Source organism: Camellia sinensis, chromosome 6, assembly GCF_055761805.1.
Source record: "Camellia sinensis isolate YWXY chromosome 6, ASM5576180v1, whole genome shotgun sequence".
Taxonomy (NCBI): Eukaryota; Viridiplantae; Streptophyta; class Magnoliopsida; order Ericales; family Theaceae; genus Camellia; species Camellia sinensis.
In genome coordinates this window covers 129,410,817-129,480,073 of record NC_138966.1, presented here as the reverse complement: position 1 = coordinate 129,480,073, position 69,257 = coordinate 129,410,817, and the positions used below count along the sequence as shown (strand labels likewise).

General features: G+C 35.0%; 1 protein-coding gene, 2 long non-coding RNA genes and 1 pseudogene across 4 annotated transcripts in view; 1 reads left to right on the top strand and 3 right to left on the bottom strand.

The window, feature by feature from the left end:
* Positions 1 to 9,204: 9,204 nt before the first annotated feature.
* Positions 9,205 to 40,792, bottom strand: LOC114281429 (sucrose transport protein-like; annotated as a pseudogene).
* Positions 40,793 to 49,437: 8,645 nt separating this feature from the next.
* LOC114281413 (uncharacterized) lies at positions 49,438 to 52,189 on the top strand. The gene is made up of 3 exons (XR_003635895.2): positions 49,438 to 49,505; positions 51,932 to 52,007; positions 52,096 to 52,189. It is a non-coding gene; the product is annotated as an uncharacterized LOC114281413 (long non-coding RNA).
* A 6,431-nt stretch (positions 52,190 to 58,620) lies between these two features.
* LOC145792385 (uncharacterized) lies at positions 58,621 to 63,076 on the bottom strand. Of its 2 annotated transcripts, none has more exons than XR_014331781.1 (5): positions 62,779 to 63,076; positions 61,246 to 61,338; positions 60,543 to 60,618; positions 59,875 to 59,995; positions 58,621 to 58,915 (listed from the first exon to the last, which is right to left on the bottom strand). It is a non-coding gene; the product is annotated as an uncharacterized LOC145792385 (long non-coding RNA). The 2 variants fall into 2 exon arrangements; XR_014331782.1 differs by lacking the exon at positions 62,779 to 63,076 and adding an exon at positions 62,600 to 62,615.
* A 1,326-nt stretch (positions 63,077 to 64,402) lies between these two features.
* LOC114281428 (sucrose transport protein) overlaps positions 64,403 to 69,257 on the bottom strand; it is a 7,929-nt gene continuing 3,074 nt past the window's right edge. The window contains exons 2-4 of the mRNA XM_028223877.2: positions 67,886 to 67,949; positions 67,760 to 67,803; positions 64,403 to 64,771 (exon numbers count right to left, since the gene is read on the bottom strand). Coding sequence (XP_028079678.2) covers positions 64,574 to 64,771; positions 67,760 to 67,803; positions 67,886 to 67,949 — 306 coding nt within the window. The 3' untranslated portion in view covers positions 64,403 to 64,573. The remainder of the gene's footprint in view (positions 64,772 to 67,759; positions 67,804 to 67,885; positions 67,950 to 69,257) is intronic.

Sequence of the window (69,257 nt, the reverse complement as noted above, 5' to 3'; positions counted from 1 at the left end):
TAAATATTAAAAATATTAAAATTTTACATTTATTTTTTATAATTTTATATATTTATACATATAGTAATATTAATTGACACACAACACAATTGGTAAATTGGTATTGATTAGCATTTTTTTATTTTTGGTTTGAATAAAATTAGAGACACTTTATTTTAAAAAATATTTGAAACTTCCACAACAAAAAAAAAAAAAAAAAATACAGTTTGACCTACAATAATGAGGTAGGACACTTGTTAAGTTTTAATTTGTCACATACTAAAGGGCACTTTGGAAAGTTTGGTAAGAAGCCAATTTTTTTGACCTTTTAGCTTTTTTTAGTCAAAAAAAATTAATTTTTTTACCCAAAACAACCTAATTTTTTGTCAAAAAAATCACCAAAAAAATTAAAAAATCAAAAAATCAATTTTTTATCAATATCCCAAAACACCACATTATAAGGCTCGCTCTCTCACCAAATTATTATGAGTGAATTTTGAAATGTAGAGTATAGATGTCCAAATTTCTCATTTATTATTTACTTACTACTACAACTTTTCAAGAGTGGGACCAACATATTCCATCTCACTTGACGGTTTGTTTGTTTAGATATAAAATATTTTTTTGACAAATATTTTATACATTTTCTAACGTTTGATGAAAAACGAAACTCAACAAAAAAATAAATTTATTTGATAAGAGAATATTTTTTTACTTTTAAAATACAAAAATTATTTTGTAAAATAAAATCTGATTAACGTCATCTTACGTACCACAACCACTTTTACCTCCATCACACTAAACAGATATATAATAGTATATATATTTTTAAAAAATATTTTTTAAAAATGTACGCCAAAAATAAAGAATAAAAAATTGGCATATTAGCTTTTTGACTAAAAATTAATTTTTTAATTTTTTTAATTTTTATTAAAAGAATATGTAAAAAAATAAAAATAATAATATAATCTAAAATAAATTAAAAGTCAAATTAAATTTTACGCAAGTTGCTAAATTAGACCTAAATTACGGCTGTGTAACCTGTCATTTATTGGAAACGTGATCGAAAGTGCATCCCTAGATTTCGGCGGTGTAATTTGGCCTTTATTGGATACGTGATCGAAAATGCATCCCTAGATTTCGGCGGTGTAATTTGGCATTTATTGGAAACGTGATCGAAAGTGGTGTAATTTGGCATTTATTGGAAACGTGATCGAAAGTGCATCCCTAGATTTCGACGGTGTAATTTGGCATTTATTGGAAACGTGATCCAAAGTGCATCCCTAGATTTCGACGGTGTAATTTGGCATTTATTGGAAACGTGATCCAAAGTGCATCCCTGCTTTTATCTCTTTGGCACGTTTATCTTTAAAGGAAGAATAGAGGGGATTGAGTGTAATTTTTTATAGAGTCTCAAGTCTTATTTAGATAGAAATGTATTCCACAAGATCCTACATAAACGTAACGTAACGTGTCACGTTACGTTTCGCAAACTTAATGAGTGTTTATTTTTTAAAATTGAATGTAAAAATGTTGCTGGTTTATGTTGGTGTCACGTTACGTTTCATATAAATATAATTTATGGTAACATTCAATTTCCTATATGTTGCCATAGATCATAAGTGTCACGTTACGTTTATGGAATACATTTCTATTTAATTTTTTATAGAGTCTCAAGTCTTATTTAGATAGAAATGTATTCCACAAGATCTTACATAAACGTAACGTAACGTGTCACGTTACGTTTCGCAAACTTAATGAGTGTTTATTTTTTAAAATTGAATGTAAAAATGTTGCTGGTTTATGTTGGTGTCACGTTACGTTTCATATAAATATGATTTATGGTAACATTCAATTTCCTATATGTTGCCATAGATCATAAGTGTCACGTTACGTTTATGTAGGTGTCACGTTACGTTACGTTTATGTAGATATGATCTATGGTAACATTCAATTTCCTATGCCATAGATCATAGGTGTCGCGTTACGTTTATGTAAGTGTCACGTTACGTTACGTTTATGTTGATATGATCTATGGTAACATACAATTTCCTATATAAGAAATTGCATGTTACCATAGATTATAGGTATCACGTTACGTTTATGTAGATGTCACGTTAGGTTACGTTTATATAGATATGATTTATGATAACATTCAATTTCTTATATATGATGTTACTATTATTTATGATATTAACAACTAATATTGAGGGTAAATGTATCAACAAACTTCTCATTGGACTTATGGGAACATAAGTTTTTTAGTAGGGCTATATGTAGCATAAGCCTCCCTAATAAGACTTATAAATAATTTTTCCAAAAAAAAAAAAATGTGTGAAAAATATGAAAAATAATCTTAAAATGAGTTAAAAGTTTTAATTTTTTTTAATTTTTTTTTTCCGACTCTTCCTAAAAGAGTCATTTGCCATTGGTGTGAATCCAAGTCATATCGACTGACCTTAACATTTTGGTTGATTGTGACCTCTCCTCAGAACATCTCCAACACATCCTTCATTTTTTCAGTTTTTAAAGATTTCCACCTTCAACTCATTTCCTAAAACCAACTTTATATGGAAGAAAGAGGAGTTGATCTTCCATATTTAAAGAGAGGATGAAAAGTAAAGAACTACCTCTAAAATATTATTCATTTTATATTATTAATTATATTACAAATAATTTTAACATGTAAATTTAATTTTTATAAAATTAGTATCATTAAAAAGAGTAAAATCATACCTTTTAAAATGAGTATAATATTAAATATATTTTACAAAAATTTCAAAATTAAATATTTGTTAATGAACAAAATTATTCACTTTTTAATGAAAATATTTTCGAGAGAAATATTTAAAGAAGAAAATGATGATTTATGGTTAGAGTTTGAGTGAATAGTGAGATACTCTATATTCACTTTTTGAATAAAAAAAAATATTTTCATCCTTTAATTAAGAGTGTTGAGTTGGAGATACTCTTATGGACAAGTTATTGGTTGGTCTTAGAGGTTAGGGGTGAGCATGGTCCGGATTGGACCGGATTGAGGTAAAACCAGGACCAATCCGTTATCTACGGTTCCTGAAAAATTGGAACCAATCCAATCCGTTTAAATCGTGGAACCAATCCGAACCAATCCATTTAAACATGGATTGGATCGGTTTAGGACCACAGATTTACATAATTAAATAACAAAAAAAAAATATTTAACACTTTAATTTCATAAAAATATAAATACAACACCATATTAGTTTCACAATAACATGTCTTTTCATAATAGTGACATACTGTTCTAGAATTTAAACAACCATAAGAAAACTGGTTCCACCATAAGTATTTAGATCATTACAAATTAATATTAAAAACTAGCAAACAAAAGTAATAAAAGGAGATACTATGCGAGTTTAGGTTTAGATTTAAATTTTATATAAAATAAGAGAAGATACTATACAGGAGGGTGTATATTAAAATATAGATTATTTGTATACGGTCCGGATCGGTTCCAATCCGGAACTGTGGAGTTCAATCCGCAACCAATCCGTGAATTACGAATTTTTAATTTTTTAATCCGGAACCGAACCACGGATTCAAAAAATCAATCCAAACCTACTGGATTGGACTGGACTGGATCGGATTACGGATTTCACGGATTCCTTACTCAGCCCTATTAGAGGTTGTTTTAATGATGTTATAATTAGTAAAAAGACTAAAATTTATAAATTTGCATTGAATGATTATGAAATATAAAAAGGTATAAAAATTTGTGATGGTTGAGAGGTACTATCACGTAGCGTCATAGGCATCAGATAAATTTTCCGCCTTACAACACAATACAAACAACCAGTGAACAAAAATTTTTGTTAAATACTTCTCTTTTTGGTTAATTAAGTTTTTATTTTTTATTTTTTAAAAATATTAAACTTTTGAAATAAAAAAATATTATAGAAGAAAGAAATATTTATACATAATATTCTCACAAAAAAATTTAATTAAAATGATATAGCAAAACTGTTAATCCTATGATTAGATTTTGATGATGTTTAAATTATTTTGGACAAATTATAAATTTATTTAATATTTACTCTTTATATTTTTTACACAAAATTAAATATAATTATTTACAAAGGTATGTTTTTATTGCATTATATTAACGTGATGCATATAAGAATAATATTTATTAAATCAAATAAATTGAGCACTATTCATTCTTTGGATATATTGTAAATTACTGTACATAATTTGAGATATGAACAATAAGTTTATTGTGTATCATATAATTTTTTAATAAAAAAATTACTGTGCAAATAATATTTCACTTTTCATCAAAAGTAACATTTGGTTTATTATTTCAAATTTTACTATTTATCGAAAGTGACCTTTAGCCTATAATTTCAAACTTTTGCCTATAATTTGAAAAAGAAAAAGCGAAGCAGGAACGTTCCGGCGTCTTCTCGCGATCCAAGCAGCGCGCAAAAGCTAGAAGAGGAGCATCTCCGTTCTCCTATGGATATAATTTTTTTTTGGCTATAAAAGAAGTATTTTGTTTGGAGAAAAATAAGAAGCAAGGAAGAGAAAAATCTGTGATATTGAAGTATTCTTGAATAATGTGTTGTGTGCTTTTAGTGGTTATTATTTCTTTTGAGAGAAAATTTGTTGAGAGTTTGAGTAAAATTGTAAAAAGATTTTCTATCCGCTTATTATTCTTGTAAAAAAAAGAGTTTCTGTGAGTTTTTTTTGGAATAAAATCACTTGGTGAGGTGTGATTAGATACTGAATTCTAAACTAGTTGGTTGGAGTGATTGAGGTTGGTCACTTGTTGTAAAAGTAGTGATGTAGTTATTATAGAATTCTCAAGGAGGAACTTGAAGAGTGGACGTAGGCTCAGTTGTGTCGAACCATTATAAATTGTTGAGTTTGCTTTCTCTTCCATTTGTTCATTTTATTTTATTACTCTATTTTATATTGTTGGGTATTTTTTATTTATTTATTATTTGGGTCAAATTTTAATTTAACAATTTATTTAGAAACCCAATTTATCCCCCGCTTGAGTTGCCTACCTGAGTTAACAAATACCATTATTATAAATATATCATTTTTAATGGTATTTCGTTTTAAAGTAAAAGATCTACAATAAAACATATCATTATGTATGAATTTTTTATTTGTATAACATTATTCAAAAATATATTTAGGAATTGTTTGAAATTTGAATTTTTTAAATAATTTTTTTAACTTTTTTATAAAAAAAAATACTTGAACAAAAAATAATAAAATCATTTGATAAATTATAGTATATTTTTTTTACTTTTTAATTATTTTAACTTCTCCCAAATAAAGCCTTTTTCACAACCATAAAAAATAGAAGTATTTTTTTTTTTTCCCTTCAAATTTTGTATCATGCCTATCCTTCAAATGGACCACCTCTTTGCTAACATACAGACACACAGACACACAAACCATTAAATAAAAATGCTATTAAAAAAATGTGTATGTTAAATTATTATGTACTTCCAGAATATGATATTACCTGAGAAACTGTAACATGTGATTTTTGTTTTCTAATTACTCAACAAAAATAAGTTAATATATTTGTTCTATTTATTTAGACAGACTGAATAAAGGAGGATTATAATCAAATGAAACTGTTAGTCTTGGCATTATTTGTTCTTGAACTATTTAGCTGGATATAATATATATCCCATATTTATTTTGTCATGAGATTAAATGTCTAAAAATAAATATTCCAGTAAATTAAATGTTTGTTTAAAAAATTATAAAAAATATTAATTGTTCAAAAGACTATTGTATCTTTTTAAATTATTTACTAAATAATAACAATGGTAAATATGACTTTTAAAATTTATTTTATTTTTTTGGTGGGACTTCGAAGATGTTTCAGAATCTACTAAATATTTTTATTAATAATAAAATGAGGAAATTGTCCTTTTAGGCCGAAATAGTTGGTGCTAAATTCGTCCTTTCCAAAACAGGCCTAAATAGTTAAGGGCTAAATTTGTCGTTTTACAGACTAATTAGTCGTAGAAATTGTCTACCTCTTTTGTATTCCACCACCCCTTATAGTGTGTTTGGTTGGAGGATTTTGGGAGGGATTTAGAAAGGGAAAGGGAAAAGGTGTGTAAAATTATGTGAAATATATACATATTTTATTCACATTTCACCTATTTTTTTCATTTTCCTCTCCAAATTCCTTCCTAAATCTCCCCACCAAACACAACATTAGGGTAATATATACTTCCACTTATGATGGATTAAAAGTTCCCAAAATAGGATTTTTCAATAAAAAAATTTTAAAAAAGAAATACTTATTTATATATGTTTTTATCTTATTTTTTTTCTTTTTATATATTAATAAAAAATTGATATTACAATTGATATATTTTATTTAAAACTTTTGTTAATTTGCATATTTTCGATCCGTGAAAATTTTGGATCCGTGTCCGTTTAACGTAGATGCATTTGAAACACAAATCTCTGGGTTACCAATCATTGTAGTACACAACACCAAGTCCACACGCCAATCAACTCTTTCGGCCCCAAGGATCCCCCTTACAAGTCAATGGCGGTGTTGTTTGTGGTGCCCCAGTGGACAAGTAATTGATTGGTCTCGCTCACCGTTAAGTGGTGCTATTATTATAATTAAATAGTAAAAATATTGCACACTCCAAAAATTCTATTAAAAGTTTTATCAAATGTCTGTGGGATTCACATGGACCTGTGGGTCTCACACCAACATTTGGTAAAACTTTTGATAGAATATTTGGAGTCTCTAGCATTACTTAATTAATAGAGACAATGATTAATAGAGAGAATGAGATTGATGAATTTATATTGGATAACTAAAAAATATGAGAAAATATAGTGGATTATGATTGGTAAAAGATATAATCACGTTATATTCTTGAATCAATTAATAATTTTTTGTCCCAGTCGGACCTTTCTCAAATTCTTTTTGATAATTTCAACGTTTTAAATTATAATTTATTAAGTAGGTCATTAATGTAAAATATTAAATTGATTGAATATTTATAATTTTGTACCAAGAACATATTTATTTTTTTAAAAAATAAAAGGTTAATATAATCTTGATAATTTATTTAAAGTAATTAGAATATGATCATGGGTTACGAATTTTCAATTAACTTAATTATTTGTATAAATAATATATTCAATAAACTCTGCAATCTAAATTGTTTGAATTAACGAAAAGGACTTTAAAAAAACAAAAAGCTCGCACCGTGGCATAGCAGGCTATTGTGGCCTTATCCAAAATCCTACATGCTCTATCTTACTTTACATCTTAAAACACTTATAATTAAAGTCTTGTCCTTTTATTTTTAAAAATAATCTATTCATTTTTTTAACAAACACGGTAAATTGATAGGGTGTTTGCAATGTCATAAAAAAGTTAAATCTTTTTTTCAATTTTTTTATTTTTGAGGATTTTTTTTTTAAATTATGTTAAAATTTTTTTACTTTTCCGATTTGTGTTGTATAGACGAAAATCTGAAAAGCAAAATTTTTTGAAAATTTCCAAAAAAATAAAATATCCAAAATAAGCCTAAAGGTCTATTATATTTTACTTTTTTTTTTGTCTTTTTTGAATTTCATTATAATTTTTTTAATTTTTCAATTTGTCTTATCAAGTTGAATTTGTTTTTTAGAGAATTTTTTAAAAAAAAAATCGTTAAAAAAATAAGTCCGACAACCCATCAGTCTTGTTTTGGATACATAAAAAAATAAGTAATTTATTGACTTATTAACTTATTTAAATTACACCACCTTTTTATTTTTTATATGTCTTCTTATTTTTCACATATCTTCTTATAATAAGTAAAAAAATTAATAAAAAGTAAGTCATACTCAAAATAATAACTTCCAGTGACAAAGAGACTTGAAAGAGGAGCAAGCCGCCCTTGACTTGTTGAGACAACTCACAAATCAAAATTTGACTGATGGTAACCGATTTTGTTGAAAATTTATTTCGTGATTAGGATGATTATATTTTTAATCAACCACAAATCACTATATTCTTTATTATTTTTTAATCACTTAATGCAAATTTTAAATTATACTCTGTTTATCAATCACAACACACTTCAAACACCACGTCACCATTGCCATCTCTAAGCACAGCTTTTTTTTCATCCTCTGAAGTAAATTGCAGGCTCCCAAGAGGTTTTATAGCAATGTAGTGGACACCATCACACTTTATTGCTTTTTCAATCATAGGACTGTTCTTGAGTCGATGGAAAAATAGGTAGAGCAAGAAAGCAGAAAGTAGAAACAACCTTTCCTTGTGTGATTACTTAATTCATTTTAGGTCTCGTTTAGCAAGTTAACATTTTAGTTAAAAATTTTAAAAATTATTAAAAAAGTCAAAAAGTCTATAACATATATCAAAAAATTAAAAATTTCATTTTCTCTCTACTTTTTACACATCTTTTCGTAAAAAGTCAAAAAATCACTTCAAACATACTAGTTTTTTTACCTCATATTTTAACCAAAAAACTAAAAAGTTACTAAAATAATCTATTCCCAAACGAGAGCTTAGTTTATTTTTTAATTTTTTATAAAAAAATCGTTTAAAAAATAAATAGATTAATGTGGTAATTTGATTTGATTTTTGATTATTTTAATTAAAAAGTCACTCTCCAAACAACTTTGTCATCTATTTTTTTAAGACAAATATGATCAAATGAAAAAGTTACGATTATTGGATTAACTTAATTTTTTTTATTGATAATATACAATACAATGAAAATCATAAGTTTTCTCAAATTTAAATTAAAATATATGAGAAATGAAACACTATTCTGAACTCTCATGGCACACCAACAATCACTAGCCACCAAAGTTGAAAAAATATTCATAAAGCTACTACAAATGCAAATAATTGCACAATTAACAGAGAGCATATTTTAGGCTCCATTTCAGTGGGAAGCTGCAGCAGTAGTGATCACTAATCTGATGGATAATATATGTAATCAATTTGATTAAATTAATTAAATTATTGATATAATTTCATATAAAATGTATGTTTTTTTATCAATAAATATTTTTTTTCTAATAAATTTTTTTTGTGATTAAATTAACATAATATAAAAAAAATAAAACACAAAATTGATATAATTAAATCTACAATAACTTAATTAACATAAGGAGCAAGTTACACAAGCACGGGTTTAAATTGTAAACAGAATTTAAGTACTAAAATTTTATGCAGATTAATATGACCCTATACTCTATATATATTGAAATTTTATTTGTAAGTCATTTTTCGACTCAAAATTAATCGAAAAATATTTCAATGGGAATGTGTAGAAATAGTTATCTTTAAAACAGAGGATGATGATGGATCATGATCAGTTCGCGGTGGCGATGGGAAGAAGGCAAGCAGGAACACACCGTTCGCCGCCGCTACGATAGCTCCGACCACAAATGCCGGCAAGTTACTGCCGCCGAAGAGCTGATCCCATGGTCCGCTTGTAAGTGAAACCACCAACTGTTTCAGCATTAGGTAGCTAAGATTAGCTTTTGTTGACAGGGAGCCGGGCCAGCCCTGCGCATAGGCCTATTAGGCCATGGCCTAGGGTCCTCAAAATAGATCTAAAAAAGGGATTCATTTCTATTATAATTTAGTGTAATATATTAAGTATGTTTTAAATTCAAAAAAAAATTGAAAAAAACCCAAACTAACTTAAAATAAATCGACCCATTCAAAAAAATTAGCATTGTTATTTATTAACTATAGACCCAAAAAAGGGGCCCCCTCCTATTATAGTTTAGTATAATATATTAGGTATGTTTTAAGTCCAAAAAAAATTAAGGAAGACCAAACTAATTTAAAATAAATTGACTCATTAAAAAAATTAAAAGGCCCATTTAAAATAATTAGCATTGTTATCCATTGAAAATGATTTTGTAAAAAAATTAGATTATGCAAGTATAATTGATTTATTTGCTTCTAAAAATGTAAGAAGAACGAGAATCAAATGATACTTATTAGTTGTTGTAATGTAATGCTAAGTATTTTTTGTGATTTTGACACAAATCTTTTGTCCTTTACCTTCAATTTTTTTTTTTTATTCAATGAAAAAAAAAATGTTAAGAGCCCCAAAAATTTATCAATTAATTATCGGTTTTGAGCCCCAGAAATCTCAGAACCAGGCCTGTTGAGAGCCCTAAGGTTGGGTCTATTTATGATCCGATCCTACAAGTCAACTCGGGAAGGATATCAAGGAATTCACCCCCTCGCCCCCCAATTTCAGTCAAGGGCTATAAGGAGGTTGGTATAGGTTTCGAACTTGAGACCTTAGACCTTTGATCATGCAGACTGTTACCTTACCAACTCATCCACAACCATTGAATTACTAAGATTAGTTTAGTGCCCATTGAACAAGTTACCTCAGCTACAAGTCATATATATCATATCCATGCAATAATGTTAATAAGTGGTCGAAAATTTTTAAAAACCAATATGACATTTATTTTATGAGGACTTGACCAGAAATTCCACTGAAAGCAAAATAACCAAGCATTGACATCATCAAAAATAAAATAAAATAAATATTAAAAAAAGAGTGAGGATAACGCTTCCTGTTTTGGTTGGAAAGAAAAATAGAAAAAATAAAAAATAGAAAAGAAGGAAAGCATGAATATAATGTGGTATTTGGATCAATGATTTGAGAAGGTATTTTGAGGGAGGGAAAGGAAAAAGAAAGAAAAATGAATAAAATAAAAGTTAATTTTTTTAATTTTTCCTTTTTCTCCAAAAATTTTCTTTTAAAGTTTTATCCAAACACAGCATAAATGCATTCATAAAATATATGACTTTTTTTTTTTCAATTTAGTTTTAGTCCTAAAGATTAGCCTCTACCTAGGATTTCCATTACAAATCTCAAAATGCTTAAATATACCATTTTTCTTCATTTTTTAAATAAAAAATATATATAACATAAAATTGATTTTTTTCCCGAAATGATTACAGAAAGAGTGGAGTTAAAGCAACTCCGATAATCATTTTCACAGGGATACTGTCAAGGGGATTTTTAGGGAAATGTTTGGGCCTCGAATGGTTGAGATCGAATGCTTTGAATTCTTTTTATTATTAGTATTATTATTATTTGTTGGATTGTATTGGTTTGGTTGTTATTGTTGTTGTGTTTTTTTTTTTTTTGAAAGATGATTATGTGTAAGGGTACGTCAAAAAATTAGACATCTTGCACCCACTCAACCTGTGTAGTTTGATAAGATAAGTGAGTTGGGTTAGACTAGTTGAATGATAAAATTGATTAATTAGTTAGGAATAAAAATATAGCAGAGACTCGTACAAAATTATATGAAATTAGCAAATTTTAACCAACAGCTTAACTGATCAATTTATTTTATCACCCAACCAATCCAACCTAGGCTGAGTTGGTGCAAGATGTCCAACCTTCCAAAAAAAAAAAAAAGCAACCAGACCAACACAGCTCAACAAAGAAATAAATAAATAAAAAAGTACAACCCAACAAATAAATAAATAAATAAGAGGAAGAGAGAGAAATTGCTGTGGCATTCGAGCTTTGAAAATTCGAGGCCTTAGCATTATCGGGAATTTTAATATACAAACTTTTAAAATATTGTATTATGTATACTTTTAGTTATGACATTATTTTAATTATGACTTTTGAGATCTTTAGTTATGTCTCATGTTGTGTTTAGTTATGAATTTTTTTTTTAATTATGACTCAGCAAATATGAAATTATGTTATTTTTTTCTTTAATTATAAGATATATATGACATGTAATCTTCAAAAAAGCACATACCATAGTTTTTTCTTAATATCAAAGTTAAAATTTGACGCGCTACGAGATTCACTCCTATATATTTTGACAATATTATTTATTGGTGCAAATATCATTTTGCTTCCAATGCTAGGTTGTGAAAAAGAAAATTTTATAACAAATTTGGAAAGTTTTGCTCCTACATTATAAAAATAATCTCATTCTCTGATGACTGAGATGTCAGTAGTGAGATAGACACTTAAACTCAAAATTATAAATTATTAATGTTATGCTATAAATATTATGATATTATTATGACTGATGTCATAAATATTATGAATTATTTTGATGGGAAGTGTTGTGAATTTTTTGTAAGAAGAAAATGTAATGAATCATTACAAAAATGTTTTGATTATGTCATGTATATTGTGAGAGGGTACGTATTATATCTCATTTTCAATGGATTGCGCATCACAATTATCAGTTAAATTTTAGAGAAGTGATTGGTAGCTCGAATTTGAGCCCCTCGAATCCCCCTCGAATTCAAAAACGACGTCGTTTTCGTCGTTTTTTATTTTTTATTTTTTTTTTCAGAAGAAGAGAAGGAAGGAAGAGGAAAAATGAGGAAGAAGAAGAAGAAGAGGAGGAAGAAGAAGGAGAGAAGGACTGGACTGGAGGGGCCATCAAAATCGGGCTGGAGGCGGAGGTGGGGCGGAGGCGACGGCGGGGCTGCGACGAGCTGCGAGAAGGCGACGGCGGGGCGACGATTGGGCGGAGGCGACGGCGGGCGGAGGGGCTGCCATCTCTTCCCCTCTCTTCCTCCTCTTCCTCTCTCTTCTCTTTTTCTCTTCTCTTCTATCTGATTCGGAGGGATTCGGGGGCTCAAATTCGGAGAAAAAAACATTTTCCTAAATTTTATATTAAAGTTGATACAAATTTCATAATATTATTTTTTTAAAAGTCGCAAAAAATATTTATTATTGAATACTATTATTGGACACTAACATTATAGCAGTCTGCCAAAGTTGCGCTTACATCAGAAGATGATTGGTTACATGTATCTTCCTCCCTTGGAAGATGTTTATGGATAAGAAATTGTTCAAATTACAAATAAAAAATATAATTTATCATAAATTTTTATCTTTAAAATTACTCTAAAAATGAAGTATAAAGTATATATTTAAAATTAAAAAGTGTGAGCTATATTTAAAATGATAACCATATTTTTTTAGATAGGAAAATTCTAAAAATAAATTACAAATAAGTGATAATTTTTATCAATATTGTGGGTGTTTGGGAAGTGAGTTTTTTTGGAAGTTTTTTTGGTTGTAGGATATTATTGGAGAATTTTTTTTTTTTTGTGTTTGGAAAGATAGTTGGATTTTTTTATGGTTAGATGTGATGTTTGTGAGAGGAAAAGTGAAATGATTATGGGGTTTGATGTGATATTTTGTTTGGATTTTTTTTTTTTGATTTTGTAAAACATTTGTCTTGTAATAATAAAAAAAAAAAAAAAAAAAACCAAATTGCCAAACACCGCCATTAATAATGAAAATTTTATACTTTTTAATGTCTTTGTAATATTTGCTTGAAGGTAATTCTCCTTTTTTTTAGAAATATATTTTTTGAAATAACTACCATTGGTCAAACTTGAGATGAGCCTTGTAGACAAAACTGTGTGGTCTTTTCCAATAACTACAACATACTCTCAACTCAAGTGGTTTACAACTGTTTTAAAACGAATAAAGTTAAAAAAATATCAATATCATGACAATGATAATGAAATATTTTTTAACTTTCAATTAGTTATACAATAAAACATCACACACTAATCAAAAGATAAAAAAAATTTATGATATATTTCATGAAATTTTTTTTATAATCCCTAATATTATTCTTTAAAATTGTGAAACAGAAAAAAAAAAATAAAAAATAAAAAATTACATAAACATGAAAGGTTGCAAGTCACCTTTGCACCTGCTCCCCAAGACATTTTTTTTGTACCCCCATAACAAAATTAATTACATCTTATATATTTTTTAAATTTTTTTTCTCAGTCCTACTATGATGTAAGTGGTCTTTTCTATATGCACTCTCTAACATGTGCCCCTAGCAGTTTTGAAAACCCATGTAAAAATGTGGACAGAGGATGCTGCAGCCGCGCTGTGAGGCAATGTAAAATGTTATAGATCTTAATTTTTTTATTAAATAAATTATTAAATATCTTATATGGATGTGAAATTTATAAAATTGTAAACCCCATACTCATGTGAGACATTTGATCATTTACGTAGTAGAAAATTTGATATCCCTAGTATTACTCTTGGTAATTTACAAGTTTTTTTTTTATTAGCTATTTTAATAATACGATTCATTTATATTATAAAATTTATTAAATATATCATTAATAAAAAAACAGTAAAAAATTAAATAATTATAATTTCATAAATAATATGCTCAACAATAATTTGAATTATAAAAAAAAAAAAAAAAAAAAACTCAGAACAAAAGCGCACAGAGGGCATAGCAGGAGGAAGGAACCTAACTCCCATGTGGTTACATGAAGTTAAATCATAATCAAATGTCCTTTTATGAGGTAATATAACGTTGTTTGATTTATTTTTAAATCTTATGCAAATTAATAAAAAAAATTGAAAAAATTATTAGAAAGTTTCATGTGGCAATCAGTTACTTCAATCAGTCTTATGGATTTTCTAATACACTGATAGATCTTGTTTGTTTTGACAACTTTACCGTGAAATCTTAATTTCAGATGATTTGGTGAACGTTTCTACTCTTCCTCGGGGGACGCCATCTTAGGAAAGTTTGATCTAAGTTTTGGATCACGTTTCTATCACTCCAATATAACACCTAAACATAACACTCCAAAAATGTAACATTTTATTATAACACACAAAAAAATTTCTTAATATACTTTTTTTAAACATAACACTAAAAAATATATAAAAAAAATTTCTTAGTATATTTTTCCAAACGTAACACTCCAATATAACACACAAAAAAACTCCTTAGTATACTTTTCCCAAACGTAACAATCTAATGTAACACACTAAAAAATTTCTTAGTGTACTTTTTCCAAACGTAACACTCCAACAAATAGTAACAATTAAGGAGATTATAATGACAAACAAGTTATTACACATCCAAAAAAACAATGGATTATAAAAAATAAAAAATACAAAAATTATGAAACTAACTGAAACATAATTCCAACATATAGGATTTATCGATCACTCTCCCAAAAACATTTGGGTGGCTATGCTATGCTCAAGTAAAAATATGTGTTTCTTAATGAATAATAACTTTACTTGTAATGTATTTTTTATTATTTTTTAGTAAACTGAACGTGACAATGAATATATTAATGAAATGAACATTTCATTCCACTTTCATTTTAGACTTTAGTGAATCAAGCATTATCTTAAGTTTAATTTTATGTCACGAGTTTAAGAAGCAAATGTATATATAAAGAGTAAATCTAAATACACAGATGATTTTTACATAATAAGTAAGATGTAAGACAAATAGTGATGCCACACGCACCCATTATCTTACATATGTATGTTATTTTGAAAAAACATTACATATTACCAAGGTACAATTGGGGGTTTGAAACAAGGAGGAGAATATAATTGGGGGTTTGTAAAAATGTATGGTTTATTTTTAAAAATATAAGTTTTTTTTGGTTAAAGATGCAATAAATTGAATAAGTTATAGTTATCAGATCGACTTAATTTTTTGTATGAATAAAATACACAAAGTATTTAACAAAATGAACGATTCAAATTATTAAAACAGGATTCATGATGAGCCTTATGGACCCAAACAGAGACCACTAATTGGACTTGAGGGATCCTCCTCCTTTAAACAATATGATACTAATAAAAATCTTACCTGTGGTAGGACCCCCAGCAATATTCAAAACTCCCAGAGAAAGACCTATAGGGATTGAAACATTACAAATGTCTTAGAAGAAATCTATGACATTCCAAAAAAAACAAAAAAAATATGGACTGAAAAATGAAGAAGAAGAAGGTCGAAAAGGGTTCAAAAACTTCACCTTGTCCTCCACCAAAGCTGCTACAAAAAATGGATGCCAATGAAATGGGAATGATGTGAGTTATCTGCACAACCACAAAGTAATTATTTTATTTAGATAAAAAATATTTTTATTTTATAAATTAGAGTCTGATCAATCACACCCCGCCATTCTCATTATACCTTTTAAAAAGTACGGTCATAAAACTCGTGTTATGCATGATTTTAAATGATTATTTAAAATTTTATTTTGAAATTAAATGAAAATAACTTTAAAAAATTATGAAATGACAAGATCAAGTAAATTTTAGTTATTTTCATCCCAACTCCACTAACATGATGTTTTCATGTTGTTGTTGATATTTTTGTCATAAGTATTATATAACAAATACAAGTTGTAATTCAGTTAATAATATTAAAGCAAATAAAATTACATATGGTTTCATATATAGATGTGCTATTTAGGGTTGTGATATTATTTTGGACGATCTTTGAGTGATTTGCTTTTGAAAGAAGAGGATTTGTTTCTTTTTTTTTTTTTGAACGGAAAGAGTTACACAAAAAACCTTACAGGTACCCATGAAGGGCATCATTCCTTACAATAACAGAGAGAGCCAAAGGAGGATTGGAGACCCAACTTACGGGGAGGTCATTATGAACACATGCTTGAGCTACCCAATGGGCAGCCCCATTGTTGGTTTTGTGAGTCCATCAAAGCTGAAGGTTGCCCTGACTTACAAGCATGGTTTTAAAAACCGGATCGGACCGGCCGGTTGAACCGTCGACCGATCGGGGTTTTGGTTCGGATATACCCAATAAACCGGTCGAAGCTAAAAGCTGGTGTATTTAAAGAGAACAGGAAAAACCGGCGGTCGAACCGCCGAACCGGTCAACCCGGCGCCGGTTCACTAGGTCATTTAGATGGAAAATTTTGAACTGTTTTAGATATTTTCTATTTTTTTTAATTTTTCTTTCTTTTTTTTTCTTTCTTTCTTATTTTATATATATATATATATATTATATTATATATATAAAAGAAAACTTTAATTGAAAATTCTTTTTCAAGGGTCTCCTCTTGTGAGGAATCCCATTAAGAGGTTGAAATTATTGTGAGAGTCTCTACCTATTTATAAGGAAAAAAATCTTCCAAAAAAACTCAAAAAATCCATGTGGGATTCAATCAAATTTATTGGAAGGAGAATTGAAATTTTGATATCCTTCCAAAATTTTAATTCTTTTTTCAATTAAATTATTTGAATTAAAATCATATGGAGGGAATATTGAATATTTGATTTTCTCTTCCATAATTAAAATTATTAATATTTTAAAATATATTATTATATTTTTTAGTAAAAAAAATATTAGGAGAAATATTTAAGATAATTTAATATGTTATTTTTTTTAATTTTTAATTTTATTACTTATATTTTTATTTAAATATAAATTTAATATATTTATTACGTCACGGTTCAATTCAGTGACCCGTTCACCAGATCACTTTTCCGGTTCGATCACCGGTCCGGTTTTTAAAACATTTTACAAGATGACAGATGTCAAGAAGAATGGTTAGAACTTCCCAGGGAGGAACCTTCTCTAAGACTCCCAGTTTGATCACCTCTTGGTTGTCACTCTCTATGGTAGCATATTCTAGTTGACGAGCAATAGCCAGTTGAGCTGCCAGCCCCATAACCTGAGCTTCTGCTGCAAAGGCTGATGAAGATCGGAACAAAGTAGCAATGCCATCCACTAGTTGCCCCTCGGAGTTTCGGATGAGTACAGCAGCAGAAGCTTTTTCCCCTGTTGATCTGAAGCTAGCATCACAATTTAATTTGAGTTCCCAAATCCAAGGCAGTTGCCAACTCTGGTCCGTATGGCTCTCTGGTGTACGGGAAACATTGCTGGAAGTGGAAACACTGCACTGATCATGCCTCTCGAACCAGGCCCATGTTATTTTGGAGAGCATCTCAGATGGGTTGACTGGGATATGATTAAAAATGAAGTCATTTCGTGCTTTCCAAATGTACCATCAAATGAAAAAAACATGGCTCAACTGCTTGCTTGCTGCTCTATCTTCTTGCTCAGCCGCAATCTAATCCATTGTCCATTGCACAACATTAGTCACCATCCCTTTATCTATGCGAAGATTCAGCATACTGCCAAACCACACTGCTTGAGTCCACGGACAGTTGAACAATACATGTTCTGTCAATTCATCATCCTTCAAGCAGATGGGACAAACACTAGACGGGGAGCAACGGCGTTTCTGTAAATTCAGTTTAGTAGCCAAGGTATTCTTGCACGCTCGCCACCAAAAGTATTTGATTTTCGGAGGGACTTCAACTTTCCAAATGGGCTTCCAGAAATCTTTTGGGATTTGGTACGAGCTAGAGGGATAAGGTTGGGATCCCTCATAGATAGAAGTTTTAACAGCCTAATAACCCGACTTCACTGTGTACTCTCCAGATTTGGAAGGATGCCAAACCAACACATCCTCTCTATCCTCAAAAGAGATAGGAATAGACTGAATGGCTAGGTAATCGGCCCACGGCACTAAATTGTGAAGAATATCCGACCGCCACCGTTTGTGAATTGGGTCAATGACATCTGAGACATATGACACAGAACAGTTTGGAGGAGGCACCGATGAGATCTGACAACTTCTGGTATTGGGTATCCATCTGTCTTTCCAACTTGCCACCAAATACCCTTCTTAAGAAGCTCTCGCCCATGAACTAAACTGTGCCAAGCCCACGAACCTTTGGCTCTACAAGAGGCCTGCATGAAATTTGAGTGTGGAAAGTACAGCCCCTTTAATAAAAGTGCCCAATAGGAGTGAGGGTTTGTGATGCACCGCTAGCCTTCCTTGGCAAGCATGGCCTGATTGAAAGTTGAAAAATCTCTGAAGCCCATGCCCCCATGGAGCTTTGAAGAGCACATGGTTTCCCATGTCGACCAAGGAATGCCCTTATTCATCGGGTTTTCTTTCCATCAAAAGTTACCGATGGCTATGTTAAGTTTATTGCAGAAAGCTTTTGCGAAGGTGAAGCAAGCCATTGCATATGATGGAATGGCCTGTACCATAGCCTTGATCAGAACCTCTCTTCCCGCGTAAGACAGGAGCTTGCTTTTCCACCCTTGCATCTTAGCCACCATTCTGTCCACCAAAAAACCATAGACCTCGGACTTTGATCGACCCCACGAAGATGAAAGTCCCAAATATTTCACATTATGTTTGGTTGGTGGAATTGCCAAGTCCCCACAAATCTGCCCTTTAAACTCATCAGAAGCATTTGCCGAGAAAAAGACCTCAGATTTGTCCAAGTTTATCACTTGCCCCAAAGCATGGCTATATACCTGGAGAATTCGCATCATTTTCAAGCACTCCGAATTACTGGCCTTTAGGAAAAGTAAGACATCATCTGCGAAAAACAAGTGGGACAAAATGGGGCATGTGCGTTTCATCCGTATGCCTAAGAGCTCTTGGGTCCCAATGTTGTTATCAATCAATCTAGACAAAACCTCTGCCACCAAAAGAAATAAATATGGTGGCAGAGGGTCCCCCTGTTTGAGCCCACATGAAGGATTGAAGGAAGCTCTATTCTCACCATTAACACAAATGGTAAAAGAAACTGATGAAACACACTGCATAACCCAGCGCACCCATGTATCGTGAAATCCCAATTTCTCCATAACTGCCTGAAGAAAATCCCACTGAATGTGATCATATGCCTTATTGAAATCTAATTTCAGCGCAAGGTCAACTTGGGTTCCCCTCTTCTTTTTTTTTTTGTTTCAAGTAGTGAAATTTCTCATGTGCCACTAAGATACAATCTTGTATTAGCTGACCTGGGATGAATGCTGCCTGATTTGGAGAGACTATGTAGCGAAGGAAAGACTTGAGCCTTGTTGCCAAAATTTTGGTGATTATCTTCAGCTTAAAATTACAGAGGTGGATGGGGCGGTATTGTGTGAGTTTCTCTAGAGCCACTTTTTTTTGGGATCAACACCAAATTCGTATGATTCCAATATTCTGGCAAAGGATTCCCACTGAAAAACTTTGAATTGCCGAACACACCTTCGGGCCTACAATCTCCCAATGAGTTTGGTAAAAAATACCTTGGAAACCATCTGGCCTTGGTGCCTTAAGAGGGCCCAGTTGAAAGACAACTGTTTTAATCTCGGCCTCTGTTATAGGTCGAATAAGTGTTGTGTTCATCTCCTCAGAAATTTCCCTCGAGACCGGAGAAAGAGGTTTAGAGAAGTTACGAGCGTCAGCTGCCTAAAAAAGGCTCTGGAAATAGGTCAAGAAATGCTCATTGATCTCACCCTCGGCTTGTAATAAAATCCCCCCATCAGTTTTGAGTCTGACTAATTGGTTTCTTTGTCTTCTTTGGGTCACTATAGCATGGAAAAAAGCAGAGTTCTTATCGCCATACTTGAGCCAATTAACCCTTGATCGCTAGTGTTGGTAAATCTCTTCACGGTTTAAAGCCTCTTCCAGCCCTTATTGTAGCTCTTTAATTTTTGCATTTCTGGCATCCAAATAGGGGCAAGCTTGAATAGCCTAGATTTCTACCTTCAATTCCTTGATCTTAAGTCGATTATCCCCAAACCTGGTTTTGCTCCAGGATGACAACTTAAGGCTACATTTATGAAGCTTCTGGGACAGCCGAAGCATAGAAGGCCCTTCAACACCGGCAGCCCAAGATGACCGAATAACCTCAGCACACACTGTGGGTCGTCCATATAGACTCAAATTTAAAAAGGCGCGGCATTTTTTTAGGGGGGAGTTGACAATGTAGTAACAAAGTGCAATGGTCCGAACCTATAAGAACTTCATGGTAGACCTGGGCAAATGGAAACAGTTGCCTCCATTCCACAGTAGCCATAGCTTTGTCTAATCATTCACAAACATTGGCATCCCCACCTTGATTATTGGTCCACGTATATGGGGGCCCTTTAAATTCGAGGTCCATCAACTCACATGCTGCCATGAAAGTTTGAAAATAATGCATCCTGGCGCTATTGCCTCCTCTAGAGCCTTGTTTCTCCCAGGACCACCCTATCTCATTGAAGTCCCCCATGCAGAGTCAAGGATAAACATTAACAGCAGCCTTTGTCTGGAGGGAATTCCAAAACAATTTTCTTTCAGCCCATCGAGGAGGAGCGTACACAAATGTGACTAACCAGTCTATGGTACCATTTGTCGCAACAACACATCTGAACATATTTTGTGACTTTTCTTGAACTTGAAGATCAACTTCATCAGTCCACCACAACGCTAAACCACCTGACAAACCATCGGATTCACATAGGTAGAGTGAGTAAAATGGAGGCGTCTCCGAAGCCTTTCAAGGCAGGATTGCTTATTCTTGGTTTCCATAAGAAAAACTATTGCAGGACGATGGGTTTGACATAACCCTCGGAGGATTTGGATTGTCAGGGGTCGCCCCAACCCCTGACAATTCCAGCTGACAATCAACATTGATCTTGTGGCGCTTTAGGGCTCGTCACCACAGCCCGTTTAGTGAGTTCAGTTTCCATCTTAGGGAGAGTACTGGGGACTTGGGATAGACAATCATCATCAAAATGATTAGGTAGAAAATGAGTACCTGGGCACCCAATGTGGGTGGTAGTCTCACAGGTAACAGCTTGGACAACAATATCCACCAGATTTTGGCTTGTCGAAATAGCATGCTGCTTGCCTTTAGGTCGGCCTCTCTTGGTTATCTTCTTGCGGGCACCAATGTAGAGATCACAAGTGGATGTGCTTGTTACCTTTGAATTGCCAATAGGGGCCTCCAGTAAAGGGAGAGAAGTTCCTACTTTCTGTAGTTTGGTTCGATGGAGATCAAGGTCAGAATCCCCTAATACTTTCCTCTTGAGAGACAGATGCTGCAGTGCCTGAGAAAGACCCCCCTCCAAAACATGGGCTGGGTTCAGAGACCAAATTTCCATCTCTTGATCTATTAATGCTGTGCTTGGTTGGGGAATTTGGGGAGAGATTTGGAAAGAGAAAGGGAAAAGATGCGTGAAACTATGTGAAATATAGGCATGATTTATTCACATTTCACATACCTTTTCTATTTCCCTTTCCAAATCTCTTCCCAAATCCCCCAACCAAACACAGCATAAAAGTTGGGTGTCCATCCCTTTTGAGGCCCCAGAATGGCCTGGACTGTCTGGAGGCTCAGTAACGTAGTAATTGGGCTCCATGGGTAAGCCCACATTCTCCCAATTATTTAAGACTGTGGTAAGGCTGAGGCCCAAATCACAGTTTGGCCCACTTTCGTGAGGATGATCTGAAGAGTCAGAGTAGGTGTTTTGGCCCAAAGTCTCCTTAGAGTTATGCACTAGGCCATCTGTACATGGAGTGTTGGAGTGTAGTTGTCCGTTGTCTAGCGCAGAGGGAATGGGCATGAGTCCACCACGTCGATAATATTCTACAGGTAAACCAGTGCTTCCTGCAATGCCTGTTCTGAGGTCTGGGCCATAACCGGAGGAGACTCCTTGTTCCTTGGAGACGAATTTGTAGGTGTGGCTCTCATGACCCAATCTGCCACAGTCATAACAGAAGTTCGTAAGCTTTTCATATTTGAAAGAGAGCTAGGAATCTATGAGCCCCTGTCCCCGTTGCAACCAAATGCCCCTGGGTAGTGGTTGTTGAGTATCAATCTCCACTCTAATACTTAAGAAACTTCTGTACAGTAACAAACCATCCGTGTGAGCTTCAACTCGGACCAACCTCCCTATTCGATTCCCTAGAATTTCGCCATTCTGTTTAGTGAGCTTCTGAATGGGGAGGCCATGGACTTGCACCCAAATTTGACACCATTTGAAGTCAAGTTCTTCTGCTGAATGCCCCGGTGAAAGAGGTTGTAGGACGAGAAGCCATCCCATCACCGACCAAGGACTGTCGCGCAGAATTCGATGTTTGTCCTTCACCTCACTAAATTGAAACAAGAAAATATTATCATTCCAAGGAGATATAGTGAGGTCCCTACGGATTCGCCAAGCTGCTCAAAGAATAGTGACCACTGCTCATTTGTTTAGGGTTTTGGGGGCCAAAATCTTCCCTATAAGGCACAGATTTGAGAGGTCTTCACTCTCCCCACTTCCTTCCTCCAAAACTAGACCAATCGATTCAGAAGGAAAGAAGTAGGGAGAGGGCAGCTGGGTATGAGAGGCCATGGAAACGACTAGAGAAAAATTAAACAGGTTATGGAAAAAGGAAAACAAAAGAGAGACAGAGGGAGTAAATGAGAGATTCAAGATAGAGACGACAAAAGGAAAGAAAATCTGGAGGAACTAGAAGGGAGGCCATCAGGCCAGAGCTCTCATTTTAGAGAGAGAATATACTGAGGTTAAGTTCATTTTGAAAGAAGAGACTGTTACTCATATAGTCCATAAAATCCATCCATTCTACATTTAGCAAATGGAATGAATTATTGTGCAGTTCCGTATGACTCCAAAAGACCATGTTTTTTTTTTATTCAAAAAAAAAAAAAAAAAAAATTTAGGAGGAGGGGAGGCTATCCCATTCCAGGGCCAGGGAAAGCGTTACGCAATATCGCCCATCAGCAAAGGACTGTCGGCAGCGGGACTCCAAAAGACCATGTTTGAGATAGTCATTTGTACACCCTTGGATGCTAAGCCATCCAAAAGACGAGCTCAACTTTTAGTGGAAAATATGAAATTTCACCCTTATTTGGAAATGATAGGAGCTACCACACTATGTGCTAAAAATGCTCTTTTCCTTGCCCAAAAGCATAAAAATTTTAATTATTTTTCGGTTGCAAAATTGTTTATTATAGAGGTTAAATTAATTTTACTCCCTCATGATTTGAAACTGTAGGATTTTACTCCCTATGATTTAAATATAGTCAAAAAATTCTTATGTTGTTTTAGACTAAAGTGTTATTGTTACTTCTTCCATTTAAACTACATCACACAAACCACTTTTGAGAGTGGGTTTAATTTTCTGAAAAAATTAAGTGAAATTAACACAACAAAAAGACAAGTTTACCCTCATTTCTTCCAAATCTAAAATTATATTAATATGTTAATTAAAATAATTAAGGATTGATCTAAAATATAAAAGATAATTAAGAGTTGATTGAAAATATAATTAAATAAAAATTGAAACAAAGAATTACAATAAATAATTAAGAATTTATAATTAATTATGATTTAATTGAATTAATATAAACATTATAAATTATGGGTATGAGATATGGAAATAGAAAGAAAATAACAAAACATGTATACGGTTTTTGAGAGTATTATGGTCATTTCACATATATAATTAACGGTATTAAAAGATGCATTTTAGTTCAAAATCACATAGGACTTTCTATCTATATTTAAATCATAGGAAAATAAAGTATTGTAACTTCAAATCACTAGAAAATTAAATAAATTTTGCACATATATATAGTGCCCAGTACAAATGTGTAACGACTATTCCACTATTTTCAACAGGGACATAGTGAAAGTGATAATCTATCTTCAATCTTGATAATCTATCTTCAATCTTTTGTTTGTGTACAGGATAAATTAAAGTACCCTATAATTTATTTATTTTTTATCATCAATAATTATTCAAAAAGTCTTTCTATTTCCTCCCTCCCACAAAACACTAAAATGTGTCCAAAACATTTTTATTAAGAGACAGGATTCATATATCCAGTGTGAACTCATCTATTAGCAAATATATGAATATGTGATATTTAAATGATTGTTACTCTGCTGCACTTTTGTAATTACTCTTTGAAATTTGTTTTTAGTTTTTAAAATTACAAATGAGACAATGTCTGACGTATATTAGAATATAAAATTTGAAGTGTGTTCATAAATAAATGGAGTACAAATAATATTTTTTAATTTAAATTTATAAAATTTGGAGACCCTCTGTTTATTTATATGACATGATTGTAATGTCTTAACCATAGTGATTAACTGTTGCATGATGAAAAATGACCAAAAAAATAAATATATATATATATGATTAACTGTTCCAAATGAGCCGAACTGTGATGTTAAATTGCTTTTTGAAATCACTTTCAGCGATTCATGTAAATATGAGAAAAGTTAGGGATCATACAAAAATTTTCATGAAAATCAACCTGAAAGATTTATGATATTTGGATTATCTTGATTAGTATGTGGTGCTTCATTCCAACTGTAATCCAAGAGTCACAAAACTTTCATGAAAAAATTTCATGATACCTACCATTGTTGTGTAAATATATATGAAACAATAAAACATACCGCTTGAGCAATCCCCATCACCGCGAAGACAGAGAGAGTTGCCGCCTTGAGACCAGCTGCGGGGGTAATCGCACCACCACTCGCCACCGTGTGCTGCCGAGTCGTCTCTGCAACTTTAGTGATACACACCGTCATCGCCAAGCAAACCGCCATCAAAAGGTTAGCACAACCCTACACCCTGTTCCCGTCCTAGGCTCCGCGCACCACTAGCATCACCGCCACCACCGTCACCCCCGCCACTGCCGCCATCAGCATCAGCCCCAACGACCTTGCGCTCACTCCACTACTATACAACTTCCCCCCTACCACCCCACCGTACACCTCCCTCCCCACCCACCCAATCAGTGTCATACATCTTGAACCCAAACCATGCAGTCGAGTTCAAGCTCATCACCAACAATAGGAACCACATGGACCTCGGAAACTCCTTTAACGCACTCAATAATTCCCCCCAAAACGGCACCGCTTTGTCCTTCTTCTCCTCCGAGAACCTCGAGATTGGATTTTCACTCACAGCGCTGAGTGCGATTATGGTTAGAATGAGTAATAGAGTGATTGAGATTAAGAAACAGGTTTTGAGGAGAGGGTAATTTATATATAAATTGAGCCGAACTAGGTAATGGGCCATTCTGTGGGCCATGGTGAGAAGGGTTGAGTAAAAGAGCCTTGTAGTTAGTCCAGTCTGAAGGAGCTTGGTGGTTAGCTCGGTCACCACGGTTGGCGCGGTAACAGTTAGCTCAGTCATACTATGTTAGGGCTGAAGTATGTTGAGCTTTCCTCAGAACCTTGCTATTGGTTAGCTCGGTCCAAGCTCATTGTGGATAGCACGGTTTCAGACAACCCATTTGGAATGTCAGCCGAGGTACATGAGCAGTGAAAGGAAGAACTAAGCTAGTTGGAGCTCGGTCTAGTCAGCGGCTTTAGCGTGGCCATGTTATCTCGGTCGTATTGACATCCAACTGTGGTAAAACCATCTCACTTGGTTTAAGCAGTAAGGGGGGTGTTGAGGGATAAGCATTATCTTTCAAGAATGTGATTCCTATGAGGACTCTACATGGAGGAGTAAGAGTCCTACTAGGATTGTGCCACACGGAACCTATAAAAGCTCATAAGATCACCTATGGAGAGGTAACACAACTTTGATTCTCGAATACACAGAGCTTTTGTCTATTTGTCTATTTTGCTGACTTAGACATCAGAGAGGTATCCGGCACACACTCGCCGGCTAGCTCACGTTTGTGTTTTCAGGGAGTAAAGCGACGTCGGAGGAGCGCAGACTTGATCAACAGGATTATACGAGAAGGTTTATTTCTTTCCCGTACAATTGGCGCCGTCTGTGGGAATATCAGAGAAAGAACAAATCTTGATCAAGTTTCCCTCGCTAGTTGAATGGCGCTCAACGAAGATTTGCCGCAATCCGCCATCGACAGACAAATCCCAGAGGGGGGCAGGAGGCACGAAGGATTGCCCTCTATCCCTCCCATGGCGAACTTAGAGCCCCAGCGACAGAATCCCCGGAGGGATGCAAGGAGAAGGCGGAACAACAGCTCCCGTCGCTCTCGCTCACAAAGTCCTGAAAGGTAAAGGCGAAGAATCGACCCTCAAGCTCTGGAGGATCGCGTAAAAGAGCAAGATGAACTAATAAAGAAGATAGCGGCGGACATGGAGGTCATGAAGCGCCAGATCAAGGGAAAAGGAGTGCCAACAGGAGAGGGGCCCAAAGGCAATACGCCTCCTCGCCACTCAGAAAATCGTGGTAGACATACCACGCCATCGCAAGCAGAGAGTAGGAGCCTCAGGACAAGCGACACTCAATCAAGAACTTCCAGAACTCGTTACTCCAGGTCTGAGAGAATGAAATCATTGAGGTCATACACTGAGGGAAGTACCTATCAGCCCTCACATATGCACCAGATATCGTCCAGACAAACGGAGTTGCCTAGATTGTCCGACTTACGGACTGTGCTTGAAGAAAGGGCACGACGAAAGGAGGATGCCAGGGCACGCGACCCACACAGAGTTTCAGCCCTTCAGTGGTTGGCTCCTCGGACGCATAGAAGCGTCGAGGTTAGAATGCCAATACCGCATCTTGCCTATGAACCAACAGATAAAGCATTGGCAAGACTACATAGCTCGCCGTTCGTTCTGGCGATTGAGAACGCACCATTACCCTCAGGCTTCATCCAGCCTAAATTTACCACGTACGAAAGGAAAACAAACCCTTACATGCACTTAAGCCACTTTTGCCAGGTCATGGCAGTATACCGGCGGAACGAAGCTTTGATGTGCATCCTATTCCCATCCAGCCTTGACGACCTAGGTTTAACCTGGTTCGAAAGGCTACCAGAAGGTAGCATAGCCTCCTGGGCGCAATTAGCGGAGGCGTTTGTAACAAGGTTCAGAACGAACACCAAGACGCCAGTGGAGATTGATCAGCTACTCTCTATTGATATGGGCGACAAGGAAACATTGAGATCCTACAACAGTCACTACAGGGAGACATTCAACCAGATAGGGGAATGCCCCACCAATCTCGCCATCGCACAATACAAAAGAGGACTTCTAGTCAGAAACAGATTGAGAGATTCAATTACAATGACTCCACCCCTCACGATGGAAGCCTTGATGGAGAGAGTGCACCAACATATTCGGGTGGAGGAGGATGGCGCCCGTGCCAAGGCAAAATCTGGTGCAACAGCAACACCAGATAAGAAGACTACGGCAAAAATCAACACGGTAGAACGCTCAAGCAAGAATGGACGAGGCAGACGAACAACGAAGATGACCGAGATAAAAAATGGTTGAGAGTCCGCACTGCCATTACCACGGTATTCAAGAAACCAATCTACCGAATTCTCAGCAAGATACGCGATGAACCTTTCACTAAATGGCTAGCTAAATTGGGAGAGGCACAGAAGGACTACGACGAAAGATCTCGGTGCACCTTCCATAAAGAAAAGGGGCACCGCACTAAAAACTGCACGCCGTTGAGACAGCATCTGGGGGAATTAGTGGCCGCTAGTCACCTGGACCGGTACATAGAGGGAGGGACGCAGCCAGCCCCCCAAAACCACGATCACCTAGACGGAACACCGATTGACGCCCCACCTCAAGGCGTAATAAACGTAATACATGGGGTATTTGAGCCTGAGTGAGAATGTGAGCTCAAGGGCATGATAAAGAAGGATGAGCACTTAAGGGAGGTATTGAGTGCACAGCCCACCATTAAAAGGGAAAAACAGAGGCCACAAACGTTATGTCTTTTTCAAACAGAGACTTGGCAAGGATATATTGCCCTCACAATGATGCACTGGTCGTCACTCTCCGCGTCAAGGATTACGACGTCAAGCGAATTTGATCGATCAAGGGAGCTCATGTGAGATAATGTACTACGAAACTTTCAAACAATTGAAACTGGAAGACAAAGACTTGGCACCTGCCGTATCTCCCTTGATCGGATTCAACTCAATGCCAGAGTGGCCAGTCGGCAAGATAATCCTCCCAGTCAGAGCAGGAAGCATGACTAAACAAGTGGAATTCTGGGTATTAAAAGTCCCTTCCACTTACAACATAATTTTGGGGAGAACATGGCTGCACGCCATGCGATCGGTAGCGTCAACCTACCATCAAGTAATGCGGTTCCCCAACGAAGCTGGAATAATTGAAGAGGTCTACGGAGATCAAATTATGTCCAAGCAATGCTTCGTCATGGTAAATGGCAGCCGAGCTGCCAGGGGGTTTGTTCAGATGGTGGAAAAGCCCGAGAGTAATGAATTGTTTGTAGATGTTGGCAAAGCCGCTGAACAAAGGCCAGTGGAAGACTTGGTACAGGAAAGCATAGATGAAAAGAACCCGGATAAGTTTTTTTTACTTAGCTCATCTATGTCCAACACTGAGAGAATTGAGATCATGGAATTCTTGACCTCCAATATCGAAGTGTTTGTCTGGACGCCGTATGACATCCCTGGCATTGACCCAAGCTTCATCTGTCACCAACTGAATGTCCATCCAACTGCCAGACCAATCATACAGCGCACTCGCAGATCGGCACTCCACCATGCCGAAATAGTGACGGAAGAAGTAGAAAACCTGCTAGAAGCAAGAGCTATCAGAGAGGTGCACTACCCTAGATGGATCTCTAATACAGTAATGGTACCTAAAAAGAATGGAAAATGGCGTGTCTGTGTGGACTACAAAACAGTCAACAAGGCATGCCCAAAGGATAGCTTCTCTCTACCACGGATAGACCAACTGATAGATCTGATGGCAGGACACAACCGTCTTAGCTTTCTTGATGCGTACAGAGGGTACCATCAGATCGCCATATATGAGCCAGACCAGGAGGTTACAGGCTTGTTTGGTTTGTTTTTGGGAGAGTTGTTTTTGAAAAAAAAACTTGGGGAGAGAGTTTAGAAATTTTTTTGGTTTGTTTGGTTGTATATTTTGGGAGACTTATTTTTTTGGGAGTTTGGGATGATTTGATATTTTGGGAGAATTTGAGTAGATGTGTGTGAGAGAAAAAGTGATTGAGAATGAGAGAGGAGAGAGAAAAAGTGATTGATTGATGTGTAAGAGAGAGAAAGTGATTTTGGAAATTTTTTGAGAAAAACTCAAACCAAACAATTTTTTAGAATTTTTTTTCTAAAACTCATCTCCAAAATGCAAACCAAACATACCATACATCTTTTACGACGCCAAGAGGACTATATTGTTACAAGGTCATGCCCTTTGGCCTTAAGAACGCAGGGGCAACATTCCAACGGAAGGTCACCAAGATGTTCGAACCATTGTTAGGCAGAACAATGGAGGCCTACATTGACGACATGGTGGTCAAGAGCAAGACTAAGAATGACCACCTCAGAGACCTAGGTGAGATGTTTCAGATCCTAAAGAAGCACAAACTACGCCTTAATGCATCCAAGTGTGCGTTCGGCGTAGGATCTAGCAAGTTCCTAGGCTTCCTGGTGACCAACCGAGGTATAGAAGTAGACCCCTCTCAAATCAAAGCAATTTAGGAACTAGAGAGACCCAACTCTGTTAAAGAAGTACAACATCTCACCGGAATGGCAGCCGCGCAAAACCGGTTCATAAGTCGGTCGTTAGACAGATGTCGACCATTTTTTCAAGCATTAAAGGCCAAGTTTGAGTGGGATGAAGAATGCGACCCTACCCTTGAAAGTTTGAAAGAATACATGTCTTCTCTACCACTGCTAGCGACCCCAATACCTGGAGAAGAACTATTTTTGTACCTAACAGTTTTGCAGCACGCAATCAGCGCAGTGTTGGTCCGAGCGGAAAGAATCCACCATCTGCCTATCTTCTATGTCAGCAAGACATTGCTGGGCGCGGAAACCAGGTACTTACCATTGGAAAAATTGGCCTTAGCCTTGATGATGGCGTCAAAGAAATTGTTGCATTACTTCCATGCCCACACAATAATCATCCTCATAGCTTTTCCATTAAAAGCTCTGTTTGAGAGGGCAAACTTTTCTGGACAAGTCTTGAAGTGGGCAGTCGAGTTGGGACAGTTCGACATCAAGTTCCAACCCAGAACCGCCATAAAAGCCCAAGCCTTGGCAGACTTTGTCGCAGAATTCACCCCAGGAAGTCATCATATCTGCCCAGTCGACCTGACTGATACTACCAAACTAGGGTTAGAAGTTGTCACGACCCAAACCCGGCCCTATGGGTTTAGCACCGTAACCGGCCAGTAATCCGAGATTACCAAAGGCCTGCTGAACAGTAATACAGTGAAACAGAGTACAGGGCCTGGCGGAAGCCAATACAGTAAATAAATAGTGTCCATTGAGCTGTGACAGTCTGTATGCAAAAAGGCTTTTCATACATTATACAAAAACAGTACAGAACAGTATACACAATATTCACATCCACTTAACTAGGGACTCAACCCCACATAACAGTACAGAAAACATTCCGTCTGTACAACACAGTATACAAAATTAACAGTCACACAGTACAGGGACCTAATCCCTGTATAACAGTACAGTAAACAGTCAGTCTATACAAAACAGTGAAACAGTACAAAAAAAGGGGAAATTCTAAAACACCCCTAAGCCTTAACAGGTGGGCTCGGAACCTCGCAGTGAGGCACATAGGCTGGCTTGACAAAACTGGAGTTACCCTGACGCTCCTAGCTCCGATCTGGTGCCTGTACACCTACATATATATATGAGCAGTGAGCCAAAGCCCAGTGAATAACACAATATGTAAAGAGGTTAAGAATGAATGTCCTTACAGTATGAAAACAGTTCATTTCAATCAGTCATTCAGTTGTTCAGTACAGTAAACAGTCATATGTGGTACATCCATTAGCATAACAGTAACAGTAGGTCTTAAAAGACCGAACAGTAATGATGGCCATCAGTCAGTAAACAGTAGTGGTTCCACAAGGAAACCGACAGAGATCTCTGTGACAGTAACAGTAACAGTAAACCGTAGATACTAAGGATGCCACAGTACAGTTCAGAAATAAAGGACATACATTCATTCAGTAAATAATACCAGTTCAGTAAACAGTTCAGTTCAGTATCCAGAAGATAATCAGTTGAACATATCTTTACACAATTGTTACTCACAGAGTTCTGGGCTACAGTATGCTAGAGCGTGTCTCCCTAGTCGCCAACCCTACACAGTTAACAGATTGAACACACACTAAGCTACACAGTTGGGAAATCTCATAACTTAATCCCTAATTTGCCTTGGTGTGTTCTACAATGATATCCTCATCAAGGTGCCTTAAACTAGGCCTAAGAATGCCTAGGATGGGATGAGGATGCAAAAATACACTTAGAAAACATTTCGCAAAGTTTGCTGAAAATAGGAGCCTCGCTCGAGCGAGACTTTCTACGCTCGAGCGTAAGTCCAAAATCAAAGGCTTCGCTCGAGCGAGGAATCCTTCGCTCGAGCGGTCTGCAAAACAGTAAAAGTACTGGATGCTGAAATTTTACGCGCGATGGTCGCTCGATGGTCGCTCGAGCGGAGCCCTGGACAAAGGTGCTCGCTCGAGCGGGGAATCCTTCGCTCGAGCGAGGAAGCCAAATCTGGAATTTCCAGATTTGCCTCCCAAGCTCAAACCAAGCATTCAACCACTCCAAACTCGACCTCTTGGGCCCAAATTCTGGAAAACATCATTAAATTCAATGTATAACAAGTTTCAAAGCTCAATTTATGAATTCAAGCCCCAAAGGTGAGTCAATTAGAACCATATTCAAACCCATTTTCAAGAATATGAAGAACATGCAAACATGCAAGGATTTAAACCAAATCAAAGCTTCAAAGCTTGTTCAAATGAGCTCATTCTTTTCAAAACAAGATGAAAACATGGTCTACTCTTACAACATGGACATGCATGTAACCATTTACCATGAATTCAACTCAAAACTCATTAATTCAACCATGCATGCAAGAAATGAGCTTCAATTCACCATTAATGACCCAAAACATGACTTAGTTCTACAATGAAGCATGAACCATGCAAGAACTAGTTCAATAGCATCAATAAGAAGATAAGATCCTTACCTAGAGCTTGAATTAGAAGACTAGGAGCTCAAATATGCAATCTATACTTCAATTCCTTCAATTCTCCAAGCAAAACCCAAGGTAGAATTCAATTCCTCTCACTCTCTCTCCTCTCTTCCCTCTTGGTCGGCAATGAGAAGGAAAATGGCTGAGGAAATGTTGTTCTTGGCTCAAGTATGTGTGTGAGATAGTGGCCCACTCAATGGCAAAACGGTAATTAAGTCCAACTCTTCAATTGGCTTATTTTAATCTAATTTAATCATACCTAATCAATTTTCAGATACTTATACCATAAAATCACATTAAATATGAGGGTCACGTAACATCAATCGGTTTCTAGTTCGGCCGCCGATAAGGCCTTCAAATAGCAGTTTAAACATATAAACATGAACAGATAATCAGACAATCAAACAGATAGAATGCAATTAACTAACATATACTCAGTCAATTCAGTTTCAACTTCAGTCAGTCGGTTCAGTATTTCATTCAGTTCGATTATCAGTTAGTTATCAGTCATTATCAGCTTCGTTTAACAGTAATCGGTGATTAACGGTAATCAATCGGTCATAAATCAGTAAACAGTACGAGGGTTGTTACAGAAGTTGACGCCGGAATAGCGCAACCCTTGGTGCAGGATACCCAGTTAGACCCTAAGGCAGACCAGAGTAAAGTAAGGGAGGAAGAAGCAAACCACGCTATACCAAACCAAGACTCACCAACAAATAACGACTTGGTACAATTAGATAGCGAGGGGCAAACAGCAAGCATGGACCTCAAAGAAAGCACCAACAACACTCTTGATCCCAAGGCATCATCCGATCCCTCCACTTGCTGGAAACTGTTCGTTGGAGAGATATGGAAGCTCTTCGTGGATGGAGCGTCCAACAGGCACGGTGCAGGACTAGGCATAGTCCTCATCTCACCAGATGGCCTAGTGATGGAGCAAGCAGTCAACCTTGGCTTCCCAGCATCGAACAACGAAACAAAATATGAAGCACTTCTGGCGAACTTAAAATTAGCATCCTACATAAAAGGCACCGAGCTAATGGTTTACAGTGACTCACAGCTGGTGGTAAACCAAATTTCAGGTGACTACGAGGCAAAGGACGAGAAGATGGCTAAGTACCAAGAGTTAGTCAGAAAAGAGATCAAGAAATTTGAAGTAGTACAGATAGAGCAGATCGGCAGGGAAGAAAATAGTAGGGTGGACGAACTAGTAGGCTTTGCTTCAATGGCAGATACATCCGTTCCACATCCGTTACTGATTGACTACTTACCAAGACCAAGCATTGAAGAACCTGAAGTAGAAGAAGTATGTTGCGCCAAACTAGGCCCTTCATGGATGGATCCCATCATAGCATTCTTAAAAGATAGCGTCCTACCGAAAGAGAAGAAAGAGGCCAACAAAATAAGAGCAAAGTCGCAGCGATTTTGGCTCTCCCCATCAATGGCCTTATACAAGAAATCCTTCACAGGACCTTACCTAAAGTGTGTCTATCCCCGCAAAGTTGAAGCGTTCTTGTTCGAGATACACGCAGGCGTATGCGGAAGCCACCAAGGAGGAAGATCATTAGCTTACAGAGCCATTTCGCAAGGATATTGGTGGCCATACATGCAAGTAGATTCTGAGAAGTATGTCAAGAAGTGCGAGAAATGCCAGAAGTTTGCACACCAAATACATCAACCAGCCAGAGAGCTTCTACCTTTAACTAGTCCATGGCCCTTTGCAATGTGGGGCTTGGACATAGTAGGACCACTTCCAACGGCACCCGGCAACAAAAAGTTCTTTCTCGCAGCAACAGATACTTCACAAAGTGGGTGGAGGCAGAAGCACTAGCATCAATAAAAGAGAAAGATGTAAAGAAGTTCGTCTGGCAATATTTTATCACTCGGTTTGGCATACCGAAAGCTCTGATATCTGACAACAGCACTCAATTTGACGGTAAAATTTTCAGAGGCTTCTGTGAAGAATACAAGATAGAGTTCTACAATTCTACACCAGCATACCCCCAAGCGAATGGCCAGGCGGAAGCATCAAAGAAAGTCGTCTTGGATGGACTAAAGAAAAGATTAAAGAAAGCAAAAGGCAAGTGGGCGGAGGAGCTCCCCCATGTTTTATGGGCTTACCGAACCACACCACGACGATCAACTAGCGAAACACCATTTTCCTTGGCCTATGGCATGGAAGCAGTAATACCACTGGAAGTTGGCCTCCCCACCATCAGAAGCAAAAATTTTGATCCAGACTTAAATAGAGAAGCCATAGCATTGGAGCTCGACCTTGCAGAAGAAAAAAGAGAAAGAGCACCGGTTCATATTGCTTCATACCAGCAAGAGTTATCCATAAAGTATAACATGACAGTGCATCCAAGGCAATTCAAGATTGGAGATTGGGTACTGCGCAAAGTAATGGGAAACACCGTGATACCCAGAGATGGCAAGTTGGGGCCCAATTGGGAAGGACCTTACAAAGTGGTCGGATTAGCAAGAAAATGGGCATACCACTTGGAAGATGAGGACAGCAAAGCCATTCCCAGGCCATGGAACACTGCCAATCTCAAACTATTTTATTTTTAGCTTTTCCTCTAAGTATTTATAATTTTTTTTTCTTTCTCAATAAAACAAATAGCTCATTTTCAGCATAGTTGTTTCATTCTGTAAAAGATTGTTTTAGTAAGTTAGGGGCATTGTAAGCATAGCTGGCCAGAATAACCAACTTTGCACCCCTCCTAAGCCCATGATAAGGATCCAGGCTGCAAGACGTTTGGTCGGAATAAGCAAACACTTTACTTTGAGTTGATAGGAATAACCAACTTAAAGGTTGGCTGAAATAACCAACACCCCTCCTAAGTCCAGGATAAGGACCCAGGCTACAAGACGTTTGGTCGGAATAACCAAACACTTTACTCTGAGTTGGCAGGAATAACCAACTTAAAGGTTGGCTGGAATAACCAACGCCCCTCCTAAGCCCAGGATAAGGATCTAGGTTGCAGGACGCTTGGTCAGAATAACCAAGCACCTTACTCTAAGTTGGCAGGAATAACCAACTTAGAGGTTGGCTAGAATAACCAACACTTATTATTCTTCAACCAAGCTGAGGATCAAGGCTGAAGAATGGTTGTCTGGAAAAATCAACACTTAGCACTCCTCAGCCGAGGTAAGGAGCAAGGCTGAAAGAATGATTGGCTGGATAAACCAACTTTTGTTACTCCTCGGCCGAGATAAAGAGCAAGGCTGAAAGAATGATTGGCTAAATAAACCAACTTTTGTTACTCTTCAACCGAGGTAAGGAGCGAGGCTTGTTATAAATCTTCAGCCAAAGTAAAGACCTAGGCTAAAGAGGTTGGCTGGCATGGTAAGAGGTATCTAGATTAAGACCGAGATAAGTATCTCGGCTGGAAACTGCTATACTTCATTCTGACTACAGTTAGAAAGAAAAACATATGCATGAATGTAAACTGAGATAACAGTTGAAAAACAAAAGAAGCTTTCATTGAAGATTCAAATCAAGTACAAAGGAGGGGCCTCAGCCTGGTTACATTTTTTTTTTCCAAAAGCAAAAAGAAGACAAGTACAGAATCAAGCAAAAAGATCATCTAAGTCAGCATCAAGAACAATCCGGTCTTCACCCAGGGGTAGCTCGGTTGTGGCAAGCACCCCTTGGTTAGGCTCGATTGAAAGCACCGCATCAGTAGGCAAATGTGGGATGGAGACCTCTGGAGTGGGGGAGGTAGACTGGCGACCGGGCTAAGTGTTGTCTTCTAGAGCCTCATCCTCATCCTCTAGAAATTTTTGCTGAATGGCAGCAGCATACTCCGTCATAGAGCTTGGTATGAAATATGGAGGAAGATTGAAGACCTCGGTCTCAGGTCCATGACCGAGCTGCGCCACAGCCCCCCTCCACCCGCATTTGAAGAACAGATCCTTCGCAGTCTCGCACTGCTTGATGTACAAGGCTTCGCCACTTTGAAACCGCGGTTCTCCGCATCCTCCAGCTTCTTCTCAAGTTTGGTTATTTCGGCATTCTTTTTCCCTTCAAGCTTGGCCAGCTCATGCAAATATTTTTCTTTTATCACGGCTGTAGCCTTTTGTTTGTCCGCCTCAGCCGAGCTAACAAGACCGGTCAGACGACCATTCTCGGTTCGTAGCTCGGCTATCTACTTCCTGGCCTCTTCTAGCTCGGCAGTTTTTTCAGTTACCTCTGTCATAGCCTGCCTTGTTGTTTTCCGAAGTTCCAACACTCGCTTGTGAGCGATATGGTTCTTCTGTATGGCCTATAAAAGGATGGAAAGAAACTTTTTAAGTACGACCGAGCAGAAAGTTGTAAGAATTTGAAAGACAAGCAAATGAGCTACTTACCAGCACCATGGATTTTGTGGACGAGCGAAGGGCCTTTAGCTCGGTTAGGTGGTCGTGGTGCTCCATGTCAGGTGGAAGGCAAACGCTCTTGGCCAGATTGAATGCCATTAGGTGGTCCTTTTCAGTAACCACTAAATCAGTGTCCCGTATAGCACTGTTCTGAAAAGTGATCTTTGGAGCCCACTTAGAAGAGCTAGCTCGGTCAGAGCGCTCCTGTTGTGGGCTCGGTGAAGGGCTTGGTGGAGGGATGGTATCTTCTTCATCAACAAGGCGTGGCTCGGTTGTGGAAGTCCGAGCACACTTGCTTAGACGAGATGATGAGGGCTGAGCGGTTAGTAAGGCCACCACGGTCTCTTGTGGTTGACTTGTTGGTGGTATCTCAGCCTGGTTTGTTTCGGTTAGAAGGGCCCTCACTGCTCTTTTCTTGGCCATTTCTTGTTCGGCAGTTAGTGGGATGAGATTGATTTGGGGCAAGGATGGATCTGGCTCTGGCGAAGGTTCAAGGAGGAAATCGGTCACTCTAGTCTTCCTGTGGCCGCTATATCGGTAGGTCAGTTCGAAATTCAGTAGCTCGGCCCAGCCTCTGTTTGGATAGCGGAGTGCGACTCTAAGAACATTCAAGTTGGGGTAGCTGTATTGGGACTTAAGAAAGTTCAAATCTGTATGAAGGAAGACAACAGTTAATTCGGTTCATAAAGTGAAAACCAAGGTAAAGAAAAGCATGCAATAAAGCCGAGGTAACCCTACCTGCTACACCCTTGTCCCAATTTATTCTGTGACCAGGAATCTGGGCTTGATGGTCCTTAAAGTTCTCAGATACCCAGAAGAAATCATCATCATTCACATTTTTATCCGGGGTATCCTTTATTATTTTTTCACGCCGGCGCCTTATTCTTAAATAGTAAACCCAGCCATCTTCGGCCGATCTTATGGAGTATTGATGGAAGAGCTCGGCTAGACCGAGATTAAGGCCAACCCGGCGGTTTAGCTCGGCAATGCCGTTTATTATACGATAAGAATTGGTGGAAAATTGGGTAGGGCAGAGCTTGGTTTGTCTAAGAAATTCATAAAGAAGGGGTTGTACAGGGAATCGCAGACCACACTCTACGATGGAAATAACATTAAAAGGGACAAAGCCTTGTTTTCCCCGGGGAATGGTGTCTAGTTCGGCTAGTGAAAGGTGGACATCATCCGAAATTTGGTAGTCCTTACGGAATTCGGCTATGGCCTCTGGTGAGTTTACTAAAAACCTATATTTACCCATTGATTGTTAAATTATCAATAAATTAGCTGAAGGATTAGCTCGGTCAAGAAAAGGCGCCTAGTAGCTCGGTTGAGCAATCAGAGGAGTGCCTGGCCAACCTAGTCAGAGTTTGCAAAGTAAAAAAGAACGGTATTAAGCACAGATCGTGGAACCGTGCTACAAGAAATATAGGCAAGATAAATAAAGTCCTAGCTCGGTTACATGGACTTAGCTTGGTTTAAGCAAAGGGCTTTAGCTCGGTCGAGCCATTGGGGCAGCAATCTTAGTTCGGTTTGGACTAAGGGAGCGGGTTTCCTAATATTAGGCTTGGTCGATGGTTGAGGCTTTCTAGTGCGGCATTGTGCAAACCTAATCTAATTCGCTAGCTCGGCTAAGTAAAGCAAAAGGTTCTTAGACCTACTTGAAACAGCAAGTGTTCATGAAATCTTAGCTCGGTTGTTCAGTTTTGCTAAGGTATGCACCTGTTACAAACTACTTCCTAGTCCGGTTGGAGTATGATTTCAAATCTAAGACGTCACAGTTCAGTTTTCTCACAAAATCAGTAGTGGTGGGTATCATTCAAGTGGTGGGTATCATTCAAGTTGTTCTTACTCGTTTTAGAGAAAAATTATTTTAAAAAAAGTGTTGTGGGAAAGCACATATAGTACATGTAAACTATTCAAACAGAAAGCAAAAAGGGATTAAGTTACTTACAGATTGAAGAAGGAAGGATGTGGTTCTGAAACTGCGAAGGAGATGTCAAAAATGCAAGCTTCGCAGGTGCAAGAGTGGCAGCAATGGAGGTTCGAGCAAGAAAAAGAGAAGATGAAAAAGTGCAAGTGAAACGGTTTTTAGTATAAAGATTTGTTTTGTAAAAATTGAAGGAAAAAAGGCGGGACTATTCAAAATTCACGAGGTACGAGGGCGGCGTGACAGCTATGATGAACCAATAAGATTTTGCCACATGTCCAGGGAATATAAACCGATTCAGTAACAGCGGCTGAAAAGGCATTTTGAACAGACTAATTGATAGCACGGTATGGGTTTAGCTCGGTTGGAAGGCTGAAGATTTTCTTAGCTCGGCAGGTAGCAGGTAATCCCTATCATGCTACGCAGATGGAATTAAGGGGCAATTGAGTGGGTAATTTATATATAAATTGAGCCGAACTAGGTAATGGGCCATTCTGTGGGCCACGGTGAGAAGGGCCGAGTAAAAGGGCCTTGTGGTTAGTCCGGTCCGAAGGAGCTTGGTGGTTAGCTCGGTGGCCATGGTTGGCGCGGTAATAGTTAGCTCGGTCGTACTATGTTAGGGCCGAAGTATGTTGAGCTTTCCTTAGAACCTTGCTATTGGTTAGCTCGGTCCAAGCTCATTGTGGATAGCACGGTTTCAGACAACCCAGTTGGAATGTCAGTCGAGGTACACGCGCAGTGAAAGGAAGAACCTACCTAGTTGGAGCTCGGTCTAGTCTGCGGCTTTAGCGTAGCCATGTTATCGCGGTCGTATTGACATCCAACCGTGGAAAAACCATCTCACTTGGTTTAAGCAGTGAGGGGGGTGTTAAGGGATAAGCATTATCTTTCAAGAATGTGATTCCTAGGAAGACTCTACATGGAGGAGTAAGAATCCTACTAGGATTGTGTCACACGGAACCTATAAAAGCTCATAACATCACCTATGGAGAGGTAACACAACTTTGATTCTTGAATACACAGAGATTTTGTCTATTTGTCTATTTTGCTAACTTAGGCATCGGAGAGGTATCCGGCACACACCCGCCGGCTAGCTCACGTTTGTGTTTTCAGGGAGTAAAGCGACGTCGTACGGAGGAGTGTAGACTTGATCAACAGGATTATACGAGAAGGTTTATTTCTTTCCCGTATAGCACAGTACACATTACAGGCCTGTGTTGAGGTGAAGAGGAGGAGGCGGTAGGGCTTCGAGTACGATCCGGCGGCGTAACCGAGGACCTGGCCAACGACGGTGAAAAAGGCGAAGAATGCGCTGGCTTTTCGAGTTTTGCGCTGGTCGCCGTCGGAGAGGTCGGCAAGGAAGGCACGACAAGGGTCCATGAGGAGGTTGTTGCCGACGTCCAGGATCTAGAATCCAACCACAAAGATGGTGATGGCACGGGGCTTGGCGGCCCCGGAATCAAGGCGGTCACCAGAGAGGTGGCCGAGGTCGGCGACGAAGCCGATGAGGATGACGGAGAGCGTGACGAGAGCGGTGGTAGCTGCAATGAATGGGTGGCGGCAGCCAAATTTGGAGGAGCAGCAGTCGCTGTAGAAGCCGGCGAGAGGTTGCACCACAAGGCCGGAGATGGGGCCGCAGAGCCATATGTAGGATGCCCATTTGTGTGGGATGCCTAGAAGCTGGACGTATGGTGTGAGGAGAGAGAATTGCAAAGTCCAACTGAACTGAACCCTGGCTCCTATTGAGGCCACCACCACCACCTTCCACAGATGCGCTTGATGCGGTGGTTGGGGTAGTTGTTGTTGTTGGAGTTGGAGTTGGAGTTGGAGTTGGAGTTGGAGTTGGAGAGGCGAAGGGTGTTTACCATTTTCCATATTTGTTACTCTTTGTATACAACAAAACACTCTCTCTAAGAGTCTCTAAACTACAAAGAGCTGATAAGTCTCCGTGCTTTTGGATGGCCTCTTATAAAAGATTTTGAAGTACGGCAATAGGACCAATGTTGGTCTAACGACGAGGAATTGACGTAGATGCATTATTTATTTATTGAGAAAAAATTGGGGGTTTTAAATTAACAGTTTTACTAATTTTAATTGGTTTCTAAATTTTATGTGATGTGATGTAATATTTTGATTTTAATTTTTTTTAATTTTTTACATTATTAATATTCTTTTAGAACTCCTAAATTAAAAAAATATATTATTTATGTTATTTTTTATTTATTTTTTTTAACATTACGTAGATGCATTTGAGATACAAATTTCTGAGTCACCAATCATTGTAGCACACAACACCAAGTCGGGATCCTCGGCCGCAATGGACTTTCCTGTCGCGTCTCCCTACCGTCCTCTAAAACTACATCGTTTTGAATTTTTTTTTTCTTTATAGGACCGAAGAATCCTTATGTTGTTGTCGTGTCTCAGTCAGTGCTTTTTTGGAATCTTTTTGAGGGATTTAAGAAATTTTTTTTTATCAATATAGGGAAGAGTGTCAGTGAGAGTTATGTCTCTATAATTTTTATTTGTATCTTATCATTCATGTATTTGTAATTTTTTTTTTCAATACCCATCTACAAGTAATTTTTCCAATCTTTTTCCATAATTTGAATGTTTATATTTTAAAGTTTATTGAGTAAATTATGAAAAAAATTAAATTGATCAAACATTTATAATTTTGCAACAAAATATATTTATTTTTTAAGAAATAAAAAATTAGCATGATCTTAATAATTTATTTAAAATAATTAGAAAATGATTATAGGATTAAAAAATTTTAATTAACTTAATTTTTTTATATAAATGATATACTTTGACAAACTGTACAATACAAATAATTCAAATTAACGGAAAAAAAACTTAGGAAAAGCCCACACTGTGGCATAACAGGCTATTGTGACTTTAGTCACAGAGGATCCCTAATCCTACAGGATCTATCTTGTTGGGGATCGGGGATCCTGCCCAAGACCTTCCAAAAATTATTCCAAGCAGAAAAACACACCCGCAATCAAGAAGACACCATATTTAACGTGATTCGGCCTCAATGCCTACGTCCACTGGAGAGTAGCCGGTTATCACTATAATAATTGAGAGATTACAGAAAGATTACAATAGAGGAGGAGCTCACACTCTCCTCACTCACCCACTCACCCGTCTCCCTTGCTCACACCGAGAGAGACGGTCTCTCCGCCTCACATCTCTCACTCACTCTTGTTTGCTCTCTCTCAATTAACTCTTCTATCACCCTCTCCATTTATACACAATAAGATGGAGGTGGAGAGGCTGGCCTTGCACATGGCCAGCTTGTCTTGTGCGTTGGCTTCACATGGAGCACATGGAGAAGAGATCACCCTTACATGGGGTGATAGATATCCAACAAATCACCCCTTCAACCCATGTGAGGTGATCCATAACACACATTGCTGCTAATCTTGTCACGCCCAGAATTCAACATAGTTCCCATCTCTTCACTGAGATGCCTGCATCCCCTGAAGCTAGAGATAATACACCAGAGATACAAGAGGAGGAGGGAATCCTATATCCTCAACTCAACTCACACCACTCTCTGATTTGGAGAAAGCCTCTGCTCCTATCTCCCGCAGATCTCTTCCACACTTCCTGTCTCGAATGTCTTCACTTGCTATGTTTGAACTTGCGTAACCAAGATATCTGAGACCCCCTGATTGGATGTCCTGCACCCCCTGCTAGGATGCCCTTGACTATCATGCATTACCTCGTAGGACCAGTCATTGGAGCAATAGAAAACTCGTCGTTTATCCCATCAACGTCCTCAGTTTTCTTTGCTCGAAGCTCTTTCTCTAAACTATCAGCCTTTGACCTTTGCACTTCTGAACAACCTCCTAGCGTTTCCATACGCTCGTCGTTTGTGCCTTTGAAATCTCTAATTTGATGTCCAGTAGATTGATGGTTGACAGTAGCTCTATCTGTTATAGCATTGTCAGCTATGCAATTCCTTGCATAGTGCTCGCACCCATGGCTTCTGGTCTCCCTGCGTCGAGCTCGCCTGAGAGATCCGCATCAACTCTATCCTCCGTTGCCATGGAACTAAAGAAACCACCATAGAGAAAGGAGACTTATCACTTTTTGGCGCGCACTCTTGCGTTTTATCCGTCTCAATTTCTCTGTCTGGAAGTTCCTATGAACTTTCAACAACCTGCTGCTGCACACTCTACCCGCGTCTTCTCTGCACTGTACATCTGTACCTTGTACGGCACTCTTGCGTGCCCACTTGTGCTTTTGTACCTCTATGCTTGTGCTTAATATTCTTCTCTGCAACTATTATTCTACACGTCCACATACCACCAGTACATACTCGTATACAGTAGTTCCAACAGCCATAGCATTTCCCTAAGACTGAACTGGTTGCCAAATCATCCACCCGTCGACGAATGGTCTTCTCCTCTGATCGAACCAGATCTTCCGATGAACTTCAGAGATAATCATTTCTACAATCCTCTTATCGCGCTCCTGACCAAGCCTGATCTCCTTCGATTTGCCATTTGATCAAGCATGATCTCTTTTGGTCTTTAATGATCTATCTCAATCTGTATCTGGTTGTTCAATTTGGTCAGAATCTGTCCATTCTAACCTCTTCAGTGAATCCGTAACGTTCCACAATATCTGGCAACCGTCCTTCGACTATTGAAAATGATAAACTCCCATGTTTTGACAATCTTTAAAAATCGTTAAGAATTTCGTTATTCTGACCTCGCGGTTGTGTCCGGAACGGTCCATTTAGCTAGGACCAACCTTCGCTGCATTTTTGGGGACCTCACTGAAAAACTGTCACGACCCAAACCCGCCCCTGTAGGTTTAGCACCGTAACCGGCCAGTAATTCGTAGATTACCAAAGGCCTCTAAACAGATTAGCAAATAATAAGGGGCTGCGGAAGCAATAATGCAAAATAGAGAAGGTCCAATGAGCTGTGATAACGTACATGGGACAGAACATTTCAAGACTTATTTATATATACATAAACATGCCAGTCCAGATACACAATATTTACAAGGTATTTACAGAATGTACATCCCAAGACCTAACTTTACAAGACTAGCATGAACACAAAAGAAACAACCATGGCTTTAGGCTTCGTTCGGACCCTCCTCGAGAGACACAACAGTTGGCTGACAAAAATAAAATAGAAGGCCGTCAACTCTGGCCCTGGTCATGTGCTGGCTCATCTACATACATAATATAAACTGTGAGCGAAAGCCCAGTGAATAATAATAGAGTAAAAGGTTTCAATGAATGAGTTTGTACAGATTCAGAAATCATAATTCAGATTTATTTCAAATTCATCATTTGTCCAGATCATATACAGACAGAAAGCATAAGTCATGATTAAGTTTACATGATACATCCATTAGCACTAACAGAACAGAACATAACAGAACGTATACACGTGAGGTTACGAATAACCAGTTCCATAAAGGAACCTCCGGATTCGGGTAATAGAACAGAACAGAAGCTGAGCCCCCGTGACAGGGTCTTCGGTACGGGTAACAGAGTGTAGACAGAAATAAGTTCCATAAAGGAACCTCTGATACCGGGTAACAGCTAACAGATATCCCATGATGCTAAGGATGTCACGAATACATATCAGAAATTGAACAATCATTCATTGTACAGAACATATCACTTCGGAAAACAGATCTTGTTTTATCACACAGAAAGTAGATACAGTTTGAACATAGCTTTACTAAATTATTACTCACAGTTGGCCTTAAAACAGACAGACGGAGCAGATTGATCACACGATATGCGGCACGTGACCTACATAACACATAACGGACACACACTTGAAACACACATTCTAATTGCACAAAACTTACGTCGTTGGTTCTTAGTGTGTTTCTAACCTTAATTCCTCACTATAGAGCCTTAAACATGGTCTAGGAATACCTAGGATAGAATGAGGATGCAAAGATGCCTTGGAAAATATTTTTCAAAACTTGCTGAAAACAGGGGTCTCGCTCGAGCGAGCTTGTCAAAACAGAGGGGTCGCTCAAGCGTAGACTCCTTCGCTCGAGCGGTCTGTAAAAATGCAAAAGTACTGGTTGTTGAAATTTTACGCTCGACGCCTGCTCGATGCTTACTCGAGCGTGAGACACAACTCTTCGCTCGAGCGTAGGTCTCGTCACTCGAGCGTGCGTCTGCATGCACCAAAAACTCGAGAGCTTGCAATTTACGCTCGAGCCACCATTCTTTCGCTCGAGCGAATCTTTGACCAAACGATGGTCGCTCGAGTGTGGAATCCTTCACTCGAGCAAGGAAGCCAAATTCTGAAATTTCTAGATTTGCCTCCCAAGCTCAAATCAAGCATTCAACACCCCAAAACTTGACCTCTTGGGCTCATTTTTTGGAAAACACTTGTAAACTCATAGTATAAGATGTTTCAAAGATCAATTTATAAAATCAAAGCCCAAAGGTGAGTCAATTAAACACAATTTCAAATAAAATATCAAGAACATAACTTAAATGTAACATACATGAATTCTCATGACTTCTAATGCTCCAAAACAAGATTAAGCTCAAGAATAGGATGAATCCATGGACTATAACAAAAATGTGGACATGCATGTGGAAATTCATGAAGAACAACTCCAAAATCCAAGAATATGTGCATGCATGCATGAATTCACTCTCAAATCCAACTCTTAAAACCAATTCTAGACTTTAAACTCTAATCTTCCATGAACCATGCAAGAATTAATCTTAAATTCACAATTGAAAAGGAAATCTCCTACCTTAAGTCTTGAATTCCAAGTCTAGGAGCTCAAATTTGCAAACTACTCTTCAATTCTTCCAATTCTCCAAGGAATTTTGTTGAAACCAAAGTTTCTCTTATCTCTAGCTCTCTCACCCACGGTTTTGGTCAAGAAATGGATGATAGATCAAGTCTCCAAATGTTTCATGAAGTGGCCCACTAATGGCAAAATGGTAGATAAGTCTAACTAATGTAATTTAGCTTATTTAATCCAATTTAATCATACCAAATCAAATTTCAACTAAATTTATCATAAAATCACATTAATTCTAATTAACACAAAACACTAATCAGTTTCGGATTCGGCCGCCGATAAAGCCTTCAATTTGCAGTTTAAAACATAAAACATGAACAGATCATTTTATGGCAAACAAATAAAAACACTAAGATAATGCAATACATATGCAATTTAATTCTGGATTCCTTCTAAATTACTGTTAGGCATAATTAATCATGGTTTAACATTAATCGGAGGTCAGAGTTATTACAAAAACATCTGCAAAAGTTGGGCCACACCATAATTTTTTGAAAATTCTGAGCCAAATTGCAATTTTTAGAAGTTTAGGAAATATTTCGTGTTCCAACAGAATATTCCGTCCATTGCACCTGACGCCATCTACCACTTTAATCTTCTTTCTTTTTACAAAAATTCTGATTCCAAAATCCGACCATACGAATGTGTCCGGAATACTTCAAACAGTTGGAAAACACTATTAGATCGTCAGAAATGGACTCCGGATGACTTAGATCAAGCCAAAATATTTTGGACGCCTCAAATCTGCGGCTGCACCTTAGCTGCGTTGTATTGGATCACTTTTCACTATGCTGATATGTCAGATGACGTGGCGCTGACTGGTCTGATGATGTGGCAGATACGTGGCTGTCCTTGGCTGACGTCGTGCCACGTGTCCATGACGTGGCAACGACGTAGTGCCACGCGTCTCGTCTTCTTCCTCTGCCGCACGTGTGGCACGTGCACGCGACAAGACAAACGCGCCGACTGAGTACACGGCGCGTGGTGGCGCATGCTGAGACTGGAACTCAAGCTCCATCTTCAGAAGGCGCGTGAGGGCACGTCCGATGTCCTCTGGGGTTTTGCTTTGCATTTTTGAACTCCTCTCGTCGAGTCCTTGGTCCTGGTATGCTCAAAACCTGATTTCGAGCAACTTGATTTCTGGGCAGTTTCGAACAACACACTATTTTTGTTCCGAAAACGACCGACGAGTCTTTGATGCCACTTGTTGGGGATTGGGGATCCTGGCCAAGACCTTCCAGAAATTATACCAAGCAGAAAAACACACCCACAATCAAGGAGACACCATATTTAACGTGGTTCGGCCTTAATGCCTACGTCCACGGGAGAGTAGCCAATTATTACTATAACAATGGAGAGATTACAAAAAGATTACAATAGAGGAGGAGCTCACACTCTCCTCACTCACCCACTCACCCGTCTCCCTCGCTCACACCGAGAGAGACAATCTCTCCGCCTCACATCTCTCACTCACTCTTGTTTGCTCTCTCCCAATTAACTCTCCTCTCACCCTCTCCATTTATACACATTAAGATAGAGGTGGAGAGGCTGGCCTTGCACATGGCCAGGTTGTCTTATGCGTTGGCTTCACATGGAACACATGGAGAAAAGATCACCCTCACATGAGGTGATAGATATCCAACATATCTGACTTTATGTCCTTAATATAGAAGGCTGGATTGTAGATTATTTACTATGAGCCTCATATATCCTGTGTCTGTAATTTTTTTTTATATGGAGGATATAATATATAATTGGATTGTATATTCCCAAAATGGGTGGATATACAATACCCACTCCCCCCTATCATATCCCATCCGATGGGATAAGAACTAAAAATACAGTTTTACCCTTTTACGATAGAAATCTGATTATGTGTATATCTGAACTTTACAATGAGAAATTTGATTGTATATATGAGAAATCTGATTGTATATGACCAAAAAAAATTTATTCATGAATTTCATTTTAAAAATTTTATATCTGAATTTTTTACATAAATAATATATATATATTGAAACAAAAACATTATTTCCTTTTTGAGATACGGAGTTTTAATTTAATTTTTTAAATTTTAAATATAAAAAATATATTTATAATTATCCTAATTTAAAAGGTTTTGAATTTTCAAAGTTCTAATTCAAAAAATGTTTATCAGTTTAAGAATTAAATAAATAAGTGGGCCAAATAACCTATGATATCTATTTTATTTTATTTTTTTAAATTTGTCGTTTAAACTATGATATGTATTTTTTATTTGTAAGAATTTAGAATACACAATTAAATTTAGAAAAATAATTTTCAAAATGTTAAAACTTAATTGATTCTAATTTATTTTTCTTAAATATTTTAAGCAAAATTATATTATTATTTAATTTTTTATTATGTTATGCTTAATTGATTATTTTTATTTAATACACATATATATATTGGTAAATGATTGGATATAATGGACATACATATATATTGCCTGTTGATGGGTATAGGGACAAAATAGACATTAATGTATGTTACTTGCTTATATCTCATAGTTCTTTTTGTCAAACGAACATAGATAAGAAATATCCAGTATTATATCCTAAACTTAACAAACATGAGCATATGATATGTTATCAAATCCATACACTACAAGAAATTACACTTTTAGAGACTAAATTTGGCTACTAAAACTAATTTAGTCGCCAAAAGTCAGCCCTTTGGCGACTAAAATTTAAATTAGTCGGCAATGTTTCATATTTTAGCTACTAAAATTTTTAGTAGCCGTATATTACTTATTGGTGACTAAAACATAATTAGTAGCTAAAAAATGACCCAATCAGCGACTAAAAAATAGTTAGTCACTAAAAATAGCCCAATTGGCTACTAAAATACAATTAGTAGCTAAAAAATGACCCAATTAGCGACTAAAAAACAATTAGTCGCTAAAAATATCCCAATAGGCGACTAAAACACAATTAGTAGCTAAAAAATGACCCAATTAGCGACTAAAAAACAGTTAGTCGCTAAAAATATCCCAATAGGCGACTAAAATACAATTAGTAGCTAAAAAGTTACTCAATAGGTGACTAAAAATGACTTAGTCGCTAAAAAATTACCCTATAGGTGACTAAAAAAATTTTGATCCCTAAATGTATAATCTTTAGCTACTAAAAATAATTTAGTCGGTATTAATTTACTTTTAGCGACTAAATTTTAGTCGTCAATTATAATTAAAAAATTTAAAAATTGGGCTTCAGATTTCAGAGGGAAAATTAGTTGGCTACTAACAAATTTGGTCGGCAAAACGTCTTTATTTATTATTAGCGACTATAAAATTTGGTTGGGAAAGAAAATAATACGTTTGTCTGTCTCTCACTCTGTGACTCTCTCTCTCTCTCTCTTTCTCACTCTCTCACGCCTCTGCCCTCCTCTAGCTCTCTCTCTCGCCTTTGTCTCTATCGTTGTCGGGTACGGGAGCATCACTGCCATCGCACACGAGCACCACCGTCAATCCACCATTCGAGCATTGCCCCAGGTATGTCCTCTCTCTATTTTGCCCTCTCTCTATCTTTCAGTCTCTCTTCTCCTAATTTCAGTCGCTAGGGTTTTCTTCTTTCATTTGCAGTTTTGTTCTGATAGCAGCTCTGTTCTTGACACTGGCGAGGTCGGATGCCCCTTTCATCATCGCCCACAAGAAGGCCACTCTCACTAGGCTCAAGTCCGGTGTCGAACGTGTCCGTGAATCGCCGATACCTGTCCATGAATCGCCTTTCGCCATCAACTACTCTGTGTTTGTCTTCAACTCCTTACCCTCTTCTGTAATATTTATATACATATAGGCCTATGAAATGTTTGAATATAAGCCCCTCAATTTTCTGCTTGCAAGGTGTTCGATGATTTGCTTGTGTTGAAATGGTGGAGTAATGATCAGGAATAGTTAATGTTTATATGCATTTTTTACTTATATCATGGAAATTTGTGAGAGAAATCTTGAAAATTTTAATGATATACCAAATTTGTGATGATATACTATGATTTGGTAATGATATACTATGTGATTTTGATACCTGACTAATATTATACAAACATATTGATCTGTTGGTGTTGGTATTGACTCTTACCAACTTGAGGCTTTGGTTTTTAAATGCACCAAGTATAATGAAGGCAGCATGCTGGAATTTGAATAAGTAAGACATTTGATGATGTTCACTTTAAGGAACCAAACATGGAGGTTGCTTGGTGTTTTGCCACCTCTGCAACTGATGCAATAGCAGGCCCATTCCTGTCTCTAGCTAGTAATATTTTGCTCCTTCATGATACAAATTGTTCTATCATTCTTTTAGTAAGAGAATTGAAACAAATAAAATTACAATTCATTAGTGTGCTTTTAGTAATGAATTAAACAATTAAATCTAGCAATCTAATGCACACCTTTTTCTTTCTGTTTCCTATCATCTATATTTTTCTTCCTCTGTTTAGTTTTTTCATAATGTGTAAGAAGCCATTCCATCTTTTTGTTATAGGTATTTAGTATTTTCCATTTGTGTATTTCCGGAAATTACTACATATCTTGCCATTGGAATTTGAATTGTATCACAGAAATCAATTAAGTACCTTTGAAAAGGCTGTTTAATAATGAGGGAATTTGAATCAATCTTTCTGTTAAAGGAATTTTAATCCTTTTATTAATGAAGGCTAGTGTTCTCCAGCACCTTTCAAAAGGTTGTTGAATTAAACTCTTATCAATCCAAGGCACAAACTAACTGCCACATGCCTTGAAGGATAATATAATATTTTGAAACATGAGGTGTGACTGTGTGAGTTAGCATCTTTGCATGCCTTGGATTGAGCTTCTGCAGTTAAAAATGTTGGGCAGAGGAAACGACAGCGAAGGTGAAGCAGTTATCAGACCATATACCCCAATTACTTTAGATTCAGATCTCGATTACTTTGAACTTGTTGTAAAGGTACACATTAATTTGTATTTGAAAACTCTCTCCCATGGTTTTTGAGACATTTTAATTTGTTCTCACAGAGGTCGGGCTTTATGATGTTGGTTTTGATTTTGGTTTTGGTTTCAATAGATGTATCCAAAGGGAAGGATGTCACACCATTTCAGAGAGATGCATGAAGGAGATTTCCTGGCTGTGAAGGGACCAACGGTTCTAACTCATTCTTTTAATGGGGCAGGTGCTACAGAGTGAGCACACTGCACATGAGGAAGGGTGTGAATTACTTGTGTACAAATATAAAGTAACGTATAGTATAAAATTGTGAGGGCACCCTCACCGCAAAAGCTAACTTTTTAAGTTGAGTTCTACTACCCAAAACCGAGTTAATAGTCCAAAAGTTTACCTCTGGTCTTTTATGTACTGGTCTTGAAATTCAGTGTTCCTGTAGTCTATAAACTACAATGGGTTATTTTAATTTAAATAATGCTTCCCCAACCATAGAATTATGCAGCAAAGACTCTTTGCTTTGACTTTGATATATTTATAATTAATTTTAGTAAATAGTATGTCAAATTCTCAGAGATAATGAGTTAGTATTGCCACAATGAAACATGATATGTCAGAAAATGAGAATGTTCGTTGGAAAATTTAAGCCATAGATTTGTATGTCATCATGTCATGCTACTATGGACTTTCTAGTTTACCTAACCATTGTTGGAATTGAGTTGTGAAAGTTTTACACTGTTACCCACCAAAAACATTCTTAAAAATGAAAAAAGTAAAGAACCTTTTCCAATGTTAGACTATGATAAAGAATTTCAGAAAATTAGTTGGTTGAGTTTGTCAGAATTAGTTGGTTGAGTTTGTCAGAATTTCAGAAACATATTGGTGCCTGCATGTTTGTGTTTAGGATACGATTGCTCCATATAAGTCCTTGCTTGTTGTTATGATCAAGAACGTGCCTAGTTGTTTATAGTGGCAGTTTTTTGTTGTGCGTGTTGGTTACATTCTGGCTGATGCACGCTGTTGTCTGCTTGCTCCACCCAGAAAACTCTAAAGAATTTGGATCATATGGTTACTTAGGTTACAGGATTAATTGGTTGATGTTTGATATATGCTTAATTTTATTTCTTACGAATATTTCATAGTTACTTCATGCTTTGTGAGTTCAATGTGATTACAAACTTTAGTAGCATGTTCCGCTGATTGATCTTTGGATGGAGATTAAGATTGAGTTGGTTTTGTTGTTTTGTTACTTATGTAGGGCCATTCAGTTGCAAGGAAGCTTAATTCTGATGGTAAGGTGGATACAATGCAGGCCTTGCATAATTTGAATGAAGGTTTGTTCCTGCTATCAATTGTGACAACTTGCATTCCTTACGTTATATTGTTGTGTAAAACAGAACTCATATTGTGGTGTTGTCTCAGACGAACTTGCTGGTTTTGAACAATCTTGGAAAGGCAATGGAAAAAGGCATTTGCCTAGTTGGGATATGGGTTCAACTTCCATGGTACTGCAGGTAAACACGTCTTTTATTTTTTTCCTGTGCAGTAATTTTACATTGTGTAATTGGATCGAGGACACTATGAATATGTATTTCTATATTTTTATTACACATGCACTTGATTTCACATTCATGCAATGTAGAAATATTTTTATTACACATGCACTTGATTTCACATTCATGCAATGGTTCTACAGGTGCCAGCAGTAGTAGACGAAGGGGATGGGCGAGTGGGAGTAGTTGGCCCCTTCCAATCGAAGGGTTTTATGGAAGGACTCGAACAATGGGAGCTTATAGTGATGCCATGACGACATCTTGTACTTATTAGTACTTATTTTTTAACTAATAGCATAGAGTAATCGATTGAGTGGTGACAAATTTGTCCTTATTTATATATAAATACATTGTGTATGCCCCAATACTACCTTTGTTCTTCATGTTTTATATCTGAATGTGATCAGATTGAAGTCGAATGTGCCTTTTGTGATTTATTTTCTTGAATTTTTTTTTATAAATATTATATATGAATTATTGTGCTTCGTTTGTGAGGGTTAGAGTTGAAAATGTCATAAATTTAATCGGAAAAAGGCGGTCGGGGGGCGAAAATGCAAAACAAATCCCGAACCTCTGGTTTAACGTTCAATATTAATGTTTTGGATGGTTGGAACTAAAATGTGTGCACATTGTTGAATGCTTGAATGGTTAATAATATATTTAGCGTCGATGGATTATATTGGTTATACAGGATACAGGTTGTACAAAAAATGGATACATGTTGTTTAGAATTTTTTTGAAAAAAAAAAAACAAAACAAAACAAAAAGTATTTGGCCACCAAATATTTTGGTAGCCAAATACGTAATCAAATGTTTTGGCGACTAATAATTTAGTAGCAAAAACTAACAAAAAAAAATTTTGTGACTAAATAGTTAGTAGCTAAAACAATTGAGAATGAGAGAAAGAAACTATTGGCAACTAAATTTTTTAGTCACGGAAAAAAAAGGGTATCATTTGGCGATTAAAACATTTGGTGGCAAAAAGTAATGTATTCTATTGATGACCAAAATATTTAGTCTCTAATAGTTGGTTAAAATTTTCATGTAGAACTTTTAGTGACTAAAAAATTAGTGGCCGAAATGTCACGTTTGCCGACTAAATACGGATTCGCAGTCAAATGTTAACTTTCAGTGACTAATTCTTTCGTAGCAAAAAGTAACACCTTCCCCAACCACACGAATATTAGTAGCCAAAAGTCACATTCAGCGACTACTGGTTTTAGTGGAGAAAAGCTAACATTTGCCGACCAAAAAAAGTTTAGTAGGCAAATGTTACACTTTCAGTGACCAAACAAAGTTTAGTCGCAAATACTATCGCCAACAGGGTATAGGCGACGAACTTGGCGACAAAACCTTTTAGTCGCTAAATCGTTTCAGCGACCAAATTTCTAACTTTTGGCGATCAATATTTTGATAGCCAAAAGTGACATTTCTTGTAGTGATATATCCTATTCATTGCATACGCTAATAAATCCCAATGTACATTATATCCTTCATTTATATCCAGCCAATCAAACAAGGCTAGAACACTTATGATAAAGGTCTTATCCTTTTATCCTATTCTTTTTCTTTTTTTTTCAATTTTTAGTGAATTTTTTTTAAAATTATGTTAAATTTTTTTGCTTTTCTGGTTTGTCTCATGTAGTCGAATTTAAAAAGTTAAAAAAAAAAACTGATAAATTCCAATAAGAAATACAAAATAAGCCAAAAGTTCTATTGTATTTTATTTATGTTTGCCTTTTTTAAATTTCTTTAGAATTTTTAAATTTTTTTGATTCATCTCATCAAGTTGTGTCTGTTTTTTTTAAGATTTTTTTTTAAAAAAAAAAAAATCAATGAAACCAAAACAAAAATGTTTGGTGGTCCGAATGGCTCGAATGTGTCAAAATAATGTCGTTTTGACACATTCGAGCTAAGAAAATTCGGGCCACCTACCATTGTTGAAACCAAAATAAGCCAAAAAAAGTACACACCAAATAAGCAAAGTCCAACAACACTGATTCAGTGTGTTTGATTTGAGTTTTTTGGATTAAGTTTTTTGAAAATTTAATTTTTTGGTTTTTGTATTTTTTTGTTTTTAGTGAATATTTTTAAAATTTTAAATATTTTTTTTTACCTTTTTAGATGCACTTTACTTAGATGTATCTAAAAAGTAAAAAATTTATGAAAAATATTTTAAAATTTTAATAAATACATAAAAATACAAAAAATGTACTGAATTCTCGTATTTTTTTTTTGTATTTTTGGTATTTATTAAATTTTTAAAAAGTTTTTTTTACAAATTTTTTACTTTTTAGGTACATTTATATTAGGTATGTCTAAAAAGTAAAAAAAAAAAATTGCTTAAAATATTAAAAAAATTTAGTAAAAACAAAAAAAAATACGAAAAATAAAAATATAAAATTTTTTGAAAAGTGTTTTTGGAAAAGCACAACCAAGCGTATAGTTTTTTTTTTAATACATAAAAAATAAACAATTTATTAGATTATTAGCTTATTTGAGTCTCACCATCTCTATATTTTTTATATATCTTTTGAAAATAATTATAAAAATTAAAAAATAAATCATACCGAAACAGTAACTGCCGGTGACGAAGTGACTTGAAAGAGGAACAAACCGCCTTTACTTGTTGAGACAACTCAAAAATCAAAACGTGACTGATTGTAATCCATTTTGCTGAAAAACTATTCCGTAGTTCAGGTGGCTATACTCTTCACCAATGACAGATCTCTATGTTCTTTACTGTTTTTCAATTCAATAATGATTTTATCAATTTCACATACACATTAAAACTATTAGGACTCACAAACTAAAACTATAAAACATTTTTATTTTCAATTACTCAACGCAAATTGTAAATCATATTGTTTTTATCAATCACAACACCTGACCGTTGCCATCTCCGAGCAAAGCTTTTTGTCATCCTCCGAAGTAAACAGCAGCAAAACTTTTAAGGCCTCCAAGAGGTTTTATAGCAATGTAGTTAACACCATCACGCTTCATTGCTTCTTCAATCGTAGGAATGTTATTGAATCGACGGAAAAATAGCTAGAGCTGGAGAGCAGAAAGTAGCAACTGTAAGAAATTTTCTTAATTACTCTTTTATTGATTATATTTTGTTTGGTTTTGTGAAAAAATGAGTTGAAAGTGATTCAGATAGATTGATCGGTAAGAATCCAATATTATTATTGTGATTGATAAAGTTTTGGATCATGGTCCATCTTAATGTATTTATTGTTTTATATGTGGATATGTGGTACGGATGTATAAAGTCTGTTTTAAATTATTTGGGTTCTGTAATAGGAGGACTCAGTAATTGTTTTATTTGGATTCGGTCCCCTCACCTATCATATCAGGGTTTACACACAGTGTGTATGTGGATTAAAGAGTTGTTAGTTCCATTGAAAAACAACTTAAAGATTAGGAGAAGGAGGAGAAGAGCCTGTGCTAGGGTTTTTTAATTGTGAAGACTATTCTCAGTATCTCATAGTGATGGCGAGATTAAGCCCTACATATTTAAATGTATTAAATTTTAGTTTAATCAAATTATTATGATATTTTAAATCCTAATATATAGATCTTGAAAATCTTACATGTGATATCAGAGCTAATTATATTAGGATTAAAACGTATGAAGATTAAAGTCATATTAATCATATTTTGATTCGTGAATCTTACATAATTTATTGTTATATTTATATATATATATATATATATATTATTTTGATGCTCGACAAAAGGACTTATGTTTGTAAATAATCACAGTAGGGATGGTTTATTGTGCTAATTAATGTTGCTTATAAACAGGGATTTAGACGGTTCAGGTGCGGCTAGGCATATAATGTCAAGGTATTATTATCTTATGTTCATGTAAGACAATAAACTAATTTCTATTTATATATTAAAATTTGCATTTAATATTTTAAATAAAATCATGCTGAATAAATGTGATTTTATGCAAAGGATTAACATTATAGATTGCATGATGATTTATAAATTGTATTATTATTAATACACAAATAAAGTTTTGAAGGTGGATAAATATTTATTTTTGATGTAGTCCTAGTTGGGGAATTTATTTATTTATTTATTTATTATTTTTTATCTATTTTCTTTTTTTTATCAATGTGAGTGATACTGCTAAAATGGTTAACTTATTAAGATTTAAAGTGATTTTCCAGTAAAGATTTTGGAAAATTCTAAAATTATATCACCCAAAACCTACCCAAAGGGGTTACTTGTATGTGTTAATTTTAGAGGTAGTGTGAGTTGGTAGTAAGGAAAATTTTATTAATTTTGAAAAAATTATTTACCTAAATGAGATAGTTTTTGATAAATCATTCTTTCTAGTTAACTTGTTTAAAGATGTAATTGTGTCCTATATATCCAATCCAAAGGTGTTTATACAGTGATACATTCTACAACATCTAAGAATATTGTTAAAATTTATTTACTACCTATTATTGTGAGATTATAATTATTGTTCGTGTATAATTAATTAAGATTATATTGAAATTTAAAGATGTTGATTGTGTCCTAAATATTCAGCCCAACTATGTTTATATAATGATATATTATGGTGCATCTGAGAATATTGCTAAAGCTCATTCATAGCATACTCTTGTGAGATTATAACAATTGCTTTATGTATAATTAAAAATTGGAGATGTTAAAATACAATCTATACATTCAGTCTAAAAGTGATACATTTTAAATATATGATAATATTAATTGTGGTGATGAGATTATTGTTGTCCATATATAATTGATTGATATTATATTGAATTGAAATCAATGAAGGGAGATATTTTTATGATAATCAAATTTACTCTATTAAAGTTTTGATTATGAATCAATTAAAAGATATTGAGTTAGCTTTAAGACTAACTAATTTAAAAATTGGTATACTCGAGAAAGTGCCTTCTTAACCCTTTATATTAACATCTCAATATAGTGTAAAAAGATTGAAATTATATTAAATGTTAACTATTTAAAGAAGTAGAGTTTTAAAATATTCACTAGATGATTTCTTATAAGAAAATATACATCATGCTTTACAATGCTCTATATAGGTGTAAGGCATATTTTAAGTTATATGGGTTTTTTAATGAAAGGGTCCAATAATTGTTTTATTTAGACTTGATCAGCTCTCTTATCCTACTAAGGTTTACATATATCTATATATGTGTGTGTGTGTGAATCAAAAAGTTGTCAGTCTCATTAAAAGACAACGTAAAGATTAGAAGAAGGGAGAGAAGAGCCAGTACTAGAGTTTTCCAATTGTGAAGACTATTCCTCAATATCTCATGATGATGGCAAGATTAAACGGTACATATTTAAATCTTTAAAGTTTAGTTTAATAAGATTATTATGATGTTTTAAATCTTGATATATAGATCCTAAAAATCTTATAGAAACAACCTTTCCTTGCGTGATTACTTAATCTATTCTAGTTGATTTTTTTATTTTTTATAAAAAAAAAAAAAAGTATCAAAAATAGATAGAGTAATGTAATAACTTGATTTAATTTTTTTGACTATTTTAATCAAAAAGTCACTCCCCAAACAACTTTGTCACTATTACACTCTTTTTCTTCTTTTTTGTGATAGTTGTGATTTTTATTCTTCATAATTATAACTAATTATCCCATGTGCTCACCATCAACTTCATTTTGATAATTCAAACTGTTCATTTTACATGCATATTATTTATAAAAAAAAGTTACATCAATTCGATAATCATAAGCTTTTTATTTTAATATATTTGTCTCTAAAAAAATAAATTATCTATTTTTAATAGCATACCTTTTTTTTAATTAATAAAAAAGAAATTTTATTAATGAAAAGTATAGTACAAATACAAATACAACAATATCAATAAAGGATGGGGAGTGCCAAAGCATCACAGTGTGTAAAATCATTCCAACTATGTTAACACCAAAATGTATGCACAATCATTTATTAACACAACACCCAATTGGTGACACTACAACATATAAGACTTTTGGCGACCAATTATTTTGGTCCCTAAAACTATTATTTTAGTCTCTAAATGGTTTTTTGTGACAAAATTAATTTTGTCACTAAAAAAGTCACTAAAAGTGCGTCTAGAAAAGTCTTTAGCGACCAATTTTTGAAAATGTCCCCAAACATGACAATTAGTGACCAATTTTATATTGTCACAAAATGTTTGATTTTACAAGACTAAACATTTGGTCGCTAATACTTCGTCATAAAATGTCCCAATTTGGTCGCAAAAAATAAAATAATAACACTTTTAACGACTATGATATTTGGTCGCTAAAAGACATAACTTTCTCTACAACATATTTTCGTCACTAAAAATCAAAGTTAAATTTTGTAATCATTTAATCTCGTAGCTAAAATGCACAAAATTAAATATCATCCAATCATATTAAAAAAAAATTGACATCCACATATCAAACCCACTCTATTCCCAAACCATAATGAGTATATAGAAAGTAAATTTGACAAAAATTAAAACTAAAAGTTTCCAAATTCAAATCAAAGTAGTACCAGTTCACATGAAGAATAGCAACAATACAATAGTTTCTTCAAAGAAAATATCTAAAAAAACATTTTCTCAACATCAATATCAAGCTTTATATCAGATAGGCTTGGCACAAAAGGCTTCAAGCTGTACTTAGGTGTGACACCCTTTGGACATCCCTGCAACCCAAAATTCAAAAAGAAGAATCAAATAATAAGAATCAACACAACATAACCTCATTAAATAATCAAGTCATTCATAATCAAATAAGTTACAAATAATGAAAAAACACGTTATCTCAGTGTATTTGAAGTATTAGTGAGCTATAATAAGAATCAACACAACAAGAAAGTGAGTCACCTAGAATCAACATAATAAGGTTATCATAATCCAAACACGTTATCATAATCAAATGTTCTAAATAACAAACACACTAAATTTATAACTATGACAAATCTATCTAGAGCAAAAGGTAGTCACTATGATGGTAAATCAGAAGTAAAACCTCATATAATTACAATTCAATAAATAAAATCTATAAACAGAGCCCACCAAGGAAGGAGGAGAGAAAAATAGATGATAGATGAGTTTCCATTGCAACCTCATATAATTACAATTCAATAAATAAAAATTAGGATTAATTACACTATATATTCTCTTTTTGGTATGAAATAAATTTAGAAAATTCAAAACTAATTTTTTTAGTTTTCATTAATTTGTAATTTTTTGAAAAAAAAATCAGAAATAATTTCTGAAAACTCAACAGAGTCAAATTATACTTGGACTGTCAATTAAAAGCCTTCCTCTTCAGCTCACACTTTTCGCCCTAACGTTGAGGCCCAGTTGAGCAGAGTCAAAGTTGGGCCCAAACTTGATTTTGGGGGCCGAATTTTAAGTACACGTAGCTCAACTTGAATTTCCAGTAGCCCTGAAGTACTGGGTCCGACCACCACTACAAATTTTCTAGTATGTTGCATGTGTCTTATTCTAGTTCTACTCCAAATGTTTCACAAAAAAATAGTGTACTATTGAAAATATAAAATCTTACTAACTTGTATGTAATGTAATGAAGAAATTGCAGCAATTACTAAAGATTCCTTATTAATAGATAATAAGGAATGATGCCTATTGATAGTACCTTTGCAGCAACAGATTCCGTTGCACGCTTCTTCCATAGATCAGCTTTCCGAGTTTCAAATTCCTCTCTACTCATGATGGGGGGTCCAGGATTGATGGCCATCCTAAAATCCACAAGATCCCTAAAATCCGCAAGAAAATTAGTCAAATTGTTTTGAAAAAGGATAACATTACATTAAAGGCTGAATAGATGATAAAAAAAATGTAAAGCCCATTTCATTGCTGATAGTTTCAGAAAATGAATGTAAAAGTGACATTACTTGAAAATAAGTCAACATTGGAGTATATTAAAAAGATTCAGAATTTCATTTATTTTCCTATAATATATATATATATATATATATTGCAATTAGATGATGCATCAAGGCAGAAAATAAATAAAAATAAATAAATTAAAAAAAAGAAGAAAATATGACTTCAAATTTAATTAAAATTATTTTTTGGTTGTTTAATTCAAACAGCAGCATCAAAAACAAGATTTCGATTCTTTGTAAGAAAAAAATCCTGTATAAGAGAAATTCTAAGCATTTCTCTTGGTGGGTGCCCATTATCTTTTCCGGCCAAATTGGTGTTCTACCAAATTGTTGATCGTAACCCACCACCAAGAGTACCTGCTGCAGTACATACAGATAATGAAAAATAAATAAATTTAGACAATAAAAAACATACTGATTTTGATTTCAACAAAGAAACATCGCCATTGCTGCTCACTTCTCTACTGAATTCCCGATCTTTAGATAACTCCCTGCCGCAAGAGGAAGAAGTTGAACTCGTCAATCAAATAAAATACTAAATGGGTAATTCAGCTTGAATACACAGTACAGGTCAAATGATCATACATCATAACAATTATTGAACCATAAAAGCTTCAAATGATTCATAAACACAGAACTTGGCTAAAGACTCTTCCAATACAACTAAAAACTTTTGGAGTACACTATCAGCCGCAAAGAGCAAATGGATTTGGTACTCATGAACAAGCATAGAGAATCCAATTCACAAACAGAACTATGTAGACCACCATCTAAGATTTTAAAAAATAAATAAACAAATAAGAGAAAAAAAATTTAACAAAATAGTCATGGATTCAGCCACAACCATCCAGAGTTCCACTTCCAACTCAACAAGACACCAAAATACCAGTTTGAAGTAACAAGGCTCTGGCAAAAGAAAAGAACAATCATGGATTCTCTATCCCGAAATTTCTGTCTATTGATTTTCTATCCCATTTTTGTGATATTAATCTTGACCGAGTTCAATTCTAGAGGAGCATAAATTGCATGAAAGATCAAAGTTCAACAAAATGAATCCAATGGCCAAATTTATCTAGTATATAGTGTGCTAGAAAGCTACAAAAGCATAGAATCCTCACTCAATAGTATATAGAAAGAGTCCGATGATGTTGGAGAGACGGGCGTTGGATGCCAATAGACCATAACCAAAGATCTAAATCCACACTCAACACCTGGACAAAAAGCACAAGGAAATAGAGATATGAAAATAGGATATAAGATAAATTCATCTTGAAAAATAGATAACAAAACAAGAGAGACAAAAGAGCATGTAATTGGAGAATCATTAATAAGCAAAAACGATGCCAGCTAAACTGAGAAGATTGAAATGAAGTAAATTTGGGAAACAAATTATATTATTATATGTTGTTCCCTTTCAAAGAAAAAATAAGAAATGTAAAATGAGTTTTCATTTGTAAGACTGCCAAAGGAGCTTCATCCAAATCTGTCATTCAAGAGTTTTGATTTATTTAAGCTGTAGCACAATAAGATCATCAAAGCAAGAAGCCTCACATAGCTCATCAATTTCTAAGAGTGATTTCCAATTATTGGCACATGTACGGGACTAATTCCTCTGTAAGTGTGTATTAATAATTAGTAACTATAATCCAACATATTTTTGGACTTACAAGTGATCACATTTTAAAATTCCCTACTGAAATTGTAAAAAATAACAGAAAGACTTCTTTTTCTTTTCTTTTCTTTTTTTTTTCTTTTTTTTTTCCAGGAGTCAATATAACTAAATTTCATCGAACTTTATTTGGGTTGGATCGCAAGCAATTGGGGACAAGAAAACTTAAAGACCAGCACACTTTGGTTGCCAATCCCCTCAATGGCTAAGCTTTCAACTCTTAGACATAATAGATTTCTTCAGGAAGATTTTCTAGATTACTGGCTGGTAAAAAGTAGTATAGAACGGTGGCGGTGGATTAGGGTAGTTATGAATATATGGATTATCTCCTTCCTGCAGGCTTTCTAGTTTGGGATGGCAGTGGATTAGGCTTTCACAGGATGGGAGAGTCATTGTGTGGACTGTGGCAAAGGAAGGGGATCAATGGGATGGTAAGGTTTTGAAGGATTTTCAAACCCCTGTTTGGGATGGTAAGGTTCTGATTTCTTAAATGATCTGTTTGTTTGGCACAATAATCTACTATAATGCAATTCTGTTTGAGGCGTAGATTTCATTATTGATTTATAACAAAAATGGCAAAAATAATAAGAGAATAGATGATATTCTTGTGTCCTTTTTCTCTTATGCATCCCCAATTCTTCATCTCCAACACGCATTAGATTAGACATACATATATACACACACACACAAGTTCAATCTATGTAAACAATTGTTCAATTCCAACAAGCATTAAGATAACAAACAAGTTCAGTCTCTGTAAAACACAGATTGAAACACAATAAGAAATTGAAAACACAATAAACAGGTCGATTACGGAGATCGGAGATCGATTACGATAAACAGAGATTGAAACACGATAAGAAATAAAGTAAGACATAGATTGAAACACAATAAGAAATTGAAAATACAATAAACAGTTCAATCTATGTAAAACACAGATCAATTACGATAAGAAATTGAAAGTTCGAATTGGAGCTCTTACAGGTCGATTACGGAGAGAGAGAGGCACCAAAATTTGAAGAAGATTGAGCTCACAATCTGCCTTGGAGCTCCTGACTTTAGGGCTAAAGATTGAGCAAACCGAGGTGCGAGAGATTGAAGATTGACAATTGAAGATTGAGCTCAATCTTCAATTGTTAATTGAAAAACAACTATTAATCTTCAAATGTGGAGCTCAATCTGCCTTGGAGCTCTTACAGGTATGAAGATCGATTGCAGAGAGAGAGAGAGAGAGAGAATGAGCAAGTTAGGGCTGAAGTGAAATTGAGGTCCCGACTTTTCAATTGTTAAAATGATGAAAATAATTCGTCTCAAATTGTTTTTAATTGATAATGGCAAAAATATTTGGTCCCTAATTGTTAATAATATATTAGCAACTAAATTTATTAGTCTAAAAAAATTATATAAATATATTAGCAACTAAATTTATTAGTCTAAAAAAATTATGTAAATATTAAGTGAGAATATTATTAATCATTTTTACAATCTTGTAAGTAAATTATTATATGTTTAAATTTGTCCCTAAAAAATTATTTTTAGTGACCAAATTTAATTAGTCCTTAAAAATTAGTCTCTAAAAGACTAATTTCTTGTAGTGTGAGTAACCATAGGAGACAAATTTAAGAAAATAAAATAAAACACACACTAACAGACCATGAACAGGGCAGCAGGCCACAGTCCCCAGAAGCCCCCAGTTGCAAGTCAAAGTCTCAACAAGAAAAACTAAAACAGCTTGAATCAATCCCCTCATGGATTCGCACAAATTAGCCAAGAATACTAGAGCCCAAGTGTACTGCTACAGATAATCCTTGATGGAGCGCAGTCGAAACACAAGGTCACTAATATTAATTGAATTGCACACATCCTTCCCTTTTGACCAGAGGTGGATTTTGAATTTTATACTTTCCAAAACCTCTTCTCAATTTTCAAAGGCATACTTATCATTATTTTTTTAAGATAAATGTGATAAAATAAAATAAAAAATTACAATTATCAGAGTAATTTAATTTTTTTAATGAATAATATACAATTCAATGAGAATTCTATAAAATGAATAATTTAAATTATCGAAACGAACTCATGATGAGTCTAATAAGCCACTCAGATTTTTTAAATTTAAATTAAAATATAAGAGAAATTAAACACTTTTCTGAACTCTCTTGGCACAACAACAATAACTAGCCACTGAAGTTGGAAAAATATTCATAAAACGTACATTAAATGCAAATATTTGTCCAATTAATTAACAGAAACCAGGTGAGAACGAGGAAAGTATATTTTAGGTTCCATTTCAGTGTGAAGCTCCAGCAGTAGTGATTTTTTTTTTTTTAATCATCGAAAATTAGTGATTAGTTGTTAGATTAACACATTGAGGAGTTGAAACTCACATTTATACATCTTACAAAAAAACTCTTGCTCTCCCTTTCCACTCCTAAGAGTGGAACGCATGACCTCTCCTTTAAGAGAGACTTGATAGCCAAAAAGCAAACCAACTAGGTTAGAGTCCCTTGGTTCAGCAATAAGGATCTTTAAACAGATGGATAACAGATGTAATTAATTTAATTAAATTACCATATTATTATACAAAAATAAACACAAAATTGATATAATTAAAACTACAATAACTTAATTAATACAAGGAGCAAATTACACAACCACGAGTTTGTAAGTAGAATTTAAGTACTAAAATTTTATTCAGATTAATATGAACCTATACTCTATATATGGAAATTCTATTTGTAAGACATTTTTCAACTCAAAATTAATCGAAAAATATTTCAATGGGAAGGTGCAGAAATAGTGATCTTTAAAACGGATGGTGATGATGGATCGTGATCAGTTTGTGGTGGCGATGGGAGCAACACAAGCACGAACACACCGCCCGCCACTGCTGCAACAGCTCCAACTACAAATGCTGGCAAGTTACCGCCACCAAACAGCTGGTCCCATGGTCCGCTTGTAAGTGAAACCACCAACTGTTTGCAACATTAGCTAGCTAAGATTAGTTTAGCCCCCATCTAACAAGTGCTTTAAATTTTTTAAAAAAATAATGACATTTATTTTATGAGGATTTAATCAAAAATTCAACTGAAAAATAAATAGTCCAACCATTAATCATCATAAAAAAAAATGCAAAATAAAAGAGATGATAACACTTCCTGTTTGGTTGGAAAGAAAAATTAAAAAAATAAAATAAAAAAGAAGGAAAGCATGAATATAATGTCCTGTTTGGATTAATAATTTGAGGAAGTATTTGTGGAAAAAAGGGAAAGAGAAAGAGAATGAATAAAATAAAAGTTCTTTTTTCAATTTTTTTCTCCAAATATTTTTCTTTAAATCTTTGATCCAAAAACAATCCAAATATATTTATGATTTTTTTTTTTTTTTTTGGGTTAGCCCTAAGGATTAAGCCTCTAATTGAATGATGAGGATTTCATTACAATCTAAAAATGCTTACATATATTTCTCTTTTTTTTTAACAGGAAAATCAAACTCATTCTCTGGTGACTGGATGTGAGTGGTGAGAGACATCTAAAGTGAAACTTATAAATTATTAATGGTATGTTATAATTATTATGATATTATTATGAGCGGTAACATATAAATATTATGAATTATTTCAATAAGTGGTATTATGAATTTTTTGTAAAAAAAATGTTCTCAATTATTACAAAAACAATTTAAGTATGTCGTGTATGTATGTCCTTTTCGAAAGCACACCGTAGCAACTTTCAATAAAATTTTATATTAAGAAGTTGTTTGGAAAGTGCTAAATTAATATATTTTTTAATTTTTTATCAAAAAATGTAAAATATGAGTTAAGTTTAAAGTGATATTGTAAAGAGATGATTTGATTCAAATAAAAAGTGATATGATTCAAATAAAATGATTGTGACTTAAATAAGATGATAGGTTAAACAACTACTAAATTTGATATAAAATTTCATATTATTGATTTTTCTGACAAGTCGCAAAAAAAAACGTGTTTATTATAGAATTTATTACTATTGTTGCACACAATAACAGCATTATGGTAGTCCTCATGAGAAGATGAATCAATTATCCGGATTTATAAATAAAAAAAATTATTTATCATAAATTCTTATCTTTAAAATTACTCTAGAAATGAAGTATAAAATATAAATTTAAGATAAAAAAAATGTGAACTAATATCTAAAATGATTATCATATTTTTTTAGGAAAATAACAAATCAGTAAAAATTCTAAATATAAATTACAAATTAATGATAGATTTTATCAATATTAATGATAAAAGTATTAAATTTTTTCATGTCCCTATAATAATTTTTTGAAAGTATAGCTCGATGATAATTCTCTCATTTTTTATAATTTTTTTAAAATAATTTTTCTTTTTTTTTTGAAACCATTGGTCAAACTTGAGATCAGCATTGTAGATATAACTGTCCGGCCTTTTCCAATAATTGAAGCTTACTCTCATCTCAAGTGGCCTATCCTATATATAGACTCTCTAACATGTGGCCCCTTGCAGTTTTGGAAAGAATAATTTTTTTTTAAGATCTCGTACTAAAATTTTGTAAGATTAAAGATATATAATATTTTTATTGGTCTAGTTTGGTCCATTCCATTATCGGATTGGATCGTGTTGTTGGATTTGTGAGGATTCATAACGGGTCTTGTTTTAAAAATTTGAACCGTATGTATAGAACTCGTCGAATACTATATAATTGTGAAAAATCACGTTGATCGAATATCGATAACTATGTGATCAAATCAGTTTTGTATAAAAAAATGGACGGTGAATAAATTAACAATTGATAAAAAAACTGTTTTGATCACATAACTATTGATATCCGATTAATGTGATTTTTCACAGCCGTATAGTGCTCGACGAGTTCTACACTTTGAACGATTCAGATTTACAAAACGGGACCCGTGGTGGGCCTCCATGGGCCCAACAATACGGTCCAGTCCGATGGTGGACTGGACCAAAGCCAGGCCCTATTTTTATTAGAGTTAAAGTCTTTTAATATTTCATAAAAAATTCGATTCAAAAAAATTTCAATCCAACTTAAAGAAATTTCAACCTTAATACAGAGAAATTTTAACTTTTATAGAGAAATTTTTTTGATTTTATAAAGAAATTTTGAAATTTCTCTAGTATGATCACAAATAAATTTCATTGAGGGATCTTAGGTAATAAAAAAAATATCTTAGTCCTTTCCTACTATACAAAATTAGAAAGGAATATTTCACTACTTTTTTCGTATTGAAAACCCATGTAATACATGAAGATTATTCATATTCAAATGTCTTTTTAATGAGGTAATAGAACTACATTTGGTTCATTTTTAAATCTTATGCAAATTAATAAAGTTCGTTTTTGGGGTGCTATGCTTAAGTAAAAATTATGTGTTCAATAATGTATAATGATTCAACTTTGATTGAGACCCCAATAAAGTCTCACTCCTACCACCCCACACACACGTAGGGGTTGGTCATTGGTTCAAAAAAAAAAAAAAAAGGAAAAATGCACCAATCATAGCCCACCACCCCACACACATGTGTGGGTTGGTCATTGGTTCAAAAAAAAAAAAGAAAAAATGCACCAATCATAGCCCATTGGGCCTGGGGTTCACCCTCCAGTGGGGTGCGGGCCATTTTTCATAATGATTTGATTTATAATTTATTTTTTATTATTTGTTAGTGAACTAAATATGATAATGAATATTCTAATAAAATAAACATTTCATTTCTATTTCATTTTAGTGAAGCAAACATTATCTTTTAGCTTAATTTTATATGGATGAGCTTAAGAAGCATGGGTTTGAAGAGTAAACTTAAGCGTAGAGATGATTATCACATAGTAAATAATGATTCAACATACACTTTTTATCTCACATTTATATTTTATTTTGTAAAAGTATTATGTATTACTGGCACAACTGGGAGTTGAAACAATATGATAGATAATGAAATCTTACCTGGGGTAGGATTACAGCAATATTCAGAACTCCCAGGGAAAGACCTGTAAGATTGAAACATTACAAATGTCTTAGAAGAAATATTTAATTATTCCAAAAAAAGGAAAATTGAAGATGTTACGTTACCTTGGCCTCCACCAAAGCTGCTGCAATAAATGGATCCCAATGAAAAGGGAATTGTGGAAGTTGTCTGCACAACCACAAAAGTAATTATTTTATTCAGACAGAAAATATTTTTATTTTTCAAATAAAAAATAAATTTTAAATTAGAATCTTACCCATCACATCCCGCCATTGTCACCATCCCTTTTAAAATGACTACCATAAACTTGTGTTATACATGATTTTAAATAATTATTTTAAAATTTTATTTTGAAATTAAATAAAAATAATTTTAAGAAATTACAAAGTGACAAGATCAAGTAAATTTTAATTATTTTCATCCGAACTACACTATAATGATGATTTTTATGTTGCCATTAATATTTTTGTTATAAGTATTATATAATAAATACATGTTTGAATTCAATTGATAAAATTAAAGCAAATAAAATTACATATGGTCCCATATATAGATGTGCTATTTATATGGCCATGATGTTATTTTGGACAATCTTCAAGTGATTGCCTTTTTTAATGAAGAGATTGGTTATCGTATAGTCCCATCAAATCCTCATTTATAGGCTATGTTTGGCATGAAGTTTTTTTGACTATTTTAGTTACAAAATAATAAAATAGACTAAAAAGTTAAAAAGATAAAATGTTATATTTAAAATATAATTATTTTATTTTTTCTCTCAAAAAAGTCAAAGAAATTCATTCCAAACGAAATTTTTTAACTTCAAATTAAAATAATTAAAAAATTAAAAAGTCTCAAACAAGGCATATAGTCTGATACAACTCTAGAAGGCTTTGATTGAGACAATCATCAATTGTATGCCCTCCGATACTAGTCCAACCAAAAACTTGAAGACGAGCTGAACTGGGTGATAAATATGAAATGGGTATGGGAATTAGCTTAGATGGAATGATTATGCTGTCCAAAAAATACATGGGACAAGTGACATGTGACTAACCACATATGTGCCAAAAAAGCTCTTTTTCTCAAAAGCATAAAATGTGGCAATTACTTTAACTATTTTAAGATAGCAAATTACTTTATCGTATAAATAGCGACCAACACAAATGTTGTAACAATTATCTCTACAGCAATGGTAGAGGGCCCAAATTTTGTGGCTCAAATGTGGCTCAAATGGTCAAAACGACGTCGTTTTGAGTACAAAACAACATCAAAATGGCCAAAACGACGTCGTTTTGGCCATTTGAGCCACATTTGAGCCACAGAATTAGGGCCCCCAAACATTTTTCTTATCTCTAACATCAACTCAGTGAAATTGATTATGAATCTTTTTATTCTTTTTTTACACGAAAAAATAAAACCTTTAACTTTTTTTATTCTAAAAATTTGTTCAAGTCTTTCTAGTTATACACTCATATT